At 39.9% G+C, this 72,089-nt stretch overlaps 1 protein-coding gene across 2 annotated transcripts; it reads left to right on the top strand.

The window, feature by feature from the left end:
* The first annotated feature begins 31,925 nt into the window (after positions 1-31,925).
* On the top strand, positions 31,926-71,138 carry LOC124777438 (28S ribosomal protein S22, mitochondrial). Of its 2 annotated transcripts, none has more exons than XM_047252844.1 (8): positions 31,926-32,166; positions 32,291-32,448; positions 33,241-33,405; positions 50,078-50,221; positions 58,093-58,322; positions 67,943-68,051; positions 69,956-70,079; positions 70,740-71,138. In XM_047252844.1, the coding sequence occupies exons 1-8, from the start codon at positions 32,037-32,039 to the stop codon at positions 70,832-70,834; spliced, it is 1,155 nt and encodes a 384-aa protein (XP_047108800.1). In that variant the 5' UTR covers positions 31,926-32,036; the 3' UTR covers positions 70,835-71,138. The 2 variants fall into 2 exon arrangements, with proteins under 2 accessions (XP_047108800.1, XP_047108801.1); XM_047252845.1 differs by having other exon boundaries at positions 31,927-32,166; positions 70,772-71,138.
* The last annotated feature ends 951 nt before the right edge of the window (positions 71,139-72,089 follow it).

Genomic DNA, 72,089 nt, shown 5'->3' with positions numbered 1-72,089 from the left:
TCAGAGCCATTTGAACCATTTTGTTATGCATACAGTTCTACGAAGGTTCAAGAGAAAGTACACAGTCTGTCACCATCGATCACTCTCCAAGATCGGAATCGATAGTGGTCATGATCAGTGGTGCAGTGGCATTTTCTTCGTGCGGTAGTGCTGTACCGGTTACAAGTTGTTTACTCGGCAGTTTACTTGGCGGCACACACTTCTGGAGAGCTGCAGGCACCAGTCCTTTATAGGCCGCCCGGCTTAGGGATGCTAGGCCGGCGTCACTTGGCTTCGCGGATGCGAAATAGTGCCAGCTGTGTCCAGTGTTCCTGGATCCCTCCATACTGCATGGGATGGCGCAGTGAAGTCGAACAGACAGCTCCAGGCATCTGGCTCTACAGCAACCCGAAGGGCATTACTGTGTAGCGGGTGTGCCGGAACATCAGGCATCAGAGATACAAGGCATTCCTCTTCCTTTCGGTGGTAGATGGCGAAACCATCTCGAAGCGCAGGCGTTGGCCATGGTGCAGGCGACAGAAAAGGACGCAGCAACTAAACACTCAGAAATTCTTCTCCAGAGCAGAAGAAGTTGTTAAGCAGACTTGATTTATGTTCAACTGCTTAAACTGTCTATAAGTAATTCTAGAGCGGACACCACCCATTATCTTTTTCACAAATTTCTGTGCAGCACTTTTTTTTTCTTAGTGATGAGTTACTCCCGAATATCATGCTAGAGAACATTGGTGAATGAAAATAGGAAAAGTACATGTAAGACAACTTTTTTACGTGTCCAGCTGTAAAAATCTGGTGTTACCTATAACTCAAATGTTGCAGAGCTAACACATTTAAGAAGATCTCTGTGACTTCCGGTTAAGTTTCTAATAAAAATAAACAACTAATAATTTAGAATACTCGGTTTCATTTATTGATTTACCATCAGGAATTATATGTAGTGGAACAGTTAGGTTATGTGCAGTACTTAGTTTTATGTATTGTTTTTCACCTATCAAGTAAATTCAATGACAGTGCATTTGCGGAGAACCAATTACTAATTTTCATGAAAGTATTATTTATATTTTCGGGTTATAAAATTACTCCATAACGCTTGATTATGACACCTGCATCATCAGCAAAGAGAATTGTTTCTATTTTTTTTTTTTTTTTTTTTTTTTTTTTGTATATGGGAAGACCATTTGCACACTGTGTGACAGAAAAAAGTGACCAGCCAGAAGATACAGTTTCAGTGTGACTTCGTACACACCCTGAGCGGGTAGAGTGCCACTGGAGGACATTAGTGTTGACTGTGTTTAATATTGTTGTTGACAAGTCATGAATACAAGGCAGTACAAGACTGATCAATTAAACCAAAGTGTTTATTGACTTAGCTATATTACATGACAGCAGCGGTATTACATAAACATAAGTGCAAAGATAAAGTACTCAGGACAACGATGTATGGTGTTGCTGATCTCCCACGTCCTGCTCTCTTGGTCGACATCCAGTGGGATGTCCAGCTGGACTGGACAGCTGGACTGACAGTTCGAGGTAGTCCCTCTCGACCTGTTCATAGTTCATTTACTCTTGCCCTCTTCCACATATGGCGGAGAAGGACATCCTCTTGTAGAAGTACAGTATCTTCAGAATGGATCTTCAGTTGTTTGCCAGGGCTCTTGACTTGATGGGAAGTCTGAAGGAGGAATAAGTACCCTTTGCTCCACCGCTTCCAAAAGTCGTCGTTTATATTCTGTTGATGCTTAAATTACCTTATCAAAGCTGTTGTTTTGGTGGCTCATGGCCTGTGAAACGGGGTAGTAAGTCTCCCTCCAACGAGAAAGTGAGCTGGAGTAAGCACTTCGTCCTCTTGAATTAAGGGTGGCTTCTATGTTCACGAATATTGTTTGTAGCCCTTCCTCATCCATGCTGCAACAAATTTGAACTTCCAGAGTCGCCGTTTAGTCGAGCCAACCTAGCATTACCACCATCCTCCCCACCAAGCAGATCATGGTGCTATAAATATCCGTGTGATGGCCTATTGTGCGACGAACTGGCGTGACTTGTCAACAGAGATATTTCTATCATCTCTCGGTTAGCTGCTTGGAAAATTTGGCCGTTATCACTGTATCACGCCGACCTATAAACCTCTGAAGGGCTAATAAGGGCCGATCCGTTGTTGAGTTGGTGGTTAGTTCCAGATGGGCACAGGTGATTAAAGGAATGTAACAGTTATGTATAGCAATGGCTGTTTTTGAACATAGGTGCTCGGTGCAAACAATTCCAGAAACTTCAAACGGTTTGTGAGGTTTCACTCTCTCGGTTGGTAGTGACGCATCTGTCTGTCGGTCAGCAGCGGTATGTGCAATTTTACAGGGAAGACAACTACATTTTGATCACACAGCGAGCGTGTAGTATCCAGAAGGACTTTCTTAGTTATTAAAGAACCACACTTAATCCAAGATAGTGTAGGTCGAGATGTTGGTACACGATAAGATGCTCGATTAAGTGATGGTTTACTTCTAGAATAAGGGTATGTCGTTCTTCGTTAGAAGTCACGGCGTGTTACAGACGGTTTCCTAAACGTAATAGACCATCATCTAAATATAGGTGGATGCGGTTTGTCTTTGCTGTGCTAGAAAGTGGAAGACTTTTGCCCAAAGCGACGATTTCCGAGGAGAAGCATTCTTGTTGCACTGTCTTAATCCAGTGGTAACGATCCTCTGATATCTCTCTTACAGTTAATTATTCGCACGTGTCTGTTTCCTCACGGAGTTTCCTTTTGAAACGAAGAGCGTAAGCAGTGGTTCGTAACGGTTTGAAGTAGGAGCTGAATCTAGGTTCATCTGTGATCAGCTGTGGAGCCTGAATGAAGAAAGTCTCTCGAAAACATTGAGCCTAACAAATATGTCCTTGCATGTGCTACTTATCTTGAAACGCTCAAATCTGCGAGGTATGGGTGTCAAAGAAGATTCCAGTGCATCTACTGACAAAAGCTGACTTTCGATAACCTTAGATTTAGATTATCTACCTAATTTCGACAAACGAATGTGGACTGGCTGCCTACAGTTAAAATACAGTGTGTGAGTCTGCTCTCACCTGTGGGCCGTATTACAAACACGCATGCCGTCTAAGGGTCCATGAACATTGAGCGTCCCGTGACAATATTGCCGATTGAACTATTAAAGGGGACGCTGAGGGAATCACACAGTTGGCGGGACTGAGGTTAATCTTCACAAACTGATCGCTGTTGACCGCCTTTGCAGTAAGAGCAGGCGGCTCTTCCTTTCTTCAAACAGTCTCTGACAGTTGGCCTTGATTGAGATAAAGAATACACCGATTTCTCAGCTGAATATCTTAAAGAGCTCTGGAATTTCCTTTACTATCTGGCAGTCTTGTGTCCAGCGTTCGCTATGTTCAGCAAAAAAAAAACGCAATAAGACTTCACAGTACGTGTGATGTCGTGCTTCGAACAGCCTTGCTTGGGATTAACGTGAAGAGTGGCTGCAGCAGGAGGTAATATGCTTGGAACGGTATGTTCTGATGTGTCTTTTCCACAGTGAGCGCACCATCGACCTCTTCACCTACAAATTGCATTAAACGTAGTACGTTTCCTTCTTGACGTAGATTATTGAGCCCCGACAAATGCCTGTGGGGAAAGCGTGAAAATTTTTTGCATGAGAACCTTGCCATAGGCATTTACAGTCTCACCCAAAGATTTCAGAGCTAGAACACATCTATTGCATTGTATGAATGTTTTATTAATAGTTTTAGGACATTCAACTCGAATGGGTCGCAGTTCTTCTAACTAGTCCTAGTGAGATTTTATTATGCGGCTACAGTCACCATACCTTGCTGAAGAATGTGCTTAATGACTTCGTAAGTCGAAGTAATTAATGAAGTGCCATCGACTATTTGTCTGGGCTCGCCTTCGAGATTTGCTCTTAAGGACAGGTGTTTTTCGAAAGTTGACGCGAAAGGATTACTATCGATACATCTTTAAAAATGTTCCCGAAACGTGGGCCACCTCTCACTGTCTGCAGAGAAGGATTCAAGCTTAAAAGGCGGCAACTTAAGAGTCGTATGAATCTGAACCACAGACGAGACTGGACTATCCGAACGTAATGTCGCGGTAGAATCAGGTTATTTTTTCTCGATACCCTTTTGAGCCACAAAAATTGCGTGTTTCACCTTTTCCAAGATACTTCTCGCAAAGAACTAAACCCGTGTTATACTTCTCATCCAGGAGTTGTTTGTTTAGAGTATCGTCATGCTGCGTGAGAAACGACAGTTCTTCCGCCAGGCACTCCTTGCGATATTTAACATCCATCTTCAATCAGAAATACTACGCGCGTGATAAGACCTCTCTGCTGAGACCGTTTTCTTTTCAAACCACGTAACTCTTTGACAGCCGTTGTTGTTATTAGTTTTCAAACACTTCACTATGCGCGTTGCGAAACAAGACACTGCTTCAACTGAGCAAAGGTTGGCTGCGTGAAGATCGTAACAAAGTGACTCGCTGACAGTCAGAGATATTAATGCCTATGGCATGCGAACAAATGACAAGCAAAGTTTTGAACTAAATGCGCTCAATTATGTGATTCTTTTGGATTAGACAAGGCACTTCCCAATGGTTCTCTAACGACAACAGTAAGCACTGCGGCCCATAATAATTGTCTTCTCAGCCATGAGAGTAGTGGGCCATGTAATAATTTTCCTTATAATGCCTGCTCTACAGCATGTAATTGGGCATCATATTTTTGTGGTGTTGCAGGAGCTCCGTCTTCCATTAGTGACAAGAAGGCGACAGTGTTTCATCCAATAGCGGCCCACAAGCACCCTTCCCAGGTTTCAGCACCAGAAATTTTCGTCAATGAGTCATGAATATGAGGAAAAACAAGGCCGATCGCTTGACTTAGCTATATCAACATGACAGCAACGGTATTAAACAAACATATGTGCAAAGATGAAGTATTCAGGATAACGACATACGGTATCACTGCTGCTACATTCGCCTGACGTCCAGAAGTTCTCTGCTCATCTCACCACAAGCTAAGTTACTTTCTGCTAATTATTAATTGGTGTAGGGGAATTGTTTGTAGTGTAATTTGTATTGTTTGAATTTGTGCTGTTACTTTGTAGTGTAATTTGTATTAATTAATCCGTCGTCATGTGTGACAAATGTGGATGTTGTCGTAGATTAGTGAGCACAGGAGTAAAATGTTGGGATTGTGGGTTGGTGTTTCACTGGGGAGATTGTAACGGGGAAGCTGTTATAGTGCCAGATGAGGCTCGCTAATGGAGTTGTAAATTACGTAGCTGTGACAAGAAAATCGTGGAACAGGGAAAAAAGATTTGTGCCCTTCAGGCTGAACTAGTAATAGTGTACTTTGAATTAGACAGGTTGGAGGGGGAAAGAGACAATGGGAGCTGGGAACAGGTAACAAGTCGTAGTCAGAAGGAGAAAACCTCAGAAATCACTTTTCAGATTCCAGTGAGCAATCACTTTGATTTGTTACCTGAAGTAGAAGAGCCTCAAACAGTTTTTGGGCAAAGTAGTGTGCAACAGACTCATGGTAACAATTGTAATGCTAGGTCGGGAGTAAAGTCAAGCAGAAAGAAAAGAGTCCTGCTATTAGGTAGCAGTCACGGGAGAGGTGTAGGCTAGTTGCTACTGGATAGGCTTGGACTCGATTATCAGGTCACAAGCATTGAGAAACTTAGTGATAAGCTTAGCCAGGCTACAGAAAACCTAGGGGCCTTGTGCAAAGATTTTGATGCCGAGGACCATGTTCTTATAGTAGGAGGAGCAGGAAAGAGCCTGGCTAGCAATTCAGACTATAGTATTAGGTGTGACCTGGATGTAATAGGTGCAGCAACAGCTCACACTCGTGTGGGGTTTGTGGATGTCTTGCAGCGCCATGGCCAGCTCTGGGTTAATACGCCTGTGAACCATGTTAACAGAGAGCTGGAGGGGGTGGGGTTACTGTTGGAGAAATTAAATCTCATATCTGTGCTTTGCCTGTTGATGCAATTAGGAGGTGGGGTTACACTAGCCATGGCCTGCACCTGAATGGGAGGGGGAACGAAACATTAGTTGATTTTCTTGCAGAAAATGTAAGGGGGACCACATGCACATGAGACAAAATACCTGTGATTACTGGAGTCAGAGGACACACTTTTTAGGTTAGAGTCAGGTTACAGACAGAGAGTATTGAAAGAGATTAAAACAGAACAGTGTCATAATGTCTGTAGCAGTATGCAAAGAAATAAAATTTGTGTGTTTCATCAGAACATTAGAGGACTGGAAAATAAGATAGATGAGCTTTTTGTATGCCTAGAAAATGGGGTAAATTCTGAAGGTATAGATGTTTTGTGTCTCTCTGAACACCATGTAACCGCAGGGATGGAGAAGTTAAATTTATGTGATTACAGATTAGCATCTTATTCATGTAGAGTCAACATGGAAAAAGGAGGAGTTGCTACTTATATAAAAACTGGACACAAAGTCAAAAATATTGAAACAAATAGTTTTTGTGTAGATCAGATCCTTGAAGCATGTGCTTGTGAGTTGCTACTGCAATATACTTCTATAGTAATTGTTGCAATCTACAGATCCCCTCAAGGTAACATTCAACTATTCATGAAAAATTTTGAGGCATTATTGAGCTACCTGTCAGGCAAAAAGAAGCAGTTAGTGCCTTGTGGTGATTTTAATGTAGGTTTTTTAACACGTTCGCTGCGGTCGCCCGTGCGAGCCGCTAACGCGCGAGGCGGACGCTTGTAAGCGCACGTGCGCTGAGAGCTGAAATCATAGCCCTGCGAAACCTGTAAGTTTGTGGCGAATAAACTAGATGCCGCCAGCTGATTCGTTTGGAGTTCGTACGCTGGCTACCAGAGGCGCAGCGTTCCACTCAGTCAAAACAGTTCGGGGCTAGCTGCCAGGAGCGCTGCAATCACTTCTCTTTGCAGCCGCACGGCCTTCTATGATTTTTATTTCGAGGAAATAACTTTACATAGTTACCGACTTAGCTCGCCACTGTATCTTTTCATAATTCTTATGGATGAATAAAACTTTGTTCTGCAAGGGAAGTCAGCAGTTTCAAGTTATAATAAGATACTGCTGGAATTTATATTTCGTAATCCATACCTGGCTGAATACAAATTATGAACACGCCTAAATTTTGATCGCAAGACTAATGTCTAGTTTTGCGACAAATTCATGTTGTGCACGAACGTAATATTGGCAACGAATATAACGTCTGCGGAAGAGGTGCTAGATATAGAAATACAAGTACACTTTAGCTGCATGCCGATCATGTGATAAATGCTGCCTGCTGTCTGTCGCTTATAAGCGTTACATGCATTTATTGCAAACAATTCTAACAAAGCCCCTTATTTATTTATTGTATTGCTAACTGGACAGAAAATGCAATTCACACAAGTGACAAATCCACTCCATTGAAAAAGAATTAGTCGGAAAACACCAAAAGATTTATAAAACGAAGAAAAAGAAACAGGACTCGTCTGCAATGTGGTGCTATGGAAACCCAATCACAAATATATACATATTATAAAAATGACTGTATGTGTATGTATGTATGTTCCACATCTCCTCCTACTGGACCGATTTCAACGAAACGTGGTACACATATTCCTATTATCGGAAAACTATCACTGTAGGGGTAAGAACCACATACGACACATACGTCAGGAGATATGACGTCATGAACAATGTAATTCGTCAAAAACGGCCGCATCATGTGACGATATTCCACATCTGCTCCTAAACTAGTACACCGATTTCAATCAAATTTGGTACAAATCTTCTCTAAGGTAATGAATCATTTGCTGTGGTAGCAAAAACTACTTACGATATATAGTTCAGGAGATATGACGTCATAAACAATTCTGTTCTTGAATAACCGCAACATCAGGTTTGTGATTTCTATTTATTATGTCATTACTACTAAAGCTATTCGCGAAGAATTTTGCAGAGGATATGCATATATACCACTAAATGTAGCTTTGAAATTATATCATAGTATGACACGTAGTACAGGAGATATGACGTCAAAACTATGAAACGCACGAAAATCCGTCCCACTATGCATGTGGTTGTAATGTATTACGTCTGTAATACCAACTCCATTCGCACCTCATTTTGCAGTTTCCTAATATTCTTCCCGGGGAACATGGAAAATTATATTCTTGTGGGACACATAGTACAGGAAATATTATGTCATGAAGATTGACCTGTGTGAAAACGGAACTGAGATGAATGGAAAATAGATAGCGATAGAACAGGAGGCGATGGACAGAGAGAGAAGAAGCAGATGGACTAAATTAAGACAGGAATGAATACACACCCGGGCAACGCCGGGCACTGCAGCTAGTAACAAATAAGTTTTCAAGGTGTAGAGGTGATGTTTTTATAGCAAACCACAAATAAGTCCACATACGGTACTGTACAGAAACATCATATTCTGAGCAACCAATGTAACTATATTTACATGGCTATCAAATAAAACAAACACTTTACAAATCAAACACAAACAGATCTTCCTCTGTAGATACGACGTCCCATTACATTATGGATGTGTAATTGTGCAGCAGTTCAAACAGAATCCAGGTTGGTTTGGACACGTTATACACACGTATGGTGTATCCGTACGCTTGCCCCGTGCCGCGCACGTTTTACATCGCTTCCGCATAACTTGCTTCGTCCCTTCCGTTGCGTCCCGCTTTTGCACAACATGTGTGTCTTTACATTTGTTACGCACACCTTTTGTAACGTCCATTGGTGGAAGTAGTCCCTTTATTATTTGTATTCTATAATCATACAAAGTCATATTATGCCCTGAGTATTTATTATATAGGTAATGTGCATTGAACATTAGCATGTCAACTACATGGAAGAATAGTTTCTTTGGCCAGCGGATTGTCTTTCGTTCACATAAATAATAAGACAACATCTGGTCCTGCCTATCGGTCCCAGACATACAACTATTATATCTGATAATTGGCAGTGGTTTCGCGACTATTTGCTGGCGTGCATTCTGCACACGTTCCATTGTATTGGGGTATTCTGTGGAAATATAGGAGACCTCTCGTCTATCCTTCCATTTGCCGATCATTACCCCGTCCGAATATCGTGCTATGGTGTCCCCTTTCCCCAGCTTGGCGCATACCACGTCTTTAGGGGTATTTTTCCTATTTACCCTTAGTGTCCCGGTGCAATGTGTTTTTGCATTCAACAGGGTTTTAGCTAAGGCAAAGCTGTTGTAAAAATTGTCCATGTAAATGTGATGGCCAACATTCACCTTCTCTTCTAACAAATGCAATACTATCTTTTCAGCATGCCCTTTTCCCCCCATATCACCACGCATCCCCGTGTACACAGCGCATTTATTGATGAAGCCGTCTGGGTTATTTAGCATGTACAATTTGATGCCATACTTATTTCTTTTGTTTTTTATGTATTGTCTAAATGACAATCGTCCCCTCCAAAGAATCATTGATTCATCTAAAGAGAGATCCCTACCTGGATAATACACATTACACATTTTGTTGTTGAAATAATTCAATATAGGGCGTATCTTATACAGTCGATCATTTGGTTTCGGTTCGCCTGACTCTGGATTTTTTGCAAAATGCAATGCGCGTAAGATAAGCAAATATCTGTCTCTGCTCATACTCATCGTTATTCCTTTATTTTAGAACAGCGGATCCCTCTTCCAGTAGTCTTGTAGTCGGGCACATTTGACATTACCCATATGTAATGAAATCCCCAGGAAGACAAGTATTTCTTCTATACTTACGGGTTTCCAATTACTAATTCTAGAGCCCTCTTGTGTATTTGCGCTCGCAAATATATTCCGTGCGTTATCATTTGTTTCGTCAACTATGAGCTGCAGTATGTCATCTGTAACCAGTAGCCTAAAGAAATCCATTGGCGTATTGCCAGCAGGCTTCATCAGCAAACATTCTGCTTTCGTAAACGGGTGATACTGCATCCCATGTGGTTCTTCATGCCACGTAACACCTGGTTTGCTTACCTCTGCGAGCGTTGGTTCTTTATCGTCGGCGATTTCCTCATCATCGTCGCCCGTATCGTCCGATTCCGAACTGTCACGAAACATACTGGACAGTTCTGCTTCCACACTGTCATCACTGTGGTCTGTTTCTGCAGTCTCCAAATGCCAGTCACCCTCATCTGGTTCGTCCTCTCTGAACTCTACATCACTATCTTCTAACACACGTAGTAACTCATGGTCAGTATATTGGTCACTCTTCCTACACTTTTTCGCGTTCGAAGGCCCCGGTGTCGGTTCATTCGCCGCCATTGCAAACAATGCACAACACAGACGACAAAAAACGAAAACACACAACTGCAGACAGGAACACGTTACGTGATATGTCGTTGGTTACTTGAACTAACACGAGTGCACAGCCGAACAAACTAAACTGAGAACTCTGCTAGTGAACGCGCCGCTTATATGCGTCAGCCGCAGCGAACATGTTGACGGCGTAGCGTAATGGTCAAGCGCATTGCTCACGAAACAGTCGACCTGGAATCAATCCCAGGTGCTTCCTAATTGTTTTCATTCTTATTTTCCTTGGTTTCGTCAGATTTTGCAACTATTTACCGTAGAATTTAAATACATTCAAGTAGTATATTTATATAACTAGGCGAAAGTTTTAATGAAAATAAAGATTTTAAAGATTCTTGTGATTACGTGCGCTACTTTTTATTCATTACGACAGTAGAAGTTTTGCCATTTTTATGGTGACATATCATAGAAACATGTGAAACATATATGTTTCACTCTAGGCACATTTTATGAAGGCATTGTTTGAGCAGTTACATTTCTCTGCAACATGCTTCATTGGAAAGCACACTTAATTCAAGTTTTAAAACTAAGGTGTTTCCTCTAATAGTTTGGATGCAAACCAAGCGTACTAGATCATAGGGGTGTCCACAAGAGCACTGAATTGATGCAGCACGGTCGAATGTATTTTAATTGCATCTTCTCTTGATGATACCTCTCGCTGTTGTTGGAGTTATTCAGGGGCACTTTGTAATCTTTTAATTAGATTTTTGACTTGACGATAGAAATATACATCTACCGTAAATAACCGAACACTCTGAAGATACGAAGTAAAATAAAAATGAGAAAAAAAAAATCAGGACGCCTGTTTCGTGAGCAATGCGCTTGACCATTACTCTACGCCAATAACGACGAACAGAGCGCTAAATAGGGTATAGCCTCCTATAGTGCTATCGGAACAACTTTCGAGAGCATGTTCTCCTTTCCTATGGCCAACTCAGGCGAAATATTTCGGGCACGTTATGTGGAGTCCCACCTCTTTCTAGAAACAATTCGGACGAAATCGGCGTGTCCCAGTTGGCGACCTCCCCTAGTGAGAACTCAGCTAGCGAGCGCACCGCTTATAAGTGTTACCCGCACTGGCTTGCTGATCGCGGCAACGCTTATGAGCGTCAGCCGCTCTGGCGTGTTGATCGCGGAAACGCTTATGAGCGTCAGCCGCTCTGGCGTGTTGATCGCGGAAACGCTTATAAGCGTCAGCCGCAGCGAACGTGTTAAAAGATACAGATAGGAAAATGAGCTAGAATCTTTGTTTGGTTGTTTCTATCTAGTATCTGTTGTAAATTTTCCAAGTGTGCAGCAGGATAGTAGGTCACTTATCGATAACATTTTCATAAACAGTGCTCAGGAAGAGACAATTAATATGTACCCAGTTGTTAATGGGCTATCTGATCATGATGCACAGTTAATGGAAATGACACATATAACACTTTAAACGATTCAGGCAGGTTCATACAAGGCAGGGAAGCTTATTAATTCGAACAGGATACGGAGCTTTAAGTGCAACCTAGAAGAAGTAGAATGGGATGAAGTATACACAGAAAATGATGCTGATGCCAAATTCAATTTATCAAACTATACATTTGTCTCAATATTTGAGAGTTGCTTTCCTGAAACGTAATCCAAAAAAGCCATTACAAAGTCAAGTAAGCCATGGATTACTATGGGAATTAAGATATTGTGTAAGAGAAAGAGGGAAATATATGGACAGGCCAGAATAAGTTAAGATCTGATGTTACTTGCTTACTACAAAAGATACTGTAATATTTTAAGGAAAGTCATTAAGAAGTTGAGAAGCTTATGTGTTCTGACAGAAATTAATAATGCAGATAATAAGATTAAAACTATATGGAATATTGTCAGACAAGAGATGGGGCAGCCTGACAGTGCACAGCATTCCAAAGCAATAAAGCTAAATGATGATGTTGTGAGTGATAATTCACAAGTTGCTAGTATTTTTAACAATCACTTTCTGAATGTGGCAGCAAAAACAGGGTTAAAGGATTCAGTTGAAGAAGCAAAAAAATATGTTAAAAATGTCATTCCCCAGGACTTTAGGCCTTTAGAAATAGAACCAACATCCCCCACTGAAATTAAGGGAATTATAAATATAATGAAAAACGAGAGCTCATGTGGTGTTGATGGATTCTCTAACAGAATTTTGAAGCATTGTTCTAATTTAATAAGTGGAGTCGTTAGCGATATATGTAATGCTTCACTGGTACAGGGAATTTTTCCAGACAGATTGAAATAAGCAGTTGTCAAACATCTTCATAAGAAAGGGGACAAGAATGACTTAAATAATTATAGACCAATCTCATTGCTGACTTCATTTTCTAAAATATTCTAAAAAGTTATGTATTCAAGAGTAGTCTCACATTTAAGTGAAAATAATTTACTCAGCATGTCACAGTTCGGATTCTGGAAGGGTTACTCGACCGAGAATGCTGTCTATACATTTACCCATCAAATAGTACAAGCCTTAAATAACAAATTATCGCCAGTTGGTGTTTTTTGTGATCTCTCCAAGGCATTTGACTCTGTGGATCATGTCACACTCTTAGAAAAACTCAGGTTTTATGGGACTGAAGGCTTTACACAGAGCTGGTTTGTATCATACTTAATGAACAGATAGCAAAAAGTTGTGCTGAATATCACAAACAATGCTGGCAGGGTGGTAAATTCTAGTGAATTGGGAGTTATCACAAAGGGAGTCCCACAGGGTTCAATTTTAGGTCCTCTGCTGTTCCTTATTCATGTGAATGACCTCTCACTTAACGTTCAGCAAGCGGAACTAGTGCTTTTTGCAGATGACACGAGTGTTATAATAAATCCCATTCTAGAAAAAGCAGCTGAAGATATTGTTAAGGATGTCTTTCAAAGAATTATTAAGTGGTTTTCAGAAAATGGTCTCTCCCTTGATTTTGAAAAAACTCAGTATGTCCAGTTCTGTACTCTGAATATAGTCATAACGACAATTGATCTAGCATATGAACAGGGCTCAGTTAACAGGGTAGATTTCTCCCAATTTTTGGGTGTTCACATTGATGACAACTTGAACAGGCCTACCATCTGCGAACATGTAATGTTCTCCATTCAACATTCTGTGTACTCCCATGGAATGGATCAGAGACTAATAGCAGCCTGACTAGGGAATTACCGTCCCATGCCATTGACATCATAATACAAACGGCTGCAATTGGAGTGGTGCCTTCACTGTGAAGCATGGACTACTGATGAATGGCGTCACACTGTATTCATTGATGAATTGCTCTTCTGGTTTACTCCAGATGACATCATTGTGAGTATGGAGGTGACCTGGAGAGAGGTCTAATTCTTCCAATGCTTTTTAGAGGCTCAGCTGTGTTACTCTTGGTATCATAATGTACAGAGCAATGGGGTATGACTTCAGGTCACAGCTGGCAGTGATTGAAAGAAACTTTGATGGTGTAACTCTACTACACAGACATCCTGAATCTTCTTGTGTTACCCCTGATGCAACAGTATTGTGATGTCATTTTTCAACAGACAGTGCTTGTACACACATGGCACGTGTCTCTGTGAACTGTTTGTGTAATATTGAGGTACTACCATAGGCAGAAAGATTCCCAGTCTTTCCCTGATAGAACATGTGTGGAGCCAGCCTGGACATCAGCTTCGTTCCGGTGCCAGTATCCAGCATATCAAGGTTACTTACAACAGTTGTGGGTCACCTTGACAAAGAAGAGGACGTAACGGCTTTATGACGCCCTTCCCAACCGAATTAGTGCTTCTATCCACGCTAGAATGGATACAACGTCGTACTGACAAGTGGACTCATACTGCCACGTTCATTGCAAATTTAACTCGATTTTGTAATCACTGAAGCAACATCGTACAGCGTATGTCCTCTGAGTATTTCGCGGTAGCATGTTTCAATAAAATACTCTCCGTTTACGAGGTGTGACGCGCAAGTGAGGCGGCTTGTAAACTAAGAAGATTCCATTTGATCATCTAGCCTCTCAGCCAATAAACTTCAGTTCGTTTCCTCCTCCCCTCCTGGGTGCTTCGCCTCTTTTGTCAAGCAGAATATGCAACAAGAACAAGAGTGGACTGAATATTGATCCCTGCCGTACACTTGTATTGGTTATTCCCCATTCATTGTTCATTGTTTACACCCCCTGAGGTTCTGAATGCAACATTATTTTTGTTAAGTATGATGCAGTCCAGTTACAAGCAAGACTTTCAATTGGTTCTTGCGCGATGGAGCATGATACCTTTATGTTCCAAAAAGCTGCGGAGGTCATATTTCGGTTTCTATTGATCACAGCGATAAGGTGTCAAGTGTTTTGTATAATACTTGGACTATAGTTGAGGCGGCGTTAAGTTGATCCTTTTCAGTTGCAGTGGGTTGAGCGCGGCAGCTTCGCGTGGCTACCTCAGCCGGTCTGAAGTAACGTATATTGTAAACTTCTTTATGGCAACGCCTTTGTGTTGTCACAGTTCTGTAGACAGCTACTGTTTTCGCCTGCAGTCGTCAGCGCTTCGAAGTTGAAAGCTAGTGACAGTGCTGCGAATTGTCAGGGATCTTCTTGCGCCATCTCGAATACAGCGACCATTTGTATGCCTATTGCAAGAACGGGTATGCTTTAGTTATCCTACAGTATGGGGTAAAACTTAAACGTTACACACTTCCTCCAGTCCAGGCACATTAATCAAATTGGTTGGTTCCCTTGGATTACGTGTGGTCTAGGGAGGGCCTTAGGCAGCTTATAAAAACACCCTTGTTCATGGGTGGTTCCTGTGAAAACCTCAAAAAACATTCATTTTTGGCTACCAAAAGAACTAGGTTTGGGGATGGCCATTTCTATAGTTTCTGTTCGTGGCAAAATGGTTCAAATGGCTCTGAGCACTATGCGACTGAACTTCTGAGGTCATTAGTCGCCTAGAACTTAGAACTAATTAAACCTAACTAACCTACGGACATCACACACATCCATGCCCGAGGCAGGATTCGAACCTGCGACCGTAGCGGTCGCTCGGCTCCAGACTGTAGCGCCTAGAACCGCACGGCCACTCCGGCCGGCTGTTCGTGGCAAGTCGTCGAAACTTTTACAACATGTTCTTAAGATAATATTCTGGGGAACTTTTTTCCGATATCATTATTCACTGTCTAGATCCTGAGGTTCTTATGCAAATAAAGTATGTACCTAATATCCAGACCAAGACGTAAATGTTGTTGTAACTGATGTGGTGAACACATGTTAAGGGTTCTGGGGTCAGCGCAAGGGTGTTGAGGTCATCAGATTATGTTTACAGTCGCCAATTATTCAGCAGTAAAACTTTACGACGCGTTGTCTCTATAGAATGGGCACTTCACGGCTGTACAGGCTGTCTTCACCTGGGAATTATTCGCTGGTGCCACCTGGCACCGTAAGCACCTTACAAAAAATTATTTCATTATACGACATTCTTTGTACCTGCAAATCAAACACCGCAAATTTTGGTACAATGTTGGTGTAGCCTCAAATGTTATGCTTTGTTGTGTAAAGTACCGTAAAGTGAACTGTTGATGGATGGAAGATGGAGTTGTATTGACCTTACATTACGCATAGTTATTTGTTGTGTATACTGTATGTGTCAGCGTATATAAATGTGTCGAAGTATAAAAATAAACTGTCATAACTTTACTGATCTACAGAATTCTTTTTACAGAAGCAGCACATTCTGGTGTAACAGGGAAAAGAAGGGAACCAGCTGAAACATGCTCTGACAACAGCAAAAAAAAACCAATATGCTCCTCTTCACAAGACTCTGGCGGAAAATTGGGAAATTAGCAGCCTCAATTCAATCCTCACGTCGCCTTCCTAACCAAAGATTTTGACAGGCAAACAAATTCGCGCTTTTTCTTGTGCTGAAAGGGAGTAGCAGAGAGCCAGTGATGGTGGAAAAGAAAGAGAGATGGATGAAGATAGAAAAATTTCCCCATCCCCTACACCCATCTATTAACGTTTCCCAGTTAGAGTTCAAAATCCGAGCAAACTATCCACAAAGGCATGTGTGGTGAAGAGACAATGGTGGCTGAAGGGAAAGACAGTAGACTGTAAGTGAGAAAGAAAGAGACAGTGGCAATGGAAGGAAAAAAGAATGGTACAAAGAGAATTGTATTGGAACAGAGAGACAGTGAAACTGGCAGAGTAGGAGGCAGTGACAGACAAGAGTGAGAGGAAGGGATGAAGACAATGAGAGTGGGAGAGACAGACAGGAGAAAGTGACTGTTGTAACTGCGACCGGGACGGTTGTGGGGTTGAAATGAAGGAAAGCGCAGTGGGACCCGTGGAGAGGCCCATGAACAACAACACAACGGGAGAGGACGGACACGACCAACAAAGGACAGAACGAACAACAACAAGATCAAACAACGGAGTCACAAGGAAACCTAACAAACACGTCCACTCGTACACAGAACAAGTAAGTAAGCTGTCTAATGTAAGGCAATGTGTCAAGAAACGTAAGCGAGATTAGACTGGCTGGCTGAGCTTTTCTTTTCTTTATTGTTATTTTTAAACCTGTTTACAGGCAGGCCAGCAGCAGCATACTACGCCGCTCTTTGGCCTCAGAGATACACAAAAGATACAAATGAAGACATTTAGAGAAAAAACCTGGTGGACATAGGAACGGAGACAAACACTTTTTAAAATACATGGAGCCGTTCACGGGCGTACAGTCCAAGATAAAATTTGTTCAGACACCTGGACACATACATAGACGAAGATTGTCACATGTGAACGTAGGTGCACAAAACGAATAACACTGAACCACTGCACAAAACGATGGCACACACAGAAACACGAGGCGTTGATCTCGGGCGCGCGAAAGTTCACTAACCGTGTACGAGTCCGTGGACCTGCCAAGAAAGGAGGAGGGGGGTGGGAGAGGGAGAGGGGAGAGCAGATGCCATGGGCAGGGGAGATAGGGGAAGAGAGGAAGGGGGAGGGGAAGCCTGGGGGAAGAGGGGTGGAGGAAGGGGACGGGGGAAAAGGAAAGAGAAGGGAGGGAGGGTGCCTAAAGGAAAGGACACAGGAAGTGGGGGGGAGGATCAAAGTTGATAGGGGTAGATGGAGGGGAGGAGGACATCATCAGGGAGAGGGAGCTGGCGGAAGCCACCTTGGGAGAGGGTAAGGAGGGTGGAGAGATGGAGACCGAGTGGGACGTGGGAATACAGGCGCGGCAGTGGGCGGGGGTGGGAGAGGATGGGTGAGACAAGTGGGTGAGGAGGATCGAGTTTGTGGGAGGTGTACAGGATCCGTATCCTTTCAAGGAAAAGGAGGAGGTAGGGGAAGGGGATGAAATCGTACAGGATCCGCATGGGAGAGGGGAGACGGATGCGATAGGCGAGGCATAGAGCATGGCGTTCAAGGATTTGGAGGAATTTATAAAAGGTAGGGGGGCGGAGATCCAGGCCGGATGGGCGTAACAAAGGATAAGGCCAATGAGGGATTTATAGGTGTGGAGGATGGTGGAGGGGTCCACACCCCACATACGGCCGGAAAGGAGCTTGAGGAGACAGAGTCGGGAGCGTGCCTTGGCTTGGATTGTCCGGAGATGGGGAGTCCAGGAGAGGCGACGGTCGAGGGTGACGCCAAGGTACTTCAGGGTGGGAGTGAGGGCGATAGGACTGCCATAGATGGTGAGATAGAAATCAAGGAGGCGGAAGGAAGGGGTGGTTTTGCCTACAATGATCGCCTGGGTTTTGGAGGGATTGACCTTGAGCGATCAGTGGTTGCACCAAGCAGTGAACCAGTCAAGATGGGATTGGAGAAGGTGTTGGGAGCGCTTCAGGGTGGGGGCAAGGGCAAGGAAGGTGGTGTCATCGGCAAACTGGAGAAGGTGGACGGGGGGGGGGGGGGGGTGACGGCGGCGGCATGTCCGCCGTGTACAAAATGTACAGAAGGGGGGAGAGAACGGAGCCTTGGCTTGGGGCACACCGGCGGAGGGGAAAAGGTGTAGGAATCTGTGTTATGGATGGTGACGTAAGAAGGACAGTGGGAGAGAAAGGAGCTGATCAGACGGACGTAGTTAATGGGAAGGGCGAAGGTTTGGATCTTGAAGAGGAGACCAGAATGCCATATGTGGTCATAAGCACGTTCGAGGTCCAGGGAGAGGAAGATTGCGGAGCGACAGGAATTAAGCTGGTCGGAAAGGAGATGAGTGAGGTGAAGGAGAAGGTCGTCGGAAGAGAAGGATGGCCGAAAACCACACTGGGTAACGGGAAGGAGGCGGTGCTGGCGGAGATGCTGGTGGATGCGTCGGGTGAAGATAGATTCCAGGACCTTGCTGAAGACCGAGGTAAGGCTGATGGGACGGTAGGAGGAGACGGCGGACGGCGGTTTGCCAGGTTTGAGGAACATCAGGATATGGGAGGTTTTCCACAGGTCGGGGTAGTAACCGGTGGACAGGACTACATTGTAGAGACTGGTCAGAGTGGAGAGGAAAGAGACAGGAGCTTCACGAAGGTGACAGTAGGTGACAAGATCGTGACCAGGAGCGGTGTTGCATTTAGTGCGGAGTGTAGCAATGCGATCCTGTGTAGTGATAGGGGCATTGAGTTCCGTGTGTGCAATGTTGTCCAAGTACTGGAAACCAGGTGCGAGGGGACGGACAGAGGTGTCAGTTCAATCGCAGACATCCGGGAAGAGGGAGTAATCAAACTGGGGATCATCGGGGATGGAAAACACATAGGAGAGGTAGGAGGCAAAGTGATTGGCCTTACTAAGGGTGTCAGGGAAGGGGTGATCATCATGGAGAGGAGGATAGTAGGGGGAGGGTTTAGTTCCGGTAAGGCGACGGAAGGCTGACCAGAACTTGGATGAGTTAATAGGTAGCGTAGCACTGGCTGAGCGAGAGGCAGGCGCTGAAGTACGCTATCGGGGGCACCGCTATTGGCCACTGGAACCACGTGTTCCACTGTGGCGCCCTCACACTAAAAGTGGGCCAGGAGGCGCGCGCCGCCACACCTATGGCGCGATGGTGCAGAAACATCTAGGGGTCTTCGACGTCCATGACGTCTGGCGCGGATTCAAATTCCGTGGAGTGCGGTACCAGAGTGACAGTGGAAGAAAAAGGAGACAATGGAAGAGAGATGCATACAGTGACAGTGAGGAGGATGTGCTGAGTATGCAGGCTTAAGTATAAAGAGAAACTGAGTAAAAGGATTTACAATTTTCTGTATTAAAACAGCACAAATATGTTTGCATTTCAAAACATTTGATGAGGAAGATGGTATGAGGAGTGAGGCATCTTATTCCCCAGTTTTCTGTCAGTCTTTTAAAGAGAAGCATATTCGACTTTTTTGTGCTCTGACAGGAGAATTTTTTGGCAGGTACCATAATATTTGTGCTTCTCTGGAGAATACTGTGAACTGCACAATCAAATGCTTTCGACAAGCCACAGAAAATTCTAGTTTGTTATTCAAATTTTGCATAATCTTGTTTGTGAATTTGAAAATAGGGTGTTCTGTAGAGAGACCCTTTTGAAGTCGAAACTGAGACTGACTTAGTATTCACCTTCAAAGAGGTGTGTTTTGGTCCTTCCATACATAATTTTCTCCAGTACCTTCAAGAACCAGGTACATAGGGATCTCAGATGGTACTTATTAATATCTTTCTTATTAGCTTTCTTGTAAAATGTTCTGACAATAACATATTTCAGTCTGTCAAGAAATATCCTCTTTGATATTGATGTATTGCATATATGACAGAAAACATTGCATATATATGAAGAATTTTACTCGAGATAGTATCACCTCTGTGAGAGTTTTTGGTTTTAGAGAGTTAATTACATTCTTAATTTGTTTGATAGAATATGGAGTATTGTAATTTGCCTGTGTGTATAGACAATGATTCTTGCTTACATTCTATTGTTATCTCTTGAGCTGTCCATACCAGTCTTCCGAACTACTTCAAGGAAGTGATTATTAAATGCATTGTCTACCTGGCTGCCTTCACTCATTATTCAGCAGTTTTCTTTAATAACCAAGTCCTTGCGATCCTTAACAGTTTTCCTGGTTTATCTTTTAACCATTGCCCAGACAGATTTAATTTTTATTTCCTGAATTATTGATTTGCTATGTAAGACATTTTACAGAGATATTTGGATGTTTTGATAACATTCCTCAATGCATCGCAGTATATCTTGTAAGATGAAATCAGTCCTACTTTATTCTTTGTCCAAACCATTTCAGACAATGTTCTTTTTCTTGCAAATGATGCTTTGATTTCTTTTGTAATCCTGTGCCTTTTCGAAATCTTATTAGTACCAAACATTGTTGTTTCCTTTGGACAACAGCTATTAAAGACTGATAGAAACTCATCTATAAATAAATTCATTAAATTTAAAACTGACATCTGCCCCATTATACTCATTCTTCCAATCAGCTGTAACACTACCTTCAAACTTGGTGTTGCCTGTTCACTGACTACTCTGTTTTCTACAGTACCACTGCATTGTGATCATATGAGACATTTTGTTAAGACAGCGATAAAAATTAGTTCTTCTGTGGCCTCCTCAACTGTCAGATTGCAGTATTATCGATGGCCTGTGGCTTGCATTGGAAAAATAGCTGTCATCATCCAGAATGGAACAGGTTCTTTACGACCAATGGCATGAATATTTTTCACCATACTCCAGGTTGAGTATCCATTGAGCCCAATAAGAACATAGTCTCGTATGGGTATAAAAGGGTTTCCATCATAATTTCTCCAACCTCTGAAAAAGTCTATGGTGCAACATTTATTAGAAAAAGTTTTGCACACACAGTGTCGAATAACTTTTGGCCTCACCAAATATCAAGTTTATAACTGTGGCTGACTGAAGATAAATGTTATAGTTTAATAAAATAAATTGTTCTTCGCATAACTGAGAGCCTGCTGCAATAAAATCACTCAAGAATTCACGAAACACTCTATTTTATATAGATTACCTGACCAGACTGTTATTAACCCCAACCCTGTGAGGTAACATAGTGCTTTGTACACATACTAATAATTCGCATCTTCAATAACTTGTCAAGGAAAAAACTTTTCAATTAATGGATTTTCAAACTGATATGTGAAAGGTACATGCATATATTCGAAAAAGAAGCGAAACAGGATGAAATTTTAGTGCAAAATAACCTGAACGTGGTTTGACTATGTCTACAACTAAGTGAGACCACTATATGCTCAACAAAATGCAGGACAAGAAGAGATTATCGATTATAGATATTGGATCGTCTCTGAGGGGAAGAAAGGAAATGGAATCGTGCTCCACTCATTTTGCCTTTTTGCTCTTATTCTTATTCTTCTTCCATTGGCCCTACATCTTGAAGTGGGACTTGCCCTCCTCAACAATTTTCTGCCATTCCTCTCTGGACTTTGCCGTGGACCTCCAGATACGGCAACTGACTCAGGCAGCGTCCTCTCCAGTCTCGTAGCTCCATCTCAACCTAGGTCGTCCTCTTGCTCTTCTTCCTCCAGGTTCACTGCAGCAGGCTTTCCTTGTGTGATCTGTCTCATCGAGTCACATTACATGTCCAACCCATCTTTCTGAACTTGATCACATCGTTCTCCTTATAGCAGTCACAAACTTCGTCATTCCTTCGCCTTCTCCAGGTCCCACTTTCAAATACAGGTCCAAAAATCCTCCTCAGTATACTTCTTTCATGTAATCTCAGTTTGTTTTCACCCTGCTTTGTAATTGTCCGTGTTCCTGAGCCATAAATAAGTATAAGTAAGTAATGGGCGTATCAGCATTTTGTAAAGTTGGCGCTTAGTCCCTCGTGATAGAAGCTTAGATTTAAAATGTCGCAACATTCCACAGTAGCATCGGTTAGAAGCACTTATGCGAGCCATAATTTCAGTAAAGGTGGTGCCATTTGTTTCTATCTTCGAGCCCAGATACGTGAAACATTCCACTCATTCAAATGTCAATCCATCAAGGGTTATTGTGGGCTGTAAAGGTTAATTAGTTCCATTATACATTTACTTCGTCTTTCCTTCATTAATTCTCAGGCCCATCTTCTCTGCACTCAGTCTTAGACCTAAAAATACACTCTGAAGATCTCTTAAGTGTTCTGCTCGTTAAATCCAAGTCATCTGCATATCCCAGCAACTGTACAGTAGATAGTACCTCTTGTCTGAATACCCGATTCGCATACCACTTTTTCAAGTGCCAGTTTGAAAAGTAGGTAAGAAAGCCATCTCCTTGCCTTAGCCCAGTTCGAGTGGGAAACTGAGGTGATAGCCTGGACTGCACTCACACGGTGCACTGGGGGTACTTTAGGGTGACCTCTATTAAACGCACCAATTTTCCAGTCACTTGAAATTGCCACATTGTCTCATGAAGTTTGGCCTGGTTTATTGTGTCATATACAGATTTAAAGTCAATGAAAAGATGGTGCACACCAAAATTGAAGGCCCTGTGTATGACACTAAAATAATTATTGGAGACCTCAATGCACAGATTGTGGTAAAGGAGACCTTTACCTCACAGCAGTAGAAAAGCACAGCTTCCATGATTACACAAATGACAATGGCCACAGTCGTTAAGTTTGCACTGTTACATAACACGGCTGTAGGTAGCACTATGTTCCCACACAAAAGGATTCATACAGCAACATCGTGTAGCCCTGATCAGCGTACCTTCAACTAAGTTTATCATGTAATTATTGACAGCAGGCATTCCTCAAACTTACTAGATGTACGTACATACAGAGGAGTAATGTAGATTCAGACCACAACCTTGTAATTGCGAAACTAAGAGCTCGGATATCCAATGCAAGAAAAGTCAAAGGAACACCGCAAAGTAAGTATATGGTATCGAAGCTAAAAAATGAAGACATCTCCTAAACATAATCTGAGGAGGTTGCTGAGGATCTTGCGTTGTGCACCCCTAGTGCAAGTGATAATCTAGGTCAAGAATGGACTGCTTCCAGGGATGCAGTCATTAAGGCAACTGAAGAAGTGCTAGGGAAAGAAGGAAAACCACCAAGGAATTCCTGGTTTGATGAAGAATGTAAGAGAATAAATCAGGAGAAAAATCTGGCCTACAGGAAAATGCTTGACAAATCACGTACTTGTCTAAACTAAACTAAACTGAACTCTTCCCGACAGGCTGTGAAGGCGGATATGGAGGGGCATGTTGTCAGCACACTGCTCTCCTAGCCAGATGTCAGTTTCTAAAACTGGAGCCGCTACTTCTCAATCAAGTAGCTCCTCAGTTTGCCTCACAAGGGTTGAGTGCACCCCACTTGCCAACAGTGCTCGGCAGACTGGATGGTCATCCATCCAAGTGCTAGTCCAGCCTGACAGCACTTTACTTCAGTGATCTGTTGGGAACGGGATTCACCACTGTGGCAAGGCCATTGGCATATACTCATCTAGCAGTAAGAAATTATTAAGATAAAAGGAAAGAAGAGAAGAAAGTGCATCGGAGAAAGAAAAGGGAATGGGAAAGAAAGCAGTTTGAAGAACTGGAGACAACTGGAAAAACAAATTATGTTAGAAAATTTTATCAGAAAATTAATAGTGAAAGAACAGTATTTAAGCTGCACATCAATCTGTGTAAAAGTAAAAATGGGACACTATTAACCAATGATCAAGAGGTATTGGAGCATTGGGTAGAGTATTTCAGTGAACTGTTGGATGCTTCAGAATCGCCTATTGAAGATATCCCAGTCACTCTAGAAGATGATACCATAGTACCTGCCCCTTTCCAAGGAGAAGTGAATAAATCAGTTGTCAGATTGAAGAACAATAAAGCACCAGGGACTGACAGTATAACATCTGAACTATTGAAAGCTGGAGGAGTTGAGTTAAATTGTATGATCTGCAAGATTGTGTGCCTGATCTAGGAAAAGGAAGAGTTGTCAGAAGAATGGGATAGTGCAGGGATAGTGTATCTGATGCATAATAAAGGAAATCTATTTGAATGCAGCAACAACAGAGGCATAACACACTTAAATATTATATGTAAAGTACTATCAAATATCCTGTTTAGTAGACTTTCACCTATAGCAGAAGATATTATTGGAAGCTATCAATGCCACTTCACAACCAGGAAAGTCAACCATAAACTAGATATTTACTCTCCAACAAATAGTAGAAAAGACCAGATAATTCAATGTTGGTGTGCACCATCTTTTAATTGACTCATCTCGCCTGATAATGATACGCAAATACGATGCAACTTTCGTTTTAAAGTAGTTAAACACAAAAAAATGTAAAGTGGTACACTTATTATTATAATAGATTAATAAAGTTGACGCCAATCCACACATAATGGTCTCTCTGCATAAATATCAGTTTTGTGCATCCATATAGAACAGTCTCAAAAACAGTTAACACATACTGTTACATCACTCCTCTTCATTTTTGTTACACTCTGTGACAACAGTTCTCCATGTGGCTAGTATGTTACACTTTTGAATACTGTAGTTTCAATCTACTGCTGACACACAATCAGCCAGTCTAGAAAAGAATTTTCAGCTGCAAGCAGCTACTCTCAAACATAGGGTATTTTAGTTCATGACATTAACTCGTACTGTAGGAATTTTTCTGTAATCTGTGTTTACATTAGGCTTTTAAGATATGCCAACAAAGTGTAAGAGGTGGAAAGAACGACCTAAATGGTCAAGACTGTGGTTCCTCAAGTGACGACAGTTGTTACATATTAATTTACTTCGTAATTTACATCTGAACAGACATGGAGACACATAAACATATATTGGTGCACTAACTCCTCATATAACGTGTCAAAATACTATGTGAGGAGAGTAGTTTTAAATGAACGACCAATGGTGGCACTGTAATTACTGGCAACTGGAAGTAGTAACAAAGTTTTAGAATTTTTGGCACTGATTTCCAAACAAACGAAGAGAAATAATACCGAACACATGTCCAGCTAGACACACTGCCCTTAAGGAGGATTTCATGAAGTTAACTAAAGTATCTCAATTATTTAAGATCACAATTGTGACAAGTTATACACAGTACTTACATTTTAGACATGTCAGTATTTTCTAATAGGTTATAAGAGTGCTTCGAGTATCTGGGGATTTTGAATTCCCTGTCTTATGTCTATCCATAGCTTCTTATAAAAATTTCCTCAAAAATTAAAACTCTGTTCTGAACTCTAGACAGGATTTCTTAGTCTTTTTGGAATGTTTTATTCTTAATTTTGATGTAGTTAACTGTACCATTTGCCTTTAATTCACTCTTGTTATCAACCACGTATTCCAATATGGAAAAAAATCTGTTGACATACCTCAAGTATGACAATACTTGAGTCCTTGAAGACATTGCTGTAAGATGTTTGATTATCAACACATTATTCTGACTGCATGCTTCTGTAGAATAAATACCTTTTTATTTTAGCTACACTAACACAAAAGCCATGGCACATGACAGTACTGAATGGAAGTATGTTATCAGTCCCTTACGCTGGTCAACATAACGAGAGAGATTTCTAAGCACAAAGCAGGCATAACAGGCCATTTTAGGTACAGTAAATATGAAAGGATACTAATTCTGTGTTTGCCATAGGGCAACCGCTCTTATTCTATCTACTAAGGAATTAAAAGCACCTGCCTTCTTAACAAAACGCTGTGTTTCTTGATTTTAACTTTCCACAAACACATTATGCTGCTATCTGTTTCCATAAATTCAGCGATCAACAATAAACTCCCTAAAGCTATGACATGTGTAAACCATTTTAGAATTCACTGTGTACATAAAGATGATAAACGCTAGACTGAACAAAAATCTGACTCAAGCACGTTTCAAGCCATATATTTGCAGCAATCTCTTGTCCATATGCCCCAATTTGTCCACACAGATGGTATTTGATCCCACAGACTTAAACAGTTTTGCTCAAACCTCCAACTCCACCTTCCAGTATTGCACACATCTCATATCTGTGCAAATCTACTAAATCAATGCACGACAGGACTATCCCCATACAACGATCTGTCTGCACAAATGTCTGTACACGTCACATATGAATAGATGGATCCTCTTGTACGAACAGTAGATTTGTGCAGATATAAGATGTGCACAAAACTGGAAGTTGGAGTTGCAGTTTGAGTAAAATTACTCAAATCTGTGGGTCAAATAACATTGGCGCAGACTAGTTGGAGAGTGTGGACAGGAGATCGCTACAAATCTGGAGCTTGGTCAGATGCTGCTTGTCTGTGTGTGCATAGTGCATTTTAAAATAGTAGATACACGTCAGTTTTCTAGGTAGTTCATCTCCAAATTCATCGAAATTTATAGGAGTCATACATGTTTGTGTTAAATTAAAAGCAGCAAATACAGTGACAAAGATAAGAAGGCAGCTACTAGTCATACTTTAACAGAGAAATTACGAGTGGTTGACCGTACAGGAAACAGGGAAGCGGAACATTAGTTATAAAAATTCTTTAAAGACTGTTTACTATAAAGATCTAAGTAAAGTAGTGGAATCTATTCAATCTGGGGCCAGGGGTTACTAGAACACTTTCACTAAGTACTTTTGTATGTCATAGTCTTACGTGACAGAATAGCAAATAAAAAGTCGTCCTGTAGTTCTAAAGATGAAGACAGTCAGAATATTGTTTTAAGCTATTAATGTAAAATCTTGAAGCAGTGCCTTCAGAGACATAGCAATTATTACACTTGTTTTACTTCCTAACAGGCTATAATATGTGATTCATAACAAGATTGATTTAGTGGTAACTGTGGATTTCACTATCACAATGCTAGAAGTAAAACTTTCCAGATATATTATGACTTCCCGTCTAGAGCTCAGAATGGAGTTTTATTTTCTGCCACAAAAGTTGCTAGTACACTTGAGGCAGGAAACTGAAAAATCTTGACTCTGAAACAAACTAAAATATAGTTCATTGGCCACGTATATGTATTCTAAGAATACTCTGTATCTGAAACATGTCTAGAACTGTAAAAATATTATCCTTAACTTGTCAGGATTAAGGTGCAGTACTTTCTTGCCTTCATGAAATCATCCTTTAGGACAGTATAAATAGTTTCTCACATGTTGGGTATTGTGATTTTTTATCCTGTAAATCATATAAACATAAAGACGAAATGATAGACTGCATTGCGTCCCAGAATACCATCTGCTCTGAAGTAAGATAAATCACAAAAGGCTGCAGTGGGAGAGTGAATGATCAGATTTAATTTGCAGTTAAGATATAATTTGAACAAACTCATCATTGAAGCTGACTCTGTGCATTGTTACCATTATTTTTCCCATTATGATGAAACTAGATACATAGATTGCTATGGGAGATGATACATTGGGTGATGGTTGACCCTATTAGAATACAGCATAGTGCCATGTAATATGTCACAGCCTACAGCAAGAATAATCGAACTTCATATAACAAGCAATTTACACTGCAGTTTCAACAAGAAAGCATGCAAATATGCATATGACAGCATGCCAATGCACACAATCTTTATATCACCAAATTTTCGTATTCTCAATGCAATTAAACTGCTGAAAAATGCAAGAAACTTGTTACAGATAATTAGTGATTTTAACATACATATTCAATAAATAGTAAGTCATTTTACCTCAGTGGCAAGATTGTTATTCACAATTAACTTAAAGCTACAAACATAGCCATCTTAAATGTATTTAGACAGAAGAATGATTGAGAAGTAAGTAGGCCTCCAAGGAGCTTCCTTTGTCTCATATAAAAGAATAATAAAATTATTCCATCCACCTTAAGAAAGCAAGCTGAAGGATATGCACGTCTCTCTGCATGGTACTTAATTCAACAACAAAATTTAATTTGTTGGACTATAATTTCACTCAATGCTCCTTTCAAAACTGTAGTAATAAATTCTAGATCCTAAAAATTCTAGATCCTGTAGCTCCTGTTGACAGGAGTGTTATCATCATCATCAGCTGCTCATGGGGAGAAATTGCTATCCTCATACAAGTAGTTTTCCAAATTATATGAGAAGTTATGACTGTGAAAAGTTAATTATAAAATTCCAACTCCATCCTCAAATAAATACGCCAATAGTCGGGTTCACCCTGTAACTCATAAGGTAAATTTATGTTGTAAAGCTACCTTCACTTAAGCAGCCAATATCTAGATCATTTTGACTGGTCTTCCTGTGTCTTACATTGTGTTTACTTTTTTTAGCAACATAAGTTACAAACAAATACCATAGTAGAATTTCCTCCATTTCTGAATAAATGAATACACTTTGAGGTTATGAGAGCATAGTCGCTGTCATTGCAATTTCTTTGCTCCATTGATAGATGGCGAGTGAGCACTCAAACAATAGATTGGAATTTATGTTGTGAGAACAAGTCAAGCTGTCAGTAATATAGGTGGAATTGAGCAGTATTTACCTAGATGAAAATCTATGATCGTTAATTTATCAATTTCATATGCAATAAAATCGGTAGTTCACTAAATCTACTAGTCTGCTATCAAAAGTAGTTTCTCATCAGACAATAAAAATAATTTATTATGGAACAACTATTAATTATGGGATAGAGATGTGGGCAGTGCTGCTAACAAACATATAAACGGAATATTGGCCCTGCAGAAAAGCACAATCAGGATTATCCAAGGAATAGGATACAAAGATTCCTTCAGGGAAATCATAAATACCTCAACATCTTGTATCTTTACTAATTAATTACATTTTTTGTGACACATAAAAAAAATCAACCGAGTTCTCTGATATTCATATCTATAATACAAGAAAGAGACAGGCTGCTACTGCAGAAAAAAAACTAAGCTAAATACAACAAACAATAGTTCATACATTAATGGCCAGGTATGGTATAATAAACTGCTGAGCTTATTCAAAGCGAAACTGAGAAAATCTCGACAGGTAAGTGCTTGTACTCTTTGAGTGAATATTAATATTAAACTAAATATAAATCTCTTTATACTTTGTTGTGTAAACACTGGACATTTGTAGTAATTATGATCTAATATCCGAGTCCTTTGTCTTTTATAAGTAAACTGATATTGGTACCATGTGTATGATATTCCTGAAGCATATAATGTGTGTGTTCTCTGTCTGTACAAAACTTAATAAGTGCATATATATATATATATATATATATATATATATATATATATATATATGTGTGTGTGTGTGTGTGTGTGTGTGTGTGTGTGTGTGTGTGTGTGTGTGTAAAAAATTGCAAAGTCGTTTGCAAAAGTCATCAGTTGGAGGTTCCATGCAAAAAAATTCAATAAATAAATAAATAAACTCTGCCTCTTTCTTGTTATCCACTGTAGTAGCAGTGTGCTGAGCTTGGTGTAATCTTGCAAAAGCGAATCGTAATGTTTAGATTGCCTGGTAGAACGATTTTTGTAGCGCACTTAACAGCTGCATCAACAAGACACCACATTCGCTTTTTTTTTTATGCCTTCTAAGGACCCTGGGAGGTGTGAACCGTCATATTACATAACAGTCCATTCATGATTTTCGTGCAACACACATGTATTTAAGAACGAAAATATGCTGGTAAACAGCAGAAGACCTAACCTTTTGCAGAAAGACGTCGTGCATCAACTAAAAAACCATACGAAAGGAGCTTTTCTTTTGAGCTAGCGTAATTTGTATACAGCTGCTGCGAAAATGGCCAGCGAAAGAAACTTGTCAAAAGCAATAAAACTGTTTCCTAACATAGAAGGAAACCAATTTCACGCTTGTTGCTGCATCTGAACCACAAACGTCAAAAATATTTAACACATTCGCTGTTGAAGCAAAAGTAATGACGTTAACAACAATATCCGTGTATTTGAAACCTGAGTGGAGTGTAAGACCGAGCGAATCATTAGTCTCCATACAAAGTTGTTACATGTCAAGGTAAGTGTCCATCATAATAAGAACAGGGAAAATAAATACATGCTTCTCATGCATGAAATGCGTGTTTATCTTCTAACGCTTTCAGCGAGAAAGATGAAATTGCACACATAGATGAAAGTGTTTCTTCATGAATAAGTTTTAGCTTATGCCATTTAATCAATGAGATTCATCGGTTTTTATATTTATTTCATGATCATTCACGTCGTTTGAAAATTTACTAGCGCTTGAAACGCAAAAATGTAATAAATATTTCGATAATTAACTAGAAAAGTGATTAAAAACGGACGTTAATCTTACAGTTGCTTTCTCGCCATTGCTGGTGCTATTGCGCTAAAGCCCGGTCCACACGCAACGATCTGTCTGCGCAGACATCGGCGCAGATGTCTGTACATGCAAAAGATCGCTGCAAATGTGGTGTGTTCACACGACACAAACCCCAATCTACTACTCGCCCGCCATCTGTCGGTGTAGAAATGAAATATCAGTGGCAAGCGACTACGCTCCCCGTAAACGTCAAAATTTAATTCAGTTATTTTGAAATATAGAAATGGAGGAAGTTCTGTTGTGGTCTGTGGTCGCAATTTGTGTTGCAAAAAACATTCAGACCAACCGCAGGAAACAGAGAAAGCGGTCAAAATGGTGTAGACAGTGGCTGCTAAAGCGAAAGCCGTTTTCTCACGTAAATTTACTGCGAGAGTTGCAGGGCGAACCAGTTTTGTGTTACATTACCTCGTGTTCCATTTCCTCGCACATTGGCACTCCAATTTCATCTTCAATTGTACTCCTGCTTGGTCTTGGTGTTTCTTGATCACTAAGAAAGACAAGCAGATCAAAATACCATAACGTTGGCTGGTATACTTGATCTACTCCTACACCAGATCTTCTAGATTTCTCAACTTTGGATAACTCTTTTCGGTAAACAATTCGCTGACAGACTTAATTTACTTGACTTGCCTTCATGAACTAATCCTTCAGGAAAGCGTAAATAGCTTCACATCTGTTGGGTATTATTTCACTCAATGCTTGTTTCGACATTGCAGATGAAAATTCCAAATCCTTGTAGCTCCTTCCTGTTGCTAGGAATCTGAATGTTACCGCCAGCCGTTCATGAGGAGAAATTGCCCTTCTCATACAAGTATTTTTTCTTATAATATGACGGGTTACAAGCTTTAAGAGATAATTTTAAGTTTCGACATCCATCCGCAAATAATTTCGCCAGTTCGCAACGTTTTTTTTATTTTTTATTACCGAGACGTCAACTGCCCGCATTTTTTCAATTTGAGCATTGTATGCGGCTGTCTTTTTGTCTCGGTCACTATGTTCTTTACTTTTAATCTTCCACAAACATGGGTGATTTCTATATATTTCAATGAATTCACTTATAAACTCTCGAGAACACTGACGAGTACCAGCCATTTTAATGCCCTGTGCGCACAAATATAAACACTAGACTGAGCAAACAGCTGTTTCGCGCCAGATTTGCGGCGATCTCCTGTCCACACGCTCCAACTTGTCTGCGCAGATGTGGTTTGAACTCACAGATTTGAGAGGTTTCGTTCAAACCTCCAACTCCAACTTCCAGGTTTGCACACACCTCAGGTTGGTGCAAATCTTCTGTCCACACGCAACGATCTGTCTGCGCACATCACATGTGCGCAGACATTTGCGCAGACAGATCGTTGCGTGTGGACCAGCCTTAAGTCGCGATCGTCCTTGTGAAGCTTCGGTATATCTTTACATACGAAGTGGTTCATCGGTATTATCTGGCTGCTTTGAAAAACCATGGAGGTGTAAACAAAAACAAACCATGGCCGGCAACTGTAGAGTGTTGTTTAAATCATTCACGTACAGACTATTGCAAGCAAACTTACGGGAATCGCATTTTTGTAGCTTGAGCATTGCCAGACGTTTCTCCGCGGAAGCGAGAACTGATGCTGGTGAGTAACTATGTTAATTGGTTTCTTGTTCCATGGCTCATTTCTACGATTAATAGCAGCGAGTTCGTTATTTGACTGAAATTAATTATTGTAGTAATTCGCAGTGCTTTTCATTTCTTTGCAGATAGAGATCCAGCACCGTTCTTCTTTAACAAAGATGTGCAAAATTTGCTTAAGAAGTTGACAAGGGTTGATTTGCATAAAGTTTTCAGAGCGAGAAAAGAAGGAAAGGATCTAAAAGAACCAGAATACAAATTTATGTCAACGGAAGAAGTAAACAAGGTAAGTCAAATGTACATTGTTTCGGCGTAACAGGCTTTGGCTTTAATTACACTATGTGATCTAATGATATAAATCAGCAAGATGCCTTATTCGTCAGAATCTAGAAAACTCAATATTGGCATCTGTGAAACAACTTTAAACCAGCGACAGTAGTGCTTATGTGTATGCACAATTTCATAGGTTTTTGAAGCAGAACGAAAATACCTTGAGAGTTTGTTTTTTGTTTGTCTCCCTTTCTTTTGTATAATTATAAACAATTAAGGTGTATGCGCAACATGTTTGTAAATTCCCCCAATTTATCCCCATATTATTTGCCAATTTATGTTGGAGACTATGTTGTAGATTATCGATCAAATAGCATAATGGCAATCCAGTTTTAATGTATATTGAAATTAGGGAAATAAGATATTAACATGTAGAGCCAAATATGTTCTTCTATGTATACACTGCAGAAAGTATTTTAAAAATAGTTTCTTGTGTGTGACAACAAATATGGGTAAAAGTTACGTATTGGACCCACCTTGCATTTTTCAGTACGACACAAACTTAAACACTAGTCTTTGCTACCCTGCAATTTATTACCACAATCAGATTTTCTGCCTTAACATTTGTTGGTTTGGCCATCTCATAACCAAATTGTCATGTTCCCAGCTAATCTAGACCTTGAGCTGCACTACTGGTCAGTGTGTTACCACAACTAAGATTTTGTGAGGGGTGGGTGTCTCTACGTAACTTTTCTGTGAATCTTTATTAAGTTTGAATGTAAATTGTCACCCCATTCTTCAATAACAGGCAGTAGAGGAAGCATGGCAGCGGGCTGAAGAACGATTGCAGATGCCACCTTTCCTTTTACCAACTCCAGACGTCTGTCGAGAGATTTGTAAGGATCCAGAATTACAAGGCTATTGTGATTCAAAATTCCTGTTTACAGATATCACATTTGGTGTTTGCAATGAGGCAAGTAATGGAACAAAATAGCTTATAGCACTTCTGATATTTATCTATAATTAGAAATTCATGCTTGGTAACATTCATTGCAAATAAGATTATGATAAACGTAAACTACTGGTAAATGCGCAAAATTATGTATATATTTACTTGTAACTGGTCAAGATATTATTATTTAATGTCATACTGAAAATGGTAAACTCTTCGTTACCTGACTGCTCAAAACTAAGATTAGTTCTCATTCTTCCTCTAGTCTGCTTTTAACTTAATCCAGCTTGTTGTATATTAACGATTTCATTTCCTAAACAACTGTTGGTCATTGGATATCCACTGCTGGCTTAAGATCTCCATTAGCCTTCTCTGTGCATGACTGATATGCATCCATGCTGCTGCTGCCACCTCTTTCCACCTGCACTTCATTTATATTAGTCAGAATAATCTTTCACACTCCTCTCCGTCCCCAGATTAATTTGTTTGATTTATCGTTTCTCCTTTGCTGTCTCTGACAGAATTACAATGTCATCGGCAAACCTCGAAGTTTTTATTTCTTCTCCATGGATTTTAATTCCTACTCCAGATTTTTCTTTTTTCTTTACTGCTTGTTCAATATACAGATTGAAAACATTGGGGATAGGCAACAACCCTGTCTCACTCCCTTCCCAACCACTGCTTCCCTTTCATGCCCTTCGACTCTTATAACTGCCATCTGGTTTCTGTACAAATTGTAAATAGCATTTTGCTCTCTGTATTTTACCCCTTGTCTTGAAAGGAGGATATAAGATGAATATCAACAAAAGCAAAGCGAAGATAATTGAATGTAGTCAAGTTAACTCGGGTGATGCTGAGGGAATTAGATTCGAAATGAGACACTCAAAGTAGTAAATGAATTTTGCTATTTGCGAAGCAAAATAACTAATGAGGGTCGAAGTAGAGATGATATAAAATGTAGACTGGCAATGGCAAGGAAAGCATTTCTGAAGAAGAGAAATTTAACACTGAGTATACATTTAAGTGTCAGGAAGTCATTTCTGAAAGTATTTGTATAGAAGTGAAACATGGATGATAAATAATTTGGACAAGAAGAGAATAGAAGCTTTCAAAATGTGGTGCTACAGAAGAATGCTGAAGATTACATGGGTAGATCACGTAACTGATGAGGAGGTACTGAATATACTGGGGAGAAGAGGAATTTGTGGCACAACTTACTAGAAGAAGGGATTGGTTGGAAGGACATGTTCTGAGGCATAAAGGGATCGCCAATTTAGTATTGGAGGGCAGCGTGGAGTGTAAAAATTGTAGAGGGAGACCAAGAGATGACCACACTAAGCAGATTCAGAAGGATGTAGGTTGCAGTAGGTACTGATAGATGAAGAAGTTTGCACAGGATAGAGTAGCATGGAGAGCTGCATCAAACCAGTCTCTGGACTGAAGACAACAACAACAACAACAACAACACCAACAACAACAACAGCAACAACAGCAGCAGCAGTAGCATCTCTCCTAGTGACTATCATATTGTGTGTAGGATGTACATAAAGTCTGGGAACACTTTCAGTTATTTATTGCACAAGAACTAAACATTGTACAGATGTTATGCATATTGCATTTTGAAGAGAAACTCGGAAAGTTTTTTTTTTTTTTTTTACAAACATTCGATATGCAAACCATGAGTGACGTGGCAGATGTCAATACGGTAATCGAATTCTTGCCATACCCGTCCCTGCTTGGCATCGTCGACTGTGGCAGTTGCTTCCAGGTGTTCTCTCCCGGAGCTAAACTACATCATGTGGTAGAGGTGGTACATACACCAGATCTTTTATGTGTCCCCACAGAAAATATGTCACATGGAATGAGATCTGGTAATCGGGGAGGAAATTTCATGGAACAGCTGTCCCCTTCTGCAGCACGGCTGCCATGTTTGCGACTAGAGCTGACAATCGGCAAATTACCAAACTATGTTGTGGCGGTGTGCGTAAACTTTCAGGGTTTCTCTTCAAAATGACGTATGTATGATATCTGTACAATGTTCGGTTCTTTTGCAATAAATAATTGAAAGTGTTCCCGGACTTTATGTACACCTTGTATCTCCATTATTTGTTGAACATTCAGTTTTGTAATAGGTTTTAAAAATGTCTCACTACCAAGAATCAAAACAGCCTGACTAGCTGGTGTCTCATCATACTTCTCTTGGGCATGCCTGAAGCTACTTCTACAGCTACTGATGACTCTCTATCAAAGATAACTTACCGTGTCCTCCCTACCAAAACATCATCACTCCAGTCACAAATTTCACTTGTTACGCGATGCAATTGTGTACTTTGGGTAATAAGCGTAGATGCGATAGTGAATCAAATGCATCTGTCAGATCACTTTGACCCATGGCTTTCAGTTTGTTGTGTGACAAATGTTTAAGTTGGGTTTCGCTTGCTCTATGGGTGGCATGGAGGAGGCCATTCTTTTCAAGGTAGCTCATTATGTTTGAGCTCAGAGTACATTCTAAGGTCCTACAAGAAATAGATGATAAGATACCAGATGGTAGTTCTATGGATTGCTTCTGGTACCCTTATTATAAATGGGTTTGAGCTTTACTTTATTCCAAGAACTGGACGTAGTTTTTTCTTCAAGGGATCTGTAATAGATTATAGTCAACAGAAGGGCTAACTCAACAGTAAATTGAGTATAGAATCTAATAGGGCTCTTCTCGGCCCTGGAGCAGAGTTCAGTTTTAACAATTTCTTTGGATCTTACACTGCTACTTCTGGGTCTCCTACAGCTATCATTATCTGGAGTAGATGAAGAGTCACCTAATCTAAAAGTCCCTTATGTGTCCCCCACACAGTCAGCTACCTGGGCAGCCGCCTCTAATGTGTAAGGTACTCCTGACCCATTTAGGGGCACCCTATAATTCTCAACTCTATGGCACAAGTCTAGGAAGAGACAGCCAAGCCTGTCGTGGAATCTTCAGAGTCTCAGGTTCAAACCTTTCAATCGACTCGGAACCAGAGTGGGGAAATTTTGCAGAGTATGAAATTCCTTGAAATTCATTGAGCAAGGCTGTCATTCGCAACCTTTTTTGCCTGTTGCTGGAATTATCCAAGTATGACCTCGAACCCCAGACAATAGGCATTGTCCTTCCCAGTGTGCACCACAATCTGCAGTTGATTACACCCTGTTTCCTCAACAGAAGCCAGAATAGCTTTTCAACATGTTGAATGAGTATGCTACACATACAAACTGAGTGGAAATGGTATTCATTCTGATCCCTTACTGCAATTTCCATAAGGGGTACCATTATTCACTGTATGTTTGAACTGTTTTTAATGCACTCCTACACTTATGTGTTTGCTTCTCCTTGATACGGAACTCAGCAGTTTTCTCAACAGATGAACTGAGTCCCACTGGCAGTTCTGGTTTCAACTTGCAGGTTATGGGGATGGGTGTAACATTCTGTGTTCTCCCTGGTTCTAGTCTCTTTCTCCTAGTGGGCTAGAAATTCCTGTGGGTTTTCCTGTCTCTATGATTAATTGAATTATGATGCACCGGGCACAGTGGTGCAGTGGTTAGCTCACTGGACTCACATCAGTGACTGACTCACGTCAGTTCAAACCCACATCCGGCCATCCTGATTTAGGTTTTCTATGGTTTCCTTAAACCCCGTCAGGCAAATGCTGGGGTGGTTCCTTTGAAAGAGCACGACCAACTTCCTCCCCATCCTTCCCTAATCTGATGGGGCGGATGACCTCATTATTTGGTCCCCTCCCTCTGATCAACTGGCCAACCAATTACTATGCAGAATTATTCAGTTTCAGGAGACCACCAGCATCTGCACCCTAAGCCCCCCCCCCCCCCCCCACCACACACACACCCGCACCTCACCCCAGGAGGCATTTGTGCTGATACACAGATGAAAGAATACTATTCACTGCCTAACAAAAGGGAATGTAAATGGGTTCGCACTAGATTACTTCAGTAGTGGGCGACAATTAGAAATGAAATAAAGCAGTCCCCTAACCACCTAGCAAAATTAACATGGGCAGAGCAAATCACCATTAAGTGGGCATTTATTTTCTTAACTACAACTCAGTTCACACCTTTCTTTTGACGTTCCTACTCAGGATCTCTATTATCACCAGTAGTAGAGATATCATTAATAAAACACCCACCTTTTATGCTTTTTTGGATGTAAAGAAATACCGCATCTAATTGGCTTGATAAATGGCTTTCAGGATATTACGAGAGAAAAGTCTGAGTTGGGTTTTGTGTGCCTGGTATCCAGAATCCTGCTGGTTTTCATTGAGGAGGCCATTCTGTTTGTGATATGGAATTATGTCTGATTATGGCATTTTGTCTGGTTTTCAAACAAATAATGCATTCACACTAGAAAATATGGATTACAGGCAGCAAGTTGTGTGATTTGGTAGCTACTAGTTTTGAACTATAATTTCATATGTGAAAAATATTCCTGTGTTTGAAAAATACAATGTGCAATATTTAAATTACTCTCCCACCTTGAATCTTGATATATGAATTTACATGGACACTCATTTGTACAGAATGGGTCATTGAATAAAATAAAGTCATATTGTATTCCTTTTCCAAATTATAAAAGTACTAACATATCCCATAATAAACCCACCAAAGAGTCAATAATAGAAGTCAGAGAACTAGTTGTAGTTCAGTTGAAGACAATAACTGCATGAAAAGAAAAGGAAATCAACACTCAAGTGCTACTGCTAAAGTAAGTAAGACATTTAAAATGAAAGTTTAAATGTGCATTGAAAGTTACACTTTTTAACAATGAAAATAATCAGTTTTTGACAATATAATGAGACTAGATAGATAAAAAAAAGTCTACTCACCAAGCAGTGACAGGAGAACACACACAAAGGTTTAAGTATGCAAGCTTTCGGAGCCAGTGGCTCCTTCTTCCAGAAGGGGAGTGAAGGAAAAGGACCTCCTACCAACACCTATACCAGCCGTGTAGCTGGCAAAACATATACCATCATGGGGAGAGCCACTTGTGAAATCACACGTCGTGTGCCAGCTGTTATGTAAAAAGTGTTTGACCTGTTACATCAGCAAGACTGCCACACAGTTATTAGTTAGGATGAATGGACATAGGCAGAGAGTGTATATCGGCAACACACAATATCCTCTTGCAGGTCATGCTCTACAACACGACAGTGGCGACATAGTGCCTGTTTCACCACATGCGCTATCTGGATTCTTCCCCCAGACACCAGTTTCTCCAAACTCTGCAGGTGGGATCAAGCGCTAGAACATGTCCTTGGTTCTCACCGCCCACCTGACCTTCATTTACTGTAATTCCTTCCATCTCAGCATTTTTTCACAGTAACTACTCCTTTCTTCACTCCATTTTAGTTTTGTATGCCTTTCATTTTCTGACCTGTATGTTTTTCACCATCCCCACTCCCACCTCTGTTAAGTACAGTGCAATTAGCTTTTGACTCTTATAAACTCATGCATAATGTTTTAGCAGTAACTGGCAAACTCTTCAAAAATAGACGGAAACTGTCCCATTAAAACCTGCTAAGAAAGTTTTGAGAACTAACTTCAACTGATGAATCTAGGAATATATTACAACACACTATCTATCATTCCCTTAGGGATTGTGAAAGCAAGATTAAACTAATTACAACAAGTACAGAGGCGTGTAAAATCATTCTTCCCACAATTCATATGTCAACATAACAGGAGAAAACCCTAAGAACTGGTACAATGGGACATACCCTCTGCTATGGTACAATGGGACATACCCTCTGCTATGTAATTCATAGTGGTTTGTGGAGTGTGTGTGTAGAAGTGCCTTCAGGGATTTGGAATGCTTAAGTTGTACTTTAGCAGGCCCAGGCAACAAGTGTCAGCTACTTCAGTAAAGTGTATTATGAGTAACAAGATGTTATGACTATAATCAGTCTAATCAGATTGATAATAATGATAATTACTTCTTGATTACTTTGTCTGTGAAAAAAGCCACTGCTGCCCCTCGTATACTACTCAGCTGCTGTTATTGTCTGGTACTTCAAACCAAAGCATTTTAACTTTACTCAGACTGCCTTTAACTGACTGTATACTGACATTATTAGGATCTAGCAGATACCAGGGATAATTTACATTCTTGAGTCCACACATTCAGGTGTACTATAGGTGGTTGTATTCTTTTACTTTCTGTTTCAATATTTGATGGTCTTCTCTGATGTCTTCTGGCAACCTGTTGTAGACTCGACCAGAATATAAACATTATAAACATCCATTCTCAATCCCAGAGAGAAGTGGTGTGTGTGTGTGTGTGTGTGTGTGTGTGTGTGTGTGTGTGTGTGTGTGTGTGTGAGGTCCTGTGAAAGGCTTCTGCAGGATATAATTGCTTAGGCTTCCGCAGCCAGAGTCAGCTGACATAAAAGTTTTCTGGGTATGGTACCGCGTCATAATGTATAAAACTACTGCTGCTGGAGAATCACCAACGTTTTGGCCAAGGTTGGAGCAACCTTCTTCTGGGTCTACTGGTGCGTTCTAGCTATGCAGCGTCCCTTATATTTTGTTGTTACTGTTCATGCCACTATGTGATAATTTTAAAAAGATAGTTTGTTACATTGGTCACTTAAGGAAGAAGGAGAGGGAACTTTATTTTAATAGTTTATTGCGATGGAGGCAGAACGTAACCTCTGTTGTCTATTGGCTCTTGTGTTATGTGCCATGATGGTGGTCACTGTCGAATGAGAAGTTGGCTGCTGTTTACCAAATGCTGGACATCGGCCATGCGGCGGCAGTTACTCGCCAGTAGTGCTTGTGCCTCGCGTTGACAGTGACGTCTCTTGGGCTCTGATTGCTGGCAGCAAAGATGGGGCATGCCTGAGTCCATTCTCTGTATTCATGTTATTAGGGTGTTTAAGTATTTCGATGGCCTCTCTGATTTTTGCATTTCGTCATAACCAGCTGCTCAGCCAACACATAGGCTTCGCTGAATTTTTATTTCTTTCTGTTGTCTTGCTCATGTTCTGCCACTGCAGATTTGTTGTGTTGCCCTAGACGAATATGGCGCTCGTTTTCCCAAATGCTCGTTGCTATTGGCCTGCCAGTCTCCCCGATGTGTGCCTCTCCACATTCGCATTCTACCTTGTACACGTGTGCAGTGTGTATTGCATCCACCACGACGTTAGTGGAGCCTAGCATGTCCTGGATCCTGCACCACTATAGAGGACAGGCTGTACCCCAACCTGGCAAAGATGTTTGCCTATTCAGTCAGTAAATAAAGTTCCCTCTCCTTCTTCCTTAAGCGACCAATGAAACGATTTTTTTTTTTTTAAATTATGGCGTAATTGTATGCGCAGTGAACAGTGACAACGAAATATAATTGACACTACATAGTTCGAACACACCAGTAAACCCAGAAGGAGGCCGCTGCAACCATGGCCAAAATGTTGGTTTTTCTCCAGCAGCAGTAGTTTTATACATTAAGACACAGTACCATACCCAGAAAACTTTATACAGTATTCTTACTGCATGTTTCTATGGAATAATTATCATTTTATGTTAGCTGGAAGTACCAGTGAGGAAGACTTCTCATTGAAATCAGGCAGAAGTTGGCTTTTCAGTTGACATATCCACATGCTGGTGCTACCTTAGTTTATTAGCCATCTGGATATCCAAGAACACACACAGAGCCTCATCCAGTGTATGTCCATTTAACTGCACTTCTGGTGACCTTAAGTTAGTTTTATATGTTTGTAATTGATAATATGAGAATTTGCAAGATTAAGTGTTGGCTGTGAACCATTGTAAGCCTTTTCCATTAGTCTCCTGGCTGTGTCTGGTATGGATGTTTTCAGACCTTTTGTGGGTATACTTGTATCATTAGCAAACATTACAGTTTTTTAAGAGTATTCCAGTGCCCCCAGTAAATCACTGTTGTGTCCTGTTCATGTTTGCCTTTTGCTAATGTGACCATCCGTTTTCTGTTTTCAAGATATGACCCTTTCCATGCAAGGGGAGGGTGCTATGCCATGCCTTTTTTAGTTTGCTTAACAGAATTTTATTATCTACGTAGTGAAAGGCCTTGGCAAGATCACAGAAAATGTCAACAGGATATTTTTGGTGTTCAGTTCTACTAGAATTGACTCTGAGAGATCATATATATTACTTTATCAGTAAAGAAGCCTTTATAAAAGCCAAACTGAGCTGTTGTTGAAAATTTATTCTCAGAAAGGTTGTTCATTATTCTATTGTAAGCTACTTACTCAAATAACTTTGAAGACACAGGATGGAGTGAGATTGGTCATAGAGGTGAGTCGCTTATCTACACTTTTGTGTATTGATATTACTACTGCATATTTCAGTCTTTCGTTTTGGCTCATTGACTGGTTACAAAGGTAACTCAAGGCTGGCACTACAAAGTCGGCATAAGAATTTAGTTGGTACTTTGGCTGAGATACTATCATAGTCAGTAATTACTACATGTTACTGGCCTAATGATTTTTGTGATGTCTCTAACATATGAAATGGCGAAGCTGATGTCTGGTGATTAAGTATGCTCTGCCGGTCTAAGTAAGTTATTGTATCTGCTTTGGATTTACGAGTTTTTGTCTGTGTTTTCAGCTACTGTTAGGAAGAATTCATTGAATATAGTAGCCAATAACTTTAATTTTGTATCATCTGCCTTGATTCTACTGCCCTCTGGGAGTTCAATATCATTAATGGTAGTGATTATATTTGTCTCGTGCCTCCCTCCCCCTCCCCCCCCCCTCCCCCCGCCAATGAACAACCTTTGCCATTGGTGGGGAGGCTTGCGTGCATCAGCGATACAGGTAGCCATACTGTAGGTGCGACCACAATGGAGGGGAATCTGTTGAGAGGCCAGACAAACACGTGGTTCCTGAAGAGGAGCAGCAGCCTTATCAGTAGTTGCAGGGGCAACAGCCTGGATGATTGACTGATCTGGCCTTGTAACATAACCAAAATAGCCTTGGTGTGCTGGTACTGCAAATGGCTGACAGCAAGGGAAAACTACAGCTCTAAATCTCCTGAGGGCATTCAGCTGTACTGTATGGTTAAATGATGATGGCATCCTCTTGGGTAAAATATTCCAGAGGTAAAGTAGTCCTCCATTCGAATCTCTGGGCGGGGACTACTCAGGAGGACATTGTTATCTGGTGAGAGAAAACTGGCGTTTTACAGATCGGAGTGTGGAATGTCAGATCCCTTACTTGGGTAGGTAGGTTAGAAAATTTAAAAATGGAAATGGATAGGTTAAAGTTAGATATAGTGGGAATTAGTGAAGCTCGGCGGCAGGAGGAACAAGACCTCTGGTAAGGTGAATACAGGGTTATAAATACAAAATCAAATAGAGGTAATGCAGTCATAGGTTTAATAATGAATGAAGAAAAAAAAAAATAGGAGTGCGGGTAAGCTACTACGAACAGCATAGTGAACACATTACTGTAGACAAAATAGCCATGAAGCCCACGCCTACCACAGTATGAACTATAGCTTCGCAGATGATGAAGAGATTGAAGAAATGTATGAAGAGAGAAAAAAATTATTCTGATAGTGAAGGGAGATGAAAATTTAATAGTCATGGGGGACTGGAACTCAATAATCGGAAAAGGAAGAGAAGGAAAAGTATTAGGTGAATATGGAATGGGGGTAAGAAATGAAAGAGGAAGATGCTTGGTAGAATTTTGCACAGAGAATAACTTAATCAAAGCTAGCACTTGGTTTAAGAATCATGAAAGAAGGTTGTATACATGGAAGAGGCCTGGAGACACTGGAAGGTTTCAGATAGAGTATGTAATGGTAAGACAGAGATTTAGGAACCAGGTTTTAAATTGCAAGACATTTCCAGGAGCAGATGTGGACTCCGACCACAATCTATTGGTTATGAACTGTAGATTAAATCTGAAGAAACTGAAAAAAGGTGGGAAATTAAGGAGATAGGACCTGGAGAAACTGAAAGAAACAGAGGTTGTAGAGAGTTTCAGAGAGAGCATTAGGGAATGATTGACAAGAATGGGGGGAAAGAAATACAGTAGAAGAATGGCTAGCTTTGAGAGATGAAATTGTGAAGGCAGCAGAGGATCAAGTAGGTAAAAAGACAAGGCCTACTAGAAATCCTTGGGTAACAGAAGGTGTATTGAATTTAATTGATGAAAGGAGAAAATATAAAAATGCAGTAAAGGAAGCAGGCAAAGAGGAATTCAAAAGTCTCAAAAATGAGATTGACAGGAAGTGCAAAATGGCTACGCAGGGATGGCTAGGGAACAAATTTAAGGATGTAGAGGCATATATCACTAAGGGGTGAGATAGATACTGCATACAGGAAGATTAGACAGACCTTTGGACAAAAGAGAACCACTTGTATGAATATCAAGAGCTCAGATGGAAAACCAATTCCAAGCAAAGAAGGGAACGCAGAAAGGTGGAAGTAGTGTATAGAGGGGTCTATACAAGGGCGATGTACTTCAGGGCAATATTATGGAAATTGAACAAGATGTAGATGAAGATGAAATGGGAGATACGATACTGCGTGATGAGTTTGACAGAACATTGAAAGACCTAAGTCAAAACAAGGCCCGGGAGTAGACAACATTCCATTAGAACTACTGATAGCCTTGGGAGAGCTAGCCCTGAGAAAACTCTACCATATGGTGAGCAAGATGTATGAGACAGGTGAAATACCCTCAGACTTCAAGCAGAATATAATAATTCCAATTCCAAAGAAAGCAGGTGTTGACAAGTGTGAAAATTACCGAACTATCAGTTTAATTAGTCTCGGCTGCAAAATACTAACATGAATTCTTTACAGATGAAAGGAAAAACTGGTGGAAGCCGACCTCAGGGAAGAGCAGTTTGGGCTCCATAGAAACATTGGAACATATGAGTCATTACTGACCTACAGGTTACCTTAGAAGATAGATTAAGGAAAAGCAAACTTATGTTTCTAGCATTTGTACACTTAGAGAAAGCTTTTGACAATGTTTGCTAGAGTACTGTCTTTAAAATTCTGAAGCTGGCAGATGTAAAATACAGGTAGGAAAAGGCCAGTTAAAATTTGTACAAAAACCAGATGGCACTTATGAGAGTCAAGGGGCATGAAAGGGAAGCATTGGTTGGGAAGGGAGTGAGACAGGGTTGTAGCCTATCCCTGATATTATTCAACCTGCATGTTGAGCAAGCACTAAAGGAAATGAAAAAAATATTGGAGTAGGAATTAAAATCCATGGAGAAGAAATAAAAACTTTAAGGTTTGCTGATGACATTGTAATTCTGTTGGGGACAGCAAAGGACCTGGAAGAACAGTTGAATGGAATAGACAGTGAGATGAACATCAACAAAAGCAAAACAAGAATAGTGGAATGTAGTCAAAGTAAATCAGGCGATGCTGAGGGAATTAGGTTAGGAAATGAGACACTTATAGTAGTAAATGAGTTTCCTATTATGGAAACAAAATAACATGATGATCGAAGTAGAGAGGATATAAAATGTAGGCTGGCAATGACAAGGAAAGCGTTTCTGAAGAAGATAAATTTGTTAACATCGAGTATAGATTTAAGTGTCAGGAAGTCTTTTTCTGAAAGTATTTGTATGGAATGTAGCAGTGTATGGAAGTGAAACATGGACGATACGTAGTTTAGACAAGAAGAGAATAGAAGCTTTCAGAATGCAGTGCTACAGAAGAATGCTGAAGATTAGATGGATAGATCACACAACTAATGAGGAGGTATTGAATAGAATTGGGGAGAAGAGAAATTTGTGGCACAACTTGACTAGAAGAAGGGATCAGTTGGTAGGACATGTTCTGAGGCATAAAGGGATCACCAATTTAGTGTTGGAGGGCAGCGTGGAGTGTAAAAATTGTAGAGGGAGACCAAGAGATGAATACACTAAGCAGATTCAGAAGGATGTAGGTTGCAGTAGGTACTGGGAGATGGAGAAGCTTGCACAGGATAGAGTAACATGGAGAGCTGCATCAAACCAGTCTCTGGAGTGATGACAACACCACAACCTAGTAATGCTCCAAGTTGCCCTTGCCTTGTTCTTGGAATTCTGACTTTTTTTGTATTGCACAGTGTGACAGGAGATTCAATATCAAAACAAGAATCATTATCTGGAATGTCAGGACACTGCTACACACTGGAAAACGTTAAAAGAGAGATGGAAAACTATAAATGAGAGGAGGTATGGAGTAGTAGTGATTATGACAAAAGGAAATGGGTAAGTACATGGAAAATGTGAGATAGGATTATTGATGTGAGGCTGAAAGGAGTACAAAAAGGCATATTTATTATCCTGGTATACAGGCCAGCTTCAGAGCATGATCATCAGCTCATAAAGGAAACATAATAAAGAAAATAATGGGAAATAATCAAGGACGATGCAAAATAGCAATGGGCAACTGGAATGTCATGGTAGGAGAAGGGAAGGAAGGAACCATAGTTGGCATTCATGGTTTCGGAAGGGGGAATGACAGAGGCTAATGGCTTGTTGACTTTTGCAGGGAAAGACAGCTAGTAGAGATAGATATGTGGTTCAAAAATCACAGGAGGAGGGTCAAGACTGGGAATCACCATGAGATAAATATAGAAACCAAATGGATTTTAGACAGGTGGAAGAAAGCAGAAGTGGGACTCTACCAGGTGCCGATATTAAACAGTGACTACAGTTTCCTTACAGCAGAGGTAAGAAAAAACTGAAGAAGACTGTCATGGTGAAGAAGTGCGACCTGGAGAAGATAAGATCAAGACAATAAAGAGTTAAGGAAATGCTATCACTTTAGCTTAGTAAGTCATTACAAGACAAAGAACCATCAAAAAATGTCAGTGATTGTTGGACTGTGCTGAAAGAAAGAACCATAAAATCAGGGCAGAGAAGTATACGATACGTAAACTAGAAAAGAGGAAAAAACCAGGCATCACACCGAAGACAGAGGAGAGAAGAAAATTCAAAAACCAGAACAATGAAGATGCAAGAAAGAAAAGATGAACCACTTGATGAATAATGACATGCATAGAGAAAAGATAAACATATTAGGGTGTAAAAAAAGTAAATAATGGCTAAAAGATGATTGCAGTGCGGTTAAAAATTAAAGAAGGGATAATACGATTTACTGCACAGTGGAGTAAAGAATGCAACATGGTACCAAAACAGACAAGGAAGTGCTATTATAGAAATTTTCAGTGAAAACAAGAACATAGTGTACAAAGATCATGAAGGCATTCCCCAGAGATGTAAAGAGTATGTAAAACAGCTGTAACACACATTACAAGCCAACAACTCTATTACTTGAAATGTAAAACACTGTATATTATGATGCCGATAATAATGATGACAATGAGGAGGAGAAAAGATCACCAAATGTAATAGAAGAAGTGGAGAGTGCAGTAGATGCAATGAAAATGGGTAAGCTGTAGGTATACAGATACAATACCAGGTGAAATACTGAAATGTTTTAAGTCAAGAAAGAGTAAGAGAAATATTGAGGTTATGTAACAAATTATATGATAGTGGTGAATGGCCAGAGGACTTTCTGGTAATGGTAACGAGTCCAGTATCAAAGAAACAAGGAACCAAGAAATGCAGTGGTACAGGGAAGTTAACTTTATTTCACATGCAGCAAAGCCATGTTAAGAATCATTAATAACATTTATTTTTTGTCCATCTTGGGGGGCAATGTGGGTGCAAGCTCTGCAGCTATAATGTTGATATACACTCGAATAAACTCAGCAGTCATTCTTACATTTTTATTTTAAATGCCACAGCCAGTGTCGACCACATTTGGAGAAAAACAAAATGTGCAACTGGTGTGTTTATTTGATTGCATATTGTTAATAATAAAAGACTGTAAAAGGAGATAGAGGGGAATTTGGCTTGGGTGAGGAGCAATTTTGTTTTAGATGGTGTAGAGTTTCAAAAGATGCATTTGGACTCTTGCAAATTTTGGGAGAGTGGTTTATTGAAAAGGAAAGAATGTACATTTGTGTTTTGCAGAGCAGGAAATGGCACTAGATCATGTGACTTGGGATAAATTTGCAACTATAATGAGGGGAAAAAACAGTGGATTGGAAAAACAGACAGCGTACAACCTTAGTTTATTTAAATAAAAAAATATCAGTGAAAGTCAGAGCAGTAAATACTAATTGGGCAGGACTAGGAAAAGGCATAAGGAAAGGCTGCTACCTGACTCCTAAACTTTTCATTCTGCAATTACAATAAAATATGAATGGCGAATGCCCACTAGATGACAAGGGAGTAAAAATTGGAGGAAAAAGAATATGTTGTTTGAGATTTGCAAATAATGTGTGCCACCTTCCCAAGGATAGTATAGTACCCTCTGCCCCCCCCCCCCCCCCCAGTTTATTGTTGGGCATCTGCTGTTCTATGCACACAAATGGAAGATGCCACAGTTATTTACACTTACGGCTCAAAGACCACCTCTGGTGTTGGAAGTGCCTGTATTGTTGGCAACAACCCTATTAGATTTCAGCTTCCCGATCAGTGTTCAGTTTTTACTGTGGAGCTTTACGGTGTTCTCCAGGCTGTCCAATACATCTGATGCCATAAGCGGATACAGTATACTATATATATACTAAAACCTCTTCCCTGTGCTTGGACTTCTTCCTCCTGGCCTCGTCATCGGGAGAAGGTAGTTTTAACTAGACTCCAGATTGGGCACTGTCTCTTTAATCATCGACATCTTTTAAATGGTGATCCTCCCATGCTTTGTCCCCACTACTCTCAACCATGGACGGTGAGACACTTTTGACCTACTCCCCTTCAATAGCAGTTTTCAAAGATTTACTTCCATTTTTAGTTGACCTCCTTCTGAAGTTTTGCTCCCATTGATGTAGCAGTTTTGCGCCCTAAAATTATATATATCTTGTTGTGAAAAACCAGAACAACATTTAAACCTGACCATGGAGAACAATTTGAAACTAAAGGTATTCAATATTATCATAGGAAACTTTACCTCCAGGCATGCTGCCGTAAATGGACACAGTTGATTTTTTATGGAACTGCTAAGCCTATACAATTCTACACTATCAAAGCACGTAGAAAATATGGCATCTTTGTAGAGCATAGTTGTTGATAAATAAGATTTGAAAAAAGAAATTTGCAGTCAAAAAATTGTCACACAGCTAATTTGTATCTGAGCCACTTCCTCCTCTGTGGCTCCTCAGTGCTTTTCATAAGTGCATTTTTAATAACATATTTCGATCATAATGGTAGCCTTATGGATTTTCTGCACTTTGCCTGTTAGTGTTACCCAAGCAGAATGGCCATTCTTTCAAGAGTTAAGAATTGCGTTAGAACTACAATGTGGCAAGAGTGACTTTTTGGAATAGCTATGATCACAGTACAGTAGAGTGAAAGTTAGCTCCCACATTATACTGGGATAATGAAAGAGTTTACATCTAAAAAAAGCTAGAAAGAAGGTATACTTTTATTAAGTATGGAATTTATGTTAACTTCAAGAATTGAAAAAAGTTTCTTAAGAAAGGCATTCTTTGATGCTCTAACATTAATTTGTGTTTACTTCATAAAAAAAAAAAAAAAAAAAAAAAAAATCAAAGTTTAAAATAAGTAAATAGAGGAAGGAGCTAAGAATGCTGAACGCTTATCTGGAGTCCAAAAATCCTAGTGCCACCCCTGCTTATCATATAGAACTGATAGAGTTACCAGAGAATTTGTTTAGTAAGCACTAAACTGTCATGGACATGCTCATCCAGGTCCAGTGACCTGTGGTAGAAGAGAGGTATTGTGCATCTCGGTTAAAATTATGAAAGCATACTTAGCTAAAATAGTCAACCAATGTATATATATTTCTCATACATTCACCACATGAAGAGACCAAGAAGGGGAAATTAGAGAGATCTTAGCTCACACGGAGGCCTACCAACAAATGTTCTTCCAGGGGACCATTTGCGACAAACAGGAAAGTGGGCAAAGTGACTATGGTGCACAACATGCCCTCCATCACATCATAAGATGGTTAGCGGAGTATAGATGTAGGTGGCTTAGCATGGATCATGTGTGACAGCAGTGGATATTAAGAAATCTAGAATGTGAAAAATAAGATCACATTCTTAAATATTTCTACTCTTTCGGAGATGTTCTGTCTTGTCATTTCAGCTAACTGTGTGTGTGTGTGTGTGTGTGTGTGTGTGTGTGTGTGTTGGGGGGGGGGGGGGTGATAAATAGGTGAAGTAGTTGATGTGCTTACTATTCTGTATAAGTCTCTTCCTAAAAGTCCTTTGCTTTTTACAGCCTGAATGCAATTTCCAGACCAATACTGAAATGAAATGATTTTATCTTCTTCCTTGTTTTACCAGTGATTCAGAAAAAGCAGCTCACTTCAGAAATAATGAGACAAAATTTACCATGGCTTTATTTCCCCAATTTCTCTGGAACCAATTTGCTAAGAACTTTGACTCAACTGACAAATTTTTGCTTAATGAATTTTAATTTCCTCCTTTGCCCTGTACTGCCTAGACACCCACCAGAAAAAATTTTGCTTTGAAAGAACTCATAAGCAAAAGTAACGCTTTTGTAGCAGGGAGCTAATAATGCTGATTCAATCCGTCAGTTGTTTGTCAGTAGCTCTGACTGAATTTGTGCCCCGTTTTTTTGCTGTGTGTGCATTGTCATATGCTGTGTGCTTGTCCCATAGGACAGATTGATTGTTGCTCGAGACCCTGATGGTACTTTACGACATGCGGACAGAGATGAACGTTTCCGTTGCAATCAAATCTACTTCCCTCTTCCTGGTCGCAAATTAAGGACACCTCATATGTTTGAAGAACAACACCTTAAGGTATGTTTTCAAGTTATTCCTATTGTAGATTACTTGACATTTGTCTGTTGAAACCAATCAAAACAACGTTTTTTGTAGGAAAGTTTGTGAAATGTTATATAAAAAACGTTTTATATCATAACTAGTTGCATCGTAGAATACCGTACATCTCCAAACTATTTCAAGGGATAATATAATTCATGTTGGTAGAATATTACACTGGTACTTGCAAGAAATCTACTGGACTACACATTTGATGGCCATTTCTTTAGGGTTTAGTATTTGAGAGATGGCATTCCAAGAAATGAGGGCAAATGGAATCTCCTTTGATCCAAAGAACATTTTAGGACCAGAAAATCAGAGCCAGTCATGTAACAGTTATATTGAGTACAAATGTTTGTCTTGGGTAGTATTTGGTGCTCACTTTGCCCGACCTATTGATTAAATGTGAAATCATCTTTTACAAGAAAAGATTAGCAGCAAATGTGCATCCCATATATTAACACATTGATTTCCACTTTCAGAAGCTGGTGGAAGCCTCTAAAAATAGTCTTCTACTTTTTATGCATAACAGCATTCTGACTGGCACTGAGTTAAACTTCTGCCCCTTTAGTGAAAAAAGAGTTTCCATCATTTGCTAGCAAATGCAGACATCATGTGCCAGGGACACAGTGACCATCACAATTAGTATTCTGATAAAACAGCCACAAACTACCCATATTTAAGTTCAAAATTACCAATTTTTCATGTGTTTAAACTTGGTACCAAACTGTGCTTTTAATCCATAATGTTTTGGCACCAGGGCATTGATTAGCTGATGATGCTTGCTTCTGATGTGGGGCACCAGTAATAGTGAATTAAATTGTGCATGATCAGTGGCTGTTTTATCTCAGTATCGTTCGCTAGGCTTTTATAAATGCACCGAATGGTCAAGCACTCTTATGGAAAAGTTCTCGAAACTTTCTGTAGTAATATCTTGATTTTCTAATCAAGTGAGTTGTCACAAACTGTTTTGATGATTTTTCCTGCTCCTTTTCCAGTCAAATACTGAAGTAACATTAAGCCCTCATTTTATTCTGGTGTAGAACAGTATACCCTTTCCTGTGTGCCAATGACAGTACGTATACAATTGAGAGGCACTGTGTGAGAATCCAAGCAGTATCAGTAAGGCACCATCTTATGTCCCCCTATCCTACCCACCCTCTGCCTGTATGCCTCAACATTATGCACTTATAGTATTGTCACTAATATAGATCCTCAAGTAGAATCCTTTCAGTGGCCTAGTCAACCAAGATAAAGGCCGCCATTTGCTCTAATTTTATATGTTTCTGTATAACTTAGTCCCAGCAACCACCACTTTGCATAATATCACAGTCTCTTCATACCCAAGATGCACATATCTGACCTGGAACCTGTAACATTATGTCTGGCCGAAGCACTGCTCTACAGTCTATGCTTACAATGAGGAGTATGCACCCCAGACTGATGGAGTCTTAAATAATCCCTAGCTTAGTTGATTAGTTCCCTTGCCTTGAGACTTGTCTGGAGATCATCCTGTGAAATGCTTTACAAGTCTCTCAACATCTAGAGCGCACAACAGGTTTTGTCCATGATGGTTCCAAAGGGGAAATTAAGACTGTCTTTCTGAAGTACTGGATCTTAGCTTGTTTCTCAGTATGCAGTATGATTATTTTTTTCTTATTGTAACATTTCTTGCTAAATACCTTTCTCTTGTACTATAATAAAGTTGAAAATATCATTGTCTCCCCTGTGGTTTCCCCTCATACTTGAGTCTGAGAGATATGTCTTTCCTTTTAACTGCCCCAAACCTATCCTCCTTTACTCAACAAGAAAGGAAGTAATAATTCCAAATTCTGGGATAGTTTAGAGTACTTTTATTTGTTTGTAAGCACATGAATATAAAGACTGGCTGTCAATTCTGTCGCGTAACTTTGTTGCAGTGAATCACAATTTTAAGCAGTCATTTCATACAAATACCCGGGTGTAACAATTAGTGGAGATATGAAATAGAAAGATCACATAGGTTCAGTCATGGATAATGCAGGTGGCAGACTTCAGTTCATTGGAAGGATACCATAAGGGTTGCACTGGATGTGACTCCCTGCGAGGGGACAGGACGGTTGAGTGGCGAGGCAGCGATGAGGATGTGTGTCACATCCAGTGTGTCAGTGAGGCAGCATTCATTTAAAATTCATTTGTTGATGAGAGTTTTAGAGTGATTCAGTCTCCTCCTCGTTGCAGCCTGGTAGCAGCCATGCTATGTCCACAATGCAGCAATGTGCTGAGTGGCGCGTCAGCACCTGCCATGAAATCTGCGGTCAAAGCACCCAGTGTTGCTTATGGTCATTTCCACAGCCCCGTATTGGACAGAATTGCAGTCATTGCATCTTGACAGCCCAGCATGTCTGTGTTGTCCATTGAAGCCTCAGCACTCTCGTTAAGTATAGCTGCACTTTGGTCTGGCTTCGAGGTATTAGTGGTTGGTGTGATGGTAAGAAGGCAGAAGTCCCCCAGCATACAGCCGATAAGGTGGTTCTTGCACTGCCCAGGGCTGGCGGCACTAGGTGCCCCACTCCCAAGTCGAACAGCTTGCAGTCAGACAGATGCATTCTTCATCTGCAGAATATCTGCTTAGCCTTCATCTTCAGTCACATTGTGTCTGGTAGGAGTGACAGCTTGCAGAGACAAAGTTGCACCCCACAGTCGGACGGCTGTGAACTCACAGAATTAGACTCTAAAGTGGCAGCAGTTGGCAGCACTTCATTGTATGTCACTATGTCATCCTGCAACTAATGGAGCTGGTCTTCCACAGTATCTGTGATACAGATGGAATGACCAAACTCTGGCCCAGAGTGGAAGGAAGGAGAGGGTAATATAGTGGTTCATGACGCGATTCCTCTCACATGTGTGACCAAATCTGCTCCAGCTTTTTGAGCATATCATCATTCTCTGATTGACAAATGTTTAGTTTCAGAGCAATCTTTTATGCAAGGTTCGGAGCTCGAAAGGTGTTATTGTGTAGTCTTTAGATGTAGTTACCACATTTTAACGTGTAATTCCCCCTTCTTTTCTTGAAAACATTAGAGAGGGAATTACGTGAGTAGCAGAGTGGTGCTTCTAGGAATTCAGAAAGGGAGGGAAACAATTTACTGGTAGGTAAAGGCTATATTTATAGTAATTTGTGAAAAAAGTGGTGCCTACCGGTATTTATTTTCTGTTGGCTCAAAAGAACTGGTTTCATAATGGCTACAATGAATAGTAGCAATTCATTGTTTCACTGTTTCTTTTCTCTGACTATTCTGTCACCTCACTTTCATCACTATTTTCAGGCTCAGATAACACATCATCTTTTTCATTTTCATTATTCTACAAAATGTCATCCTCGGGACTGTCAGTGGTACAAGAAATTCCTGTTTTTTAAAAACTCTTCTTAACAATATCAACACTACTTTCTCCATGCACCTCCACTTGCACATCGTCGGTGTTGATGGCTTCCATATCTTGTCTCCTGGAGTCAGATGATGAGATCTCACAACCATCCATTTTGAATACAGGTGTCAAAGATGTTTTTTGGAGGGTTTGTTGACACTGACAGCTAAAGGTTGAAGATGGGACATTAAACCTCCAGGGATGATAACGGGATGGGACTTAATTTCATTTTCTCCTTTAGAGCTTCCACAAGGTGGCCCCTGAAGCTGTCTAGGACAAGAAGGGACTTCTTGTGTTATAATGCCCCTAGTCACCTTCCCCAGACTTTCTCAAACCAACCCTATCAAATCTACTGTTATCCACCCCATTTCCTGAACTCATGAGTGAATGCCATGTGTGGTAATCTCCTCTGGTAATGTCTTCCTTTTAAAGATAGGTGGAAGTTTATTGCCGTCTACAGTAATGCACAATATCACTGTGCAACTTAGTTTCTCTGCTCCAGTCATCTTCACAAGGAAACTTTTTAAACCAGTTCAAGCAAGGGTGGTAGTATGTGGCATTTCCAAAAACACAGCATTTCCAGCCTGGGAGAGCAAACAGTCATATTGCTACTGCACATGTATTATGTAATCATGGAACTTGATTAGCTAATCTGTGTAGCCTCCTTCATAGACTGAAATTTTGCCATCTCATAAAATGAATCACCCAACCAGTGCTTGCTTTAAAATCCTTTCTGTCAACAATGGGTGTGGCAGCTGTCTCGCGAGCTTTGTTCTGAATCGTTTCATAAGAGACAGCACAACCATCATTCTGAAGTTCATTGTTGTAAGCAAGTACACCATTATTAATTTCAGGATATTTCTCTGTTTAAGGCCCACAGAAAGATTTGGAGCTTGCCTTTCTAGCCATGAGTTTATCTTTTTGTCCACCAGTACCATATTGCATTAGGATCAATGGAGAAATGCCTTCCGCAACTTTCACTCCATTTGTATCGATGTAAGATAACACATTTAATTTAAATTTTGCCATGTAGTTTGAATATTTTGACAGACTGATGACTTGTAACAAACTGCAATGTCCGCAGCTCCATTTTTCAAATTTACAATATGTTGTGACAATGGAAATATTTTTGTGCCAAGTACTGCTGTGTCCATTTTTGGCCATTGTCAAGTCATTTGAAGGCCACTCCAGTAAGAATGAATCAGGAGAGGGAATTATGCGTGATATTAATAAAATAATTTTTTAATGATGAAAAATAGAAGGGGACAGACATATGCGAGGAGAGGTGCTCACATGATAAAGTACTGTACTCCACACTGCTGTTAATAGAATATTGTTAAGCCTCCTTTGAAATAATGTACTGAATCGGGCGTGTCTGACGCTTGACACTCTCTCACACAGTCTGTGGCAATGTAGTTGTTGCTTGTTCATGTTCCTACAACCCCCGCCCCCAAGTGTTAATACTTGTTGCTCAACCATTTCGAACTGTGCAGGTGCACTATGCTTACATGTCATTCGAGACAGCTTAAAAATTTTATTCCTCATGCTAATACTGTTCTGCTGTGCAATATTCTCACAATCTTTATAAAATTCGTCCTGAATTTTTGCACTCGGATCCTCCCTCTGACAAACTAATATCCATCTTCATAATTATTTCATCCATTGCTGGATATTTTTTCCCTTTAATTAAAATGAATTCCACAAAGCATGGTCCTTTACATGTATTTACTTAATATTTTACATTAATTCCCAGATGACTCCTTACCCTTTATTTACTAATGTATAGATCTATGCCTCACTTGTTACTCTCTGTTATTTCCAGTCACATTACTAAACCATGCAACAGGTAATTCTAGGTGTGGTTCAGTCTTTCACTTGCAAAAAAAACACAAATTACACAAATGGCGATGAGAATCGCTACAGTACTGGTAGCTAAAATACTTATATTCATAATGTTATGCTGCTTCTCTTGGTACTGCTAGGTGTGTTGCAACATCTGTTCTGTGGAAGTCCACCCCTTCTATGATGATATAAATTTATCTAATGAGTATTGGTTTAAGGTATTGCTCAAAACGGTAAAGTTCTGGACCAGTAGTATCTCCAGTGGCTTATTTGGCCAGAACAGGAAAGGGTGTGTCAATTGGATCATTGTTGCACATATAATCGTGACTAGGAGGGGGAAAGTTGTTCCAGGCACGTCACAAACTGCACCATTTATTAGGATTCCAATGTCCCTTACTTTCCTCATAGTCATACCCAGCAGCTTCTTTCTTTGCAGGTCAGGTAGTGTATTAACCTACTGTTTTGGTACATCAACTGGGTCTTTGCATTTGAAACATAAGTTTCCCTTGTGTTTCCTCAAAACACACTTTCTTTAAAAGTACATTTGCACACAAACTACTTGCAGCTCCACCACATACAATGTACTGGTCAGTAGCTCCAAGTACCTCCCTTATCTTACAGTTACTTAGAGATTGACTTCAGCCTGCAATGCAATACTTCATTATAGCTTTCCTTTTCAAAGTTGACTTCCTGCTGCTTTTCAGCACTTTACCATTTGCATTGAATTGTATTGATGCCATAAGCAGCTTACATGGTTCTACTTTAATGATAATAGACCCTTCCAATGATGTCTCACTTGCAGCTGTCTCCTTCGGGTGAAACAATGACTCCCTGAATGTGACTATAATTTTGAGAAAAATTTCAAGCCTTTTCTCTTACCCCCATTACCTATACCCTTGCAAATCCTCAAATCCACTTTGATACTCTGGCACACATTCTTAAAAGGATTAAGTCTTGTGGGTCCACTCATTAGCCTTATACATGTCTTTCCCTCTTCTCTTGCTTCCCCTGTTTGGAGAAAGTGACTCCATGAGAATTGGTGAGGAATGTGCATCCTTTGGACACACAAGAGTCTGTACTACCCCATTATCCATGACATGCACAACACAACTAGCATCATCAGCAGCTACTTGTACGTTCTTCATACTATCTACAATAAAATCACTGCAGTTCCACTCTGCATGGCACAATAATCACCAGCACGTGTTTCCCTGTGCATCTGGCCCAGATCCCACAGCCTCAAAACACAGTACTAGTCACCGAGCGAGGTGGCACAGTGGCTAGCACTGTGGGAGGATGACGGTTCAGTCCCGCGTCTGGCCATCCTGATTTAGGTTTTCCGTGATTTTCCTAAATCGCTCCAGGCAAATGTTGGGATGGTTCCTTTGAAAGGGCACGGCCGACTTTGTTCCTCTTCGTTCCCTAATCCGATGAGACCGATGACCTCGCTGTCTTGTGTCCTCCCCAAAAACAACAACAACAGTACTAGTCACACATGCTTTGTTCGGCACTACAACTACTTCAGACTCCACATTTTCACAAGGGAGCTGCTACTTCTACACTATTTTTCTTAACTGCATCAAACCAACTCATAGCCATTTGCACAATGCCAGTAGTATCTTCTAACATCCTAATCTTCCTATTTATGAAATCATTCACACAGTCATCCCATTATGTCATACTAACAGCCAACGCACGTGCACTCATGTTCATCAAGAATTTATGCTCATTATTATACGCTGTTATAAGCAAGGAACAATATATCTCTGCACACAGTGTACCATTTTATTGGGAATGACCTTAGACAGTTAAGGCACTCTTGTTTGCATTTAACAAATGCTTCAGTCGATTCCATTTATCCTGCTCCCTATATTCATATTTGCATAATTGGAGTCACCAATATCTGGATTCTGTGAATTTGTTTTTAGAGTGTTTACTTCAAAGACTTAGAAACGGTCAGTTGTTGTCAAGCCTTCGAAGAAAACAATCCAAAAATGAATTCACGGAATACAGATAGTGATGGCTCCAGTTATGCAAGTATCAATTTATCTGATTGTCTGTACATGGAATGCATAGTGGCATGAAGATAGCATTATTGAGATGCCAAAACTCAGTGTCTAAATAAAGCAACTTCTCAAAAGATAGGCCGTTTAGTGATTTTCATTGGTAAATGTTTGACCAGCTGCTGTCCCTTATCCACAACAGATCAACAGAGGTAGAAGTTATTAAAATAATAAGACAGGCGAGAGAACCAGAAACTCATGACATTTAGCCCATTTGTGTGGGAGAAAGATGTGAAACTTACTCAGGTAGTGGATTATTGGAGTTTCCTGGAATATTAGGCTCTGCCTTTTGTGGATTGACATTACTTGCTTCTGTGTGATTTCTTCATTCTTGAAAACTTGAGGTCACTATTCCATAAAATCAGTAAGCAGTATGGGTAAGAGACGAGAATAAAATGTTAGTATGAAACACTACAAAGCATGTAACATAAGCTACTCATTGCCTTTTCCAGATCTCTGCTTCTTTTGTTATTTTGGTCAACAAATTATCACTGTGTATGTATGTTTAACTGACATTTCTACTTCATATTATTACAGCCGTTGCTCGATACTGGAGAGTATGAATTCATACTAGATCGAGCATGTGTGCAGTTTGATCCAGACTCTCCAGATTTTTGTAGAGTTAGAGATCAAACATTTGACCATGTGGAGAAATCACGTCATTTCTCAAAGTTAAGATCAACTCGTCATTTTGGCCCATTAGCCTTCTACCTTGCGTGGCACAGAAATATTGATTCTCTTCTCTTAGACATTGTGTCTGATGGCAGGTAAGTACATAATAATTAGTTTGTTCAACACACTTCAGGTAAGGAAACTGAAAAGTACAATAAAAAATAATTGCTATGAAGTACAGTACAGGCAGATAAAAATGTGATAATGTAATTAAAGATTATGGTAAAATTATGGCTTCAGGTATTGAATTTATAAAATTCACAGCTTCCGAGAGATTGTGTAAAACGTAAAATACTACAGTTTCTTTCTTGCATTTCTCCAAATTACTGACTTTAGGAGGCTCAACGCTGAATTTAACCAAAAAGAAGTATATAAGAATAAATTTAAAAAAATCTATACTCATGGCAGAACCACAGCTTCTTCTTTTGGGACAGAAAAGATGAAATAATTGGAGGAAAGTTGGAGAGTGAAGACATAAATCAGAATCCAGATTAAGGGATGAAAAGCTGACAAAGATGAAGGAAAATGTAGTGTAGATCACTATACTTAAGTGTTAAACATGGCCATTTCTTGGCAACCATATATAATTTTCAAACATAGGAATTGTACAGTCAACCAGTTGCAGATACCTGTTTGGTACATTGACCTAGGTTTCAACACTTACTAAGGTTGTGTTCATCAAAATGAAATTTTGAGAAACCATAATCTGTATTTAACTACAAAAAAAGCAATGCTTCAGTCGTCTGTCTGTCCTTTTGTTTTTAATTATGTAAAATTTATTTGTGTCTGTCTACCTGATAAGTTTCAGTTTGTTGTCTGCCGTTTGATACTACAGTGGAAAACTGATTCCTCTACAGGGCTATATGCATCTATGTTCCTCCTGCATGTTTCTGAATGCTACACAGAGTGTGTTCACAAAGCTTCAAGACTGATTTTTTCCTGAGTAGGGGAGGGCACACATACATATTCCACCAATAGGGTGAAGTAGTGAGACCACGCTAGCAACATTTACCTCTGAGATGGTGGAACGAGCAGATCGATAGTGGCATGAGTGCATGTCAGTGCCTCCAACGAAACCTCGTAAAGTTGAAAATGCATCTTTATTTGGAGCAGCATTATTCGATAAAGTTCTGTGCGAAATTGAACAAAACTGTTGGAGGGGCTTTTGATATGGTTCAGAAGGCCAATAAGGAAGAAGCCATGTTACATTAAATAGTTTGCGTGCAGCACAAGAGGTTCAGAGATAGCTGCGAGGATTGAAGACCATCCCTGCATTGGGAGACCTCAATATGCCAAACTGATGAAAATTTGGTGAAAGTGTGTTTGTTCCTGCAGGACAGAATGTCTCTATCACATGATGCTGAAGTGCTCCGCCATTTGAAGGACCAAGTCCACCATGTCTGCCCTGAGATCAAACACAATTGGTTTCTTCACCATGACAGTGTGCCCTCTTACACGTCACTCTCCGCCGGTGATGTTTTGGCCAAGTTCCGTGTGGCAACACTGCTGCAGCCTCCCTACAGGGCCGACGTACCTCCCAGAAACTTCTTTTTGTTTCCTGAATTAAGAGAGACCTGAAAGGGAAGTAATTCGACACAATTCCAGTGGTCCAGGCAGCTTTGATGAAGTCCTTTGACAGCCTTCCATGTGAAGGGTTCCAGGGAGCCTGTGAACAATGGAAGAAACACTGGCAGTGGTGTGTTGATGCCCAAGGGTCATAAGTATTTTGAAGACTTTAAGTTCATTGAACAAAAATGTTTAGTAAATTTTTTGTTGCGAGACAAGTCTCAAAACTTTATGAATGCCCACTGTATCCACTCTCCTTTCACTATCTTGTTGTCTCATTTGTTTCCTATTTCCTTAAATACCACAAAGAACTCATCACAGTCCATCTGCTATCCATTTGTCTTGCTGTACGTCCCACCCTGCTTCATTTCATTTTCATCATAATTAAGTCTTACAATCCAGTCTACTATTTTGTTTTTCCACCTCCCCTAGCAATTCCAAACTAACATCTCACCATCATTCACTGAGTAAAATTACCTGTTAAGTTTATGTTAAATATACATTTTTCACTGTCTTAATTCGTACCTGCTTGCCTGACAGGAATCATTGACCGTTGAAGACCTTTTTTAAGGGATCGAAGGCATGATAACCACATGGGGAGAGATCAGGACTGTTGGGTATGTGCTTGAATGTCTACCTCTGGAGACAGTGTAATGGATTAGGCTGGCCTCCCAAATGGACTGGCATCTTGTGTCGAATTGTGACCAGCACAGAACTTGGTACACCATTCCCTGATGATGGTTTTCTAGCGACTTGCTGCCTCATACACATTTTTCATTCTCTGATGGATGTCTACTGGTGTTTATTCTTTGGCAGCCGAGAAAAGAATAGCAGCATGTTGGTCCTGTTTGGTTGCATTTGGTAATAACATCACCATAGTTCAGGTTTCTGCATTTACTACACGCTCATTGGAAAGACACAAATGCCACACTGATCCTTTGCCCACAGTTGCTGCTTATATACACGCATCAGAGTCATACTATATTTCATCATGCTGTAGCAACACCCTCAAGCAGAAACACTTTAATTGCCCCCTACAGTTCACCAAAAGCACCTTAATCCATTATTGTTAGTCTTCTGTAGATTTATTTTCCTGTACTCTTAGTTTATGCCTTCGACTCTCTTAAATACAAAAACATATCAACTGTTTTTACAACTTCATGTTAATTTCTACAATTTTTGACATGTTGATTATACATTATTTTGGTCTTTAAGGCTGATTTCAAACTTGCTCTGTTTAGTTTTTACATTTCACCTAGAGGCAGTAGTATAATGCCATCTTCAAAAGAGAAGCATTTTAGACATCTCCAAATAGTTTTACAGTGTAATTTTATATCATGTTGCCTTCAGATGTATTATCTTTTTCATTAAAACACCATCACCTCTAGTTTCCATTCCTTTTTCCATATCTTGAATTACTTTACATACTTTGTCCAAAATTTCACATCGGACATTATGAATTGCCTGTGTTTCTGAGTTATCTCTTGAGCTGTGCCAACATGGAAGGTAATGTCCAAAGTTTTGTAAAATTGTTGAGTTACTTCACTGTTTGCCATTGTGACTAATGAAATGCAATGTATACCTGAAATACATTTATCACTCTTAACGGGGTGCATTACACTCTCATCTGTTTTTTTTTTTTAATAATTTCCCTCTTTCCTTTTGAAAATTTTCGAGTGGTCCGAGATTACCCCCAGCCTCTACAATATCTTTATTCTTTAATAAAAATGCAGCTTGAAACAAGGAAACCAGTTGGCTGGCCAGCAACTACCATGAGGACACAAAATTCCAAGTACCAAGTACAGAAATTGTTTCTACTTTGTGTCTATCACTAGAACTTGCTGTTCTGTCTTCATAATGTTGTGATCTTCTCAGTGAATTTTGCTTTTCATACAAAATAAATATTCACTTCATTTTTACATTTAGCCCTTGGTAATTCATTTTTTAAGTTTTATTCTGAAGGACTCTATTGATCCATCCAGAAATGCATGCTCATTAGCATGCCACTTCCAGGATTCAGGAAGGTGCACTGGTGGATTAACGATGAGAACAAGTCTGCCAGTCAGTCTGGATGTGGTTTTTAGGCGCTTTCCCACATATAACTAGCTGAATACTGATATTGCACCTCAGTAAAACACTTAGAAAAGATGTGCATAATTTTGTAACAAATAACACTAGATGCAAACAGTTGGGGTTCACAAATTCTATCTGGAGGAGAGCAGGGAGGGGGAGGGTGACAGATAGTGAGAGGAAGGATATCCAGCCACATTCTCCCACTAACATTGCTAAATCCAATAATTAAAATGCCAACTCTAAGATATATGGTAGAGGCCATGAAAATTAAGATGATTCTGGATGAGTATATGTACGACAAACTTGTTCTCTCAGTAAATTCTACTAACAAATCATCCGTCAATACTGATGTCATACCCAAAGCTTCCTACTGAAGTATCGTTAACTTTGAAACTTCCTGACAGATTGAAACTGTGTGCTGGACAAAGACTCCAACTCAGGACATTTGCCTTTCGGGGGCAACTGCTATACTTACTGAGCTACCCAAGCATGACTCACGACCCATTCCTGCAGCTTCAATTCTGCCAGAACCTCGTCTCCTACCTTCGAAACTTCCAGTCGATAGATCACTTGCACGTGAAAGGCAAAGGTCTTGAGTTCGAGTGTTGGTCCGGCATTCAGTTTTAATCTGCCAGGAGGTTTTATTTCAGCTCACACTCCATCGCAGAGTGAAAAATCTCATTTTGGAACGTCCTCCGCCTGTGGCTAAGCATGTCTCTGCATTATTCTTTCTTCCACGAGTGACAGTTCTGCAAGGTTTGCAGAAGAGCTTCTGTGAAGTTTGGAAGTTAGGAGATGAGATACTGGCAGAATTGAAGCTGTGGGAACGGGTTGTGAGTCGTACTTGGGTAGCTCAGTTGGTAGAGCACATGCCCATGAAAGACAATGGTCCCGAATTCGGGTCTCGATCTGGCGCACAGTATTAATCTGCCAGGAAGTTGCATATCAGTGCACACTCCACTGCAGAGTGAAAATCTCATTCTAGTCTTCATTTCATTTTCACAGTCATGTCCCTCACAGTCATATGTCTTCTACCACCTCCTCCTCAGTTTGTGAGAATGTTGGTGGATAGGGGGTGAACAGCATTGTTCTCTACATTTTTTCTTCGGTTTTAAAACAAGTCTTGCTATTTTGGAGGAGATCCATTTAATATGCACAACAATTTTTTAAAAATAATTTTCCTGTTTGCAGTGAAGTGCTGACCTTAATTTCCTCACTGGTCAGTTTCTCTGTAGTGTAGCATATATCCCGATGTTAATTCTACGAGGAGTGTTCCATATTGATTTACACTTTATTTATTCTCATTTCTCATTGTGTGCCATCTAACACATCATGCAGTTGCAAGGCCTACTCATACCTGTACGTGACAGGACAATCACTAGAAGTGTAATCCTTGCACAGTGCAGCCCATTTTTCCAGTTGCTGTCATAGTGGACAATATGGACTTCAACCATCAAGGACAGTGCTGTATACCATGGTTTCTATAGAAAGGCAGTGTAAACACTGTGGATATTCACATGCAATTGGTGGCAATGTGTAAAGAATGTGCATTGTCATGAAAAATCATGTACAACTGGTTGGATGGCTGGAAAATTGGACGCACATCAATGGAGAAAAGAACAAGTTCTGAAAGGAAAATTACAGGTAATACCAGTTGACATTTTGAGAGCGGAAAAGCATATTCGGGAGAATAGATGCATCACATTCACAGAGATGGAGGTGGCCACAAGACTTTCCAGAAGCACCCTACAGCACATAGTGCGTGAACACCTTAAGCTTGGGATGGTGTCTGTTAGGTTAATTCCCAAATCCCAGAATGTAGCACAAACACAACAGCACCAGGACATGTACTATGACCTCCTTCAACGCCACAGCCATGACCCAGTAGGTTTCATGTCCAAACTTGTGACTGGCTATGAGATGTGGCTCTGTTACCAAGAGTCGGAAACCAAAGTCCAATCAATGCAGTGGAAGCATACAGGCAGCTCCCACAGTAATAGTTCTGTACACACCTTTAATAGGAAAACACATTGCCACAGTCTTTTGGGACAAGAAAAGCATCCTCCTCATTGACCGGGTGGAACCAGGGACCACCATTAATAGCACGGCATATAAGGAGATTCAGAGGTTGCACTGTGCAATTCAAAAGAAACTGCCAATTAAATGGGCAAAATGATTTGTTCTTGTAAAACAACAACACTCACTCCCGTATAAGTAGGACAACCATGGCATCCATCAGATGACATAGGGTTCCAGGTACTGCCACACTGACCATATTATTCTGACTTGGCCTCTTCTGATTATCACCTGTTCAGGCTGTGAGAAAACCTCTGTGTGCTCATCATTTTGCAGAATTCTAGGAATGGCAAGCAGCTGTTCTGCAGTGGATATGATAGATTTCAACAAAAATGTGGCTCTAGGAGGGTCTGTAGAAGTTGCCATGGTGGTGGTGCAAGTGTGTACAGTTCAGTGGAGATTATATTGAAAAAGTGCATATATCTGCTGAGGCATAGAGGTTCTTAGTGAGTGTATTTATATATAGCAATGTGTAAATCAATATGAAATGTGCCTTGTATTTGACCATTACTTTTTTCCCCATATTTATGATACCTGTACTGTAATTCACTTGTTGTTACTTAATATCCCTTTTAACCTATAAATTATTGCTTCTCAAGAGGAAGAAGAAGTAGTAGTCCACATTATTGTCTGTTAAGCCAATCTTTGTGTAGCAAGGTGTGAGTGCAAAAGTAGCAGAGCTTTCCCTATGACATGAAGCCATGGTCTCATCTCTGGCAATGGTACACTAGTGTAACAGGGCCCAGATAGCTGGATGAGGCATATAAATAGTGGTAAACATTGGGAATTATGTTCCAACTATTTGTTGCTCTTATATTATCCATAATTGTGCTATTGGTAGAACTTTTCACTGCTATGTGGCAGTGTTGTTGTAGTGTCTTGCTCATCCATTTCTAATGACCTCAATATTAACAGGACGATAAACCCCGATCTTCCTTCCTCCCGTCTCTTGCTCAGTTAAAGTTGAGAACTCAGAGTAAAATAAAAAAGCTTTTTATTGTCAGGACATCAAAGGACTTGGGGCACAATTGTTCCTAGTGCTTTGATGCATCTGAGTTTACTTGTCTAGTGATGACTGTTACCTGAACTCTTATTTGAAATAAGCCTAAGAATTGTCAGTTAAGAATAATAGATAAAAATTAATTATATCTCATAAATCAAGCCATGTAAAGTTTGGAACGTTATACACTGTCCAGTCACATTACTGTGACCACCTGTGAAAAGACTGAATAATCACCTTTTGCAGTGCAGACCACTATAAGACAAGGAGGAAGAGAGTTAATGATGTTCTGGAAGGTACCAACAATGATGTAGTGCCATGCCGACTCCAGTGACATGGCTAGCTGCTCTAGGTTTATCAGTTGAGGATCCAAGGCGTGAACAGCCTGATTGCGGTTGTCCCACAGATTCTCGACTGGGTTTAAAACTGGGAGGTTTGGTGGCCAGGAGAGTATGGTAAACCCATCCTGGTGCTCATCAAACCATGCACATACACTGTGAGCTGTGTGACTCATTGCATTGTCCTGCTACTAGATGCCATCATGTTGAGGAAAGACAAACTGCATGTAGGAGTGGACATTGTCCCCAAGGATAGATGCATACCTACCGTATTTACTCGAATCTAAGCCGCACTTTTTTTTCCACTTTTTATAATCCAAAAAACCGCGTGCGGCTTAGAATCGAGTGCAAAGTAAGTGGAAGTTCTGAAAAATGTTGGTAGGTGCCGCCACAACTAACTTCTGCCGTCTAATATATGTAGCACTACACAGGCATGCTTTGCAGGCACAAAGATAAATACTGGCGCCAAAATCTATGCGTCAGTAAATAAATTAAAAGAAAAGGTTGAAGAATGTAAACATTATGCCATGTATTCTTTTGTGTTTGCTGCTATCTCATTTAAATCCTGCCTGCCTAATAAACTATGAAACTTGAGTGAGACAACAGCAAATGCGGAAGAATATACATATAATGTCATGTTTATATTCGTATTATTCTTATGCTGAATAATGATACAGTCAGAAATGAAGCACGAATCTAAGATGACTAATTTCTGTGCAGAATGTAATGTACTAAAGAGACGTCTGCAAAGATTTTCAAACGGAGAAAAATTTTCGCTTAACTCTCATTCGGAACAAATTCTATCATACGCAGTCTATTGATCATTATCAAAGAAAGCAGCAGTGTAAGTAACAACAAATAACAGCTGTTGATTTGGTTATGAGACAATTCCTCTTTTTTTGTAAGCCGCAGTAGCGTGCACAAAAGCAAGCCATACCGCGAGCGGCGACAGGTCGTAAACACTCATTATCAGAAAGCGACAAACAATGCGTGACACAGTACGATAATGCATTTTCAGCTTAGAGTGACATGAACACCTATAACAAAGAGAACAGCACTTATCAGATCAAAGCAAAATAAGCAATTGATTCAAACCAGACAAAGCACGTGAAAAAGGAAGGATACCCATATAAATACGGACGGAGCGCCTGACACATAGCAATGGCTATTTTGTGAAGCTTAACTGTTAAGCTTACGACTCGAACCAAATTACTGTAGCTGTATCTTCATCCATTCGACCTCAGTTGTGTCTCATGTTACAATGGACCAACTTTGTTTCCGTTTGGAGGGGCGGTCTAAAACTTTTCTTTCCCTTTGAATTTCGAGTCTCAAATTTCAGGTGTGGCTTAGATTCAGAAAATTTTTTTTTCCTTGATTTCGAGTCTCATTTTTCAGGTGTGGCTTAGATTCAAGTGCGGCGTATATTCAAGTAAATATGGTATGTTGATCCATTGTGCCCTCCAGAATGATGAGATCTCCCAGAGTATGCCATGAAAACATTCCACAGACCATAACACTCTCTCTTCCGGCCTGGAGCCTTCCTAAGAACCAACGGCCATCTGTCCAATAGAACATAAAAATGATTTGTCTGTAAAGGCCACATGCCACCATTCTGTGGACATTCAGTGTGGTATTGGCATGTAAATTCCAGCCTTCAGCATTGCCAGTGAGCAGCAGTCAGCATGGGTGCATGAACCATGCACCTGCTGTAGAGGCCCATAGGCAACAATGTTTGCTGAACGGTTATTGAAGAGACATTGTTGGTAGCCCCTTGGTTCATTTGGGTGGTGACGTGCTCAACAATTGGACCTCTAGTCGCCCATGCATCTGCATCTGCATCTGCATCTGCACAGCTGTCATTCACCCCCTCATCTATGGCTCACAGTGCACCACAGTTGCTTCAGAGCCGGTTTTAGATAGCACTGTTTTGCCATCCATGGTATACTTTAACCACGGCCGTATGCAAACAGTTTATAAACTTAGTTGTTTTGGAAATGCTTCACCCTTCACTCAAAAGCCAATGATAACTCCCTTTTGGAAGTCAGGTAAATCAGTCCGTTTCAGCATTACAGTAATGACTGTACTGTTTCCGCCTCCCTCCGACATGCTTTATGTACCCTCCACTGCTAGTGCTGCTACCTGCTGTCTGTAAGTGGTTATTACATATTGATGTTGAACATAGACATTATTCACATTAATGTAACTGGTAAGAATTGAAAGTAAAATGTTTCTGAACTAGAGTACATTTTGAAATGTGTCTGCATCAGTGATCGATACCTCATACAATAAAGAAAATATGGCATCAAATAACTAGACCAGTGACAGAAATAATCTGATAGAAAAAGCAGTGTACAGACCAAGAAGAGGAAAATAAATGTAATGCATTGATCAGAAAAGCCACAGAATTTTGAATTATTCATAAACATAAATTTAATAATAATACCTTCAGGTATCAGTACATTATTTTATCTGCAGTAAAAGTAATATGTGTCTATTAATTTAAATAAAAAATTCGAAATAAGACTTTGGCATTTCCAATGTAGACTTCAGTGCAGGTTAAATTATTAATAGAATTCTGCAGCCTTACTTACATAATTGGTTTCTATTTTGTTTTGCATACAAATTGTTCATTTTCATTGACATTGGCATTCCTTTTTAACAGGTTAGATGAGGCCACAGCTTTGATTAATCTGTTTCATAAACTGAATCCAAGTTCAGAGTCTGCAATAGCTGCTGCTGAATATGAAGGAGATGACCTTGGCTTGATAAGGGTAAGTCTTATATTAATGAAAACATTCAGTATTCTATAAACTATGTGCAAAGAATGGATAACTCCTCAGGTGATAATGTGGATAACATATTTTTATCCTTTGTGTACTCTGTAATATATTGTTATTGTGATCTCCTTAAATGTTTTTAGTGTATTATGTACCTTTATTTTTCCTTGTTTTTGAGACTTTTAGGAATTAGAACTTTTTACTAAATTGTCATCTAGGATGTCATTTCATATTGTCAAGCTAATGTACTATTATTTATTGGAGCTTTGAATGAGTAAACCTTATTTTTTAATTACTGTTTCTTAAGGAGTTTAAATGTTTGTGAGTATTTCATAGTATTGAATATAATTTCCCAACAGAAGTTAGTATAGTAACAGGGCAACCACAGTTCAAGTAAGAGACTAAAAAATTCTGCCAAGGCAAAAGTGTGCACAATTTGAGCAGTTATTGTTTCTGTACTAAATTGTTTCTTTGAATAACAGAATTTTCCTTCATTGTATTGTACTTAAACAATACTTACAGTGGACACACACATCATTCACTGTTACAATGGCCTGTATTACTCGAGGGAATAATCTTTTCTACATACAAAATAAGATTACTGAATGACACAAGAATAATATTAAGCAGTATGTTTTGTGAGAAGATAGATTTGACTGGCTATAGTATGTGTTCATAAGTTACCATTCATTCTGACTCTTGCACATAGATTGAGAGCAAAAGAATAACGTTAATAATATTAATAATAATGATACCTTCAAATACCAGTACTTTATGCTACCTTGGTGAATGAATCATTGGCACTTCCCTATAGATGTATTACTGGTAGTCACACCTATGTCTTGTACAACTAATGACAGCACAGTTAGGTGATGGTATGACTTGTTTGGTCTTCCAGTTTCTTTTGGATTTCACAGTGTCCATAAAATGTTGCTATGAATGGAAGCAGTCAGAAAGAAATACATATTTTATATATGTTAGGATACAAATTGTTTAGAAGAAGTTTGGGTGGGCTAGATGAAGCTGTATGGTCATATTACCATGCTGCACAAATTATCTGAATGCAAATTTAGAAAATGGGGAGAAATTTTTGGTGTAGTGTTCCACCCATAACAACAAGAGTTAAAGAGCCGTAGGCATTTGTAGATGAAAAGAGCGGGGGGGGGGGGGGGGGCCGTTATTTAAGGGTGCTATTGTGCTCTTAGGAATCTACAGACTTCTTATTTGTTTATTCGTTGCAGTATCTAGTGTATTTTAAGTAATGATTGTGTGTGATTCTACTACACCATGTGTGTACCCCATTTTGCATTACATAAATTTTTTTAAATGTACATGGCAAATTACTCAAAATCCTTTTATGCAGGTGGCAGTTTCTACACAGTCATGAAATGAACACAAGTGGCTGCCCCCCTCCCCCACACACAAAAACACACTCGCTATAATGTTTTCAACATGCATTCTTACTAAGTTTCCATTCCAGCATATTTCTTGCATAAAATAAGATATTGTATTTGTGCACTTCCTGCCATCATCAGTACACAACTAAGGAAGATATTTTTCTTTGTTTCTTTCTTTTCAGTATAAACAATGATCAGCTTTTCTCATACTAAAATGTCATTTGGTGTGCTTAGTATCAATTTTCTTTGATATTTCGGTGTATTTGGTTGGGATGACTGATTTTGTGTCACAAGTTAGGAAAAAAAAAGTTTCAGTATATTTTTGTTTCAGTCTTGTTTTAGTTATTTCAAAGCCTAGACTATTGTATGGCAGTCAAGTGATATTGATAAAGTGTTTAAAAATCACCAGAAGTGTTCTCTAATGACAGAATTAATTTACTTCCAATTAGTATGTTGTAGTGATGCCTAGTGATCTTTAATTAAAATTATTGTTGTTGATAGCTATATATCTCATCAAGTGACTGCAGACGGCGAGGGCAATTGGAATTGGCAATACAGACTTTGCTTGAGCTCCAGAAACAACAAGAACTAGTGGCAGAAGGAATTCAACATGCACATGGCACTGGTAGCTAGAGCAATTTATCATTTCCAGTCTGTGTAAATGTTGTGATCTGGACATAAATGTGTGTGAAATTTTGTACTAAAACACTGGTTGTTTGTTGGCTGAAGAATGTTGTACTGTTGTGTGGAAAGAATAATAAGCAGAAGATTTCAAAAATGAAATAAACCATTCCTCCCTCCCTCCCTCCCTCCCTCCACCTCTTCGGTTTATTTGGCTTACAGTTGAGGATGCTGCTCTTTGTTACATTAAAAATTCTATCTGTTTCACCAACAGTTGTCATTAGTAAATTCATTTGTTATATGTTTTTATTTTATGATGAAAAAATTTATTTAAATTAATGATGTTAATTGGGAAAAGTGAGCTGCAGTACTGCTAAAAACTTTGTTATGTATGGGGACACGTGAAAGGTGGTCTCTGTGAGTGTGTTAAATTTTCTGTGACTCTATAATGATAATCTGAGGAAAGTAATTAGAATAAATACGTGGATGAGATATGGATGAAATGAATGCAGTAATGTTTGCCATGTGTAAAAACATCTGTTCTTCTAAGGCCAAAAGGATAAGTTGTTCTAACAGACAATGCAGAAATAAAACTTGTAGTAACTTAGACAATTACTATTCTTCTTTACTAAATTTATGTTTGTATATTTCTTTTCATCTGTAGATGATTGTGGACACTGCCTTCCACCATTACAGAGTACTCGGCTCCTACATCATGCTGGTGGCAAGTGTCCTATTACAGGATTTGATATGGCTTAACAGTGAGAAGTAGCTGATATCATCCTCAGAATTAGTAACATCAGCAACGTAAATACATCATTAATACCAAGAGACTCAAGAACAGTTTACTGTGGCAATAAGAATGTAAAGATGGGGCACCCAATGGTATGATGCCAAACAGAAATCAATGCTGCATCATTGCAGAATCCACAGTCATTGCTTGTTTTATGAACCAAAGCACTTCATGCTGTCAAGAAGAGCCTTACTCTGTCTGTATTATTGTGATCACATACTAAGCTGCACCCACCCCCTTTTACACAGTGCAATAGTGGAAATTCTTCTACAGAATAAAAGGAATTTTCAAAAAGAAACTTTTTCAGTTTGTTTCCAAATGTTATTTTGCTGTCTGTCAGACATTTTATATTGTTTGGTAAGTGATCAAAACTTGAGTTGCAGCATTGTGCACCAGTTTTTGTGCTAAAGGAAACCTCATTGTGGAGTAATGACTAGTATTTTTGCTTCTAGTGTTGTAATTATTTGCATCATTACTCCTTTTGAACTGTAGTGGATTATTTACAACAAACTTCATGAGGGAATAAATATACTGTGGAGCGCTAGTCAGAATGCCAAACTCCTTAAACAGATGCCAACGAGATGGTCATGGGTGAGAACCACATATTACCGTTACATTTGGTCAATGAATACTTGCTTAAAGATGAGTTACCCGAGAAAATTATGCCATAGGATATTACTGAATGCAAATGTGAAAAATATGTCAACTTACTGATTTGTCTCACCCCAAGATCTGAAGTGATTCTAAGAGCAAATGCGGCTGCACTACTTTGTTTTAGGAATTCCAAAATGTGCACTTTCCACTTTAAATTCCCACTAATATGTGGACAGAGACAGCAAAGGACCTAGAAGAGCAGTTGAACAGAATGGACAGTGTCTTGAAAGGAGGATATAAGATGAAAATAAACAAAAGCAAAACAAGGATAATGGAATGTAGTCTAATTAAATCAGGTGACACTGAGGGAATTATATTAGGAAATAAGTTGTAGATGACTTTTGCTATTTGGGGAGCAAAATAACTGATGATGGTCAAAGTAGAGAGGATATAAAATGTAGATTGGCAATGGCAAGGAAAACTTTTTTGAAGAAGAGAAATTTGGTAACATCAAGTATAGATTTAAGTGTCGGAAAGTCTTTCCTGGAAGTATTTGTATGGAGTGTAGCCATGTATGGAAGTGAAACATGGACAATGACTAGTTTAGACAAGAACAGAATAGAAGCT

The sequence above is a fragment of the Schistocerca piceifrons genome, chromosome 2 (assembly GCF_021461385.2).
Source record: "Schistocerca piceifrons isolate TAMUIC-IGC-003096 chromosome 2, iqSchPice1.1, whole genome shotgun sequence".
Taxonomy (NCBI): Eukaryota; Metazoa; Arthropoda; class Insecta; order Orthoptera; family Acrididae; genus Schistocerca; species Schistocerca piceifrons.
This window is presented reverse-complemented; position numbering and strand designations above follow the sequence as displayed.

Bases quoted from the DNA above. Each gene is read 5' to 3' on its own strand.
- LOC124777438 (XM_047252844.1), top strand. From the start codon at position 32,037: ATGGCCGGCAACTGTAGAGTGTTGTTTAAATCATTCACGTACAGACTA. The intron at 32,449-33,240 runs GTAAGTCAAATG...CTTCAATAACAG, and splicing joins CAACGGAAGAAGTAAACAAG to GCAGTAGAGGAAGCATGGCA. The intron at 58,323-67,942 runs GTAAGTACATAA...CCTTTTTAACAG, and splicing joins GACATTGTGTCTGATGGCAG to GTTAGATGAGGCCACAGCTT.